We start from the raw sequence: 72,089 nt of genomic DNA on the forward strand, positions 1-72,089 counted from the left end.
TAGGCATCCACCATCATGGAATCCCCGAGCATGAGGATTTTTGTCTTTAGTAGTTTTACAAAACTAACCCGAGAGAATTGATTGAGGACTCGGCTCTAGCACCCTGCTTTGAAGGATTCAATCGGTTGTCCTACGATCATCGCTCTCTTCCAACTCCAGCTTAGTAGTGTAAATTAACCAGCTCGACTCCTCGACGGCAATAATATCCATTATGATTACTATAGAAATTTTAGCTGACCCATTAGCTATCCGATTTGAATGGAACAAATTTTATCCGATTCCATTAAAATTTGGGACAAATATGGATTTAAAAAAAATATCCAAAATAGATTTAGGTCAGATATAGATGATGATATATCCTGCTTCGAATCTAATCCAATCTAATTTTAATCTAATTTTTTTTTTCAAAATTATAATTATTTTATAAATTATAATTATTTTATAATATTTATATGATGAATTTCTTATCCAATCTGATTAAATCCGATCTGATCTTATAACCTATTCGAACTGACTAGATCCACACCTCTATCTGATCCAAAATGGATATAGAACGAATGTTGATATTAGCCAACCTGATCAACATCTAATCTGTTGCCATCCCTAATCATGGAAATAATGCTAGAGTAATTTTAATTTCACTTGGAAAAATCATGTTCAAACTGCAAATGCAAATTACAAGAGTTCAAAGCTTGTCACTTTGGGTTAACTAAAGAAACGTAATTTTCCATGTATGGCCATGTATTTACTACATAATAAAACTTGATGAACAGACACCATATGCTAGGCTATCTCGTTTCATTATGACCACCTTGATCCTAATTAATAGACTAGGAGCTAGACGTGCCTAGTTTAACCTTCAACTAAGGCTCAAAGATTGCTGAGCAACTATTGGCAATGCGCTGAATGAAAGGACCAAAGAAAGATATATATTGCTTTTCTTTTTCAGTGAAATTTTAAGAGACATTTTAAGTAGTCAAATTTCAACGGACCCACTCGTACGTTTTAACTGAAAACTTGTTCAAAATTATGTTTATAAAGTTATAAGACTTCTTACCCAAAAAAAAAAAAGTTATAAGACTTCAGATTTATATATGATTTGCCCTCGACCCGTACGGCCACAAACACTCAAGAAATAGCATAAACAATCTTCACAAAACTCATCACAACACTTGACAGGACAATAAAAAACAACCCACATTTGGCACAAAGCAATTTACTTCCCCGCACAAGTAAACAAACTAGCACCGCTTTAACATGAGAGTGAATACAAAACAATGAAACACTTACCTCAAAAAAAAAAAAAGAATACAAAACAGTGAAACACGCCACAAATAAGATCATCAATTGTTCTCTAAGTTAGAGCTTTTCCTAGTCACATCCGTTCCTACCGAGCTCAGCCAGAGATTTCAATCATTTTCAACACGGGCTTCTTCTCCTCTTCTTTCGGCACGGTCACCGTGAGCACCCCGTTCTCCATGGACGCCTTCCTGGTCCACCTTGGCGTTCTCTGGTAGACGGAACCGCCGGAGGAATTTGCCGCTGCTCCACTCGACCCGGTGCCACTTGTCGCTCTTCTCCTCTTTTTGTTTGCTGCGCTCGCCGCTGATCTGGAGGACCCCGCCCTCCTCCACCTCCACCTTCACCTTCACCTCCTCTTTCTTCACTCCAGAGAGGTCGGCCTTGAAGACGTGCGCTTCCGGCGTCTCCTTCCAGTCGATGCGCGAACGAGATCCATACCTCTACTTCTGTAATGGGGGCTGTAATTTGGGAGATTGAGAACAGATCGCTGATGAACGTGCTGCTTGCTTTGTCGTCGCGCAGTAGATGTGATGCCCAATCCACTCAGGTGTTGGAATTTATAGGCGGTGACGTAGAAAGTTTTGAAAGACCTCGAGATTTCTACCACTTTGCGACCCGCGGAGGTTGCGGGCTCTCGAACCAGAGAAGCCAGACCCAGACCCGGACCCGGACCCGGACCCAGTAGGCAAGCCAATTCTTCCACTTGAAGAAATGTGCCAAACTCATGAGAACGTTATCCGCCTTGTCAATCTCTCACTCCTCATGTAGCTTCAAGATTGAGAAAAATTTTACTTTAATTGAACTTCTTTCAAGCCACTGATTTTATTAACATATCTGCTGGATTTGCAGTAGTATGAATTTTCAGCAATGAAACTAAATCATCATCAACCATATCTCTTACAAAATGACAGCGAATGTCAATATACTTTGACTATCACCATATCATCATCAAGTACAACGCGCTTTGACTATCACAATTCATCCTCATCACATCTTGCTTTACCTTGAAGTCTCCAAGAAGCTTCTTGAGCCAGATAGCTTCTTTGCATGCGTGTACCACTGCAATATACTCTGTCTTTGTCGTTGATAATACCACCACTGACTGAAGCTTAAACTCCCAGCTAATAGCACCATCGCCTATAGAGAACACATAGCCTATGGTAGATCTCCTCTTATCCCGATCACCTGCAAAATCAGAATCAACATACCTAATGCACTCCAAATCTGCTGAACCATAATAGAGTGAATGATTAGTCATCCCCCTTAAATACCGAAGGATCCACTTTACTACTGTCCAATGGTCGCTACCTGGATTCACAATATACCGACTCACAACTCCCACTGCTTGTGCAATATCTGATCTTGTGCATATCATGGCAAACATAAGGCTCCCTACTGCTGATGAATATGGTACCTGGACCATGTCTGCCTTTTCTGCTTCTGTACTGGGTGATTGTTCTATTGATAGTTTCAACTAAATAGGAGACGGAGTAGATATTGGCTTTGCATTCTGCATATTGAAGCACCGCAGAATTTTCTCTACATATTCTTTTTGTGAAAGTCAGATATTTCTATCATTCCTCTTCCGTAGCACCTTCATCCCAAGTATTTGGTTCACACCTCTTAAGTTCTTCAACTCAAACTCTCCAGTCAACTGAATTTTTAGATATGATATCTGACTCCTGCTATTTTTTGCGACCACCATATCGTCGATATATAACAGCAAGATACAGAAGCTCCCATCATCATAACTGCAGAAATATGCACAATGATCTGCCTCCAGTCATTCAAATCTCAAACTCACAATAAAGGAATCAAATCAATTATACCAACACCTCAGTACCTGTTTGAAATCGTACAATGATTTGTTCAGTCGACAAACCAATTTTTTCTTGCCTTTTTCAATAAAATCTTCAGGTTGCACCATATGGATCTCCTCCTCTAAGTCACTATGTAAGAAAGCCGTCTTTACATCCATCTGCTCGAGTTTCAAATTCATGACTGCCGTGATTGTCAAAACAATCCGAATAGTAGTAAGACGAACCACGAATGAGAAGATTTCATCAAAATCAATTTCTGACTTCTGAGCATAACCCTTCACCACCAAACGTACTTTGAACCTCTCCACATTTTTATCTGTATCCTTCTTCACTTTATAGACCCACCGACATTCAATCAGACTCCTCTCCTCCGATAGAACTACAAGCTCCCATGACTTGTTCTCCGAAATGGCTCAATCTCTTCCTTCATAGCACAATGCCACTTTCTAGCATTGGTGGACTTACATGCCTTCCTGTATGAAATTGGCTCGTCCTCCTCCGCTAAAGCAACATAAGCACAAATATAGTTAGCAGAAGGAATGAAAGAAGTGACATAATCATCGTACCTGGCAGGAGGTCTAATGATCCTCCTAGGCCGCTTAGACTCCATTGGTGGCTCTTCCAGTGAGATAGCATCCTCAGAGGATTGCGAAGACTCCGCACTTGATCCATCATCAACTATCTCATCGTTCACTTGTGCTTGCTCTGCTTGCACTTCATCACCTGCATCAAAGAACTCAATATAAGTAATGGCTTCATTATCTTGCTTTTCTTTGATGCCTTAAAAAGATTCTTCATTAAAAATAATATCTCGACTAACAACGATCTTATGGTTAATAGGATCCCACAACAGATTTCCCTTTACTCCTTTAGCATAGCTAAGAAAGATGCAACTCCGAGAGTTCCTATCCAATTTTGTCCTCATTTTTTTTTAAAATCCATATATATGCATTACATCCAAAGACACGGAGATGAGAATAATTTATTGGCTTGTCGCTCCAAAGTTCTTCTGAAATTTGCAACCCAAGAAATTTTGTCGATGCTCGATTGATCAAGTAACAAGCCATGCACGCAGCCTCTGCCCAAAATCTCTTGTCAAGTTTTGCAGTGCTCATCATACTATGGACTCTTTCCATGAATGTTCTATTAAACCTCTCTGCCACATCATTTTGCTGTGGTGTTCCGAGAATCGTAAGCTATCGCTGAATTCCATACTCACCACAAAACTCATCAAACTCCTTGGAGTAATATTTCCTTCCATTATCAGAATGTAGATATTTAATTTTTAAATCTTTTTCATTTTTCATTAGAGCCTTGAATTTCTTGAAAGTTTCAAAAATATCAAATTTTTGCTTCAGAATATATATCCAAGCCTTTCAAAAATAGTCATCAATGAAGGATATGAAGTAGGAACACCCATCCAATTATCTATCAGACGACTCCTAAGTATCTGAGTGGATTAGCTCAAAAAGTTTCTTACTCCACTGCTATGATAAAGAGAAAAAGATCCTTCTTTGTTTATCATAGATGCAATCTTCACAAATTTTAGTGGTGCTGACTTGAACCCTGGAAGAAGCTCCTTATTAGATAATAATTGTAGCCTACGCTCGCTCATATATTTTAAACGTCGATGCCAAACTGTCGGAGATACCATCTTTGAACTTGCTACTACCACCTCTCCCACCTGAGTCTTGCCTACCAATTTATAAAGACCACCTATTTGTACTCCCTTTATCACCACCAAACACCCTTTGGACACCTTCAATCGATCTTTCTCTCCGATAAACTTTAAATCTTGCTTATAAAATATTTCAAATGATAGTAGACTCTTGCGCAGTGCAGGAACATGCCATATATTAGAAACTGTTCGAACTATACCATCAAACATCTTGATCCGAACATCTCCTACACCAATCACAGGACAAGTTGTATTGTTACCCAAATAGATAACTTCTCCATTCAATGATTTGTATATATGAAACCACTCCTTAAAAAGAGTCATGTGAAAAGATGCCCTCGAATCTAAAATTCAATAACATGTGAGCTCAGATTTTTTCAATGCTGTCAATGCATCCCCGTCATCTGAAATAGCCAAACCAGTTTCACTTTCTGCTACATTACCTTGAAAGTTTTTCGATTCAGATTTTTTATCAACTCCTTTAGCCCGACAATTTTTCTTTACATGTCCTATTTTTTCACAATTCCAACATTTCACCTTCTTCTTGCCCTTGGACTTAGATCTTGTCTTCCCTTGATCATCATGTTTCTTTTCGAAAGGCCTGTCCCGTGCTACCATGGCCTCTCCAGAAGAGCTTCCTTGGCTAGATTTTCGCCCCATCTCTTCTGTAAGTAATGATACAATAACTGACTCCATCTTAGGATTTCAATATGACTCAAGTTCATGATAAAATTATCCCAAGACTCCGACATAGAACAAAGTAGAATGCTAACCTTCTCTTCATCATCAATTTTGACATCTAGGGCTGCAAGTTTGCTCACAATGGAATTGAATACATCCAAGTGCTATTGAACTGATGCCCCATCCTTCATCTTTAGATTGTATAATTGCCATCTTAAATAAATTTTATTTGTCAAAGACTTTCCTTTATAAAGATTTTTTAATTTTTTTCAAACTCCTTTTGCAGTAGTCTCGATCTCGATATTAAACAATATCGAATCATCCAACACTAAATAGAGATTCGCCTTTGCCAGCTTGTCTTTATCTTCATATTGACCATCCGTCATCTCTTGAGATTTACATTCTTTTCCTTGTAAAGCAATTTCACAACCATCCTTGATCAATACTGCCTGTATCTTCATCTTCTAAAGTGTAAAATTTAATCCATCAAATCTTAGTATCTCATATTTTATTGTCATCATCTTGCCCGTCATTGTTTCAAATTAAACCAGCTACAAAAGAATCTCCTGTGCTCTGATGCCAAACTGAAAGGACCGACCGTGGGATAATCGAGCACACCTCGATCCATATAGCACACAAGTACACAAACACAGTGGAAATAAGATCATTTTGTAGAGAAAAGATAACTAGAACAAATGTAGAACGCAAAATAGGAGAGATAAATAAACAATAAAAATTAGAGAAAAGAAAGCACACCAGATTTACATAGTTTGTCCTGATTGTTGGCCTACGTCCATAGGCAAGACCTCCTCAATATTTTTCTATTAATAATCCACAGCACAATGAAATATAAAATTCGAGAAGAAAAATAAAAGGCTCATAGACTCTCTTTTTATAAAAAAAAACTCTTTTATTTTTCTCTCAAAAGAATCTCGCGTCTCTAAAAAAAATTCTCTTATTTTCCCTATTTTCTCAGAGTTTTGTGCTCACTGCTCTCAGGTTGCTACTAAAAACTCTTCGGAGGCCCTCTCTTTAAATAAAGCTCGTCATCAGATGAAATCAGATCCAAACTGTGTTAAAAACGGACTCCATTTCGATGTAGAAATCAAAGAACCCTCCCTATCATCCGATCTGCATCAAATGGTCAAAACAGCACATTGGATCATGCCCAAAATAGCTCGAAAATGCCCTCAACCGTTGGATCAACACCGAGAGCGAGGGAGACCATTCGATCACACCTTCGATCCATCAGAACTTGCGTAGACAGTGAGAAATGCTGGAAAAATGAACGTCGGTCCACCATAGATCGCGAGAAATGCTCTGAAAACAGCCGCTCAGTCCACGCACCCATCATAGACCGTGAGACCGCGGTAGACCGCATACACCGCATGTGACTGCTGGGCCGGCCTATGCATGCTCCCGCACGCACCCGCACTTGGCCGCACTCATATGTGGGTGTGGGCCGGGCCTGGCCTGCCTGTTGGGTCTAGGTCGGGCTTCTCACATGGGCTTCATCCTAACAGAACCTTCACGACTTTTTCTTTGAGACGCGAAACCAAAGCACCATTCCAGAGAGTTATACCTTTCTTTTGTCAAAAAATTGTCACCTCTGGAGTCTGCACCAATAACTACAGTTGATCATTTGCTCTGTGCGAATCCAAATGTTGTTCAAAGGAAAGATCGTGTCGAATCTGATGCTTATTAGGATTTATTCTATAGGGAACATCACATCGTCTGATGGGCATAGCAGGCAACAGTTTTCTAGCATAATGTCCATGATTTGCCATAATCTTTTTTGGTTTAAGCTATTCAACAATCCAAGGAAGTGCTTGGTTGAAGATAATTAAAATCTGAAATGAAAATCGAAATAGATGACTCCCGTTATAATTGTTTGATTGGAAGGAGTTCTATTCCGATTCCTATTCCAGAGAGGAATGGGAACTCTCGAATGGAAATGATCCATTCCTTCTGTAACTGAATCCGAACTCACCCCAACAAAATCAAAATCTCATTCCAATAGAATGAGATTAAAAAAAAAAAATCGTTCATTCATCTCTTATAACCCGAACTGCCATGCTCATACTCGTCGGCACCAATGAGGGGCTATAAGCTGAAGCTCTAGTATAGCAGAAATGGTAGCTCAAAGCCTCTGGAGTCGGCGAAAATGATGGCAGGCAGAAGAGAGATCAGAGAGAGCAGAGAGAGAGATATGTGGGGGGCGAGGGAGTAGAGGCTAGCAATGAGTCTTCTGGAAGCGGCGGATATGACAGCGGACGGAAGAGAGATTATGGAGAAAGCAGAGAGATGTGGGGGGTGAGGGAATCGAAGCGATGAGTCATCGAAGGTGGTGAACATGGTGGAGATGGAGAGACATACGAGCATTAAAGTCGTGGAGGACAGAGTTGCGCGGGGTTGCTTCTTGAAGACGAAGACCAAGCCACCACCAGGGCCGGAGCGTTGGTCGTACAAGCGATGGAACTCATCGACTACGATGAGGAAATCGAGGGCCTTGGAGATGGATTTGAGGTGGAGGACCTCCAGAAAGGTGAGGCGACAGCAAATCTCATGGAGGAGCTCCGATAGAAGGAGGCAAAGCCCCACAATGGTCAATGTCGGACTGCGATTGCCTTCCATTGGATTCCTCTAGCCAGATTTAGGGATGGCCAGCGTATGGTATTTAGAGGGAGCTTATTGCATGCACCAGGTCCTAGTGAACCAGCGCAAATCTTAAAAAATATGCACGATAGATAGCGCACAATCAGGAATTGATGAAATACAAGGGATAACATGGCGTGTTATCCATCGTGGGATTTGCGCGTTCTAATTGCACCGTTTATGGGAGGTTGGATAGCAATGTATACATAGAAAATTTGCTACCTATATTTTTTTTAATGATAATTTTTTTAAAAAAATTTAAAAATATTATTATTATATTTAATTTTTATTTAATATTAATTTTTAAAATGATTAATTGTTAAAAATTTTAGTTAAGAATAAAAATAAAAATTTGAGTTGATTCTGATTCCTATTTTTGTATGAACCAAACAACAACAATGGGAATCATTCGTTCCGATTCTGATTCCGATTACAAATCAAATACTTTAGATGATTTGACCATTTCAATTTTGATTTCAATCTATTTTTATTTTGATTCTAATTCCGATTCCGAATTAAGCACTCTCAAATCTACAAAAGTGACCGCATAATTCACGAAGAATAATCGTGGCTTACGATGGTTGTGCCATTCGGTTGCCACAGGGATTCAGTGCCTACCGTGTTGGATTAAGCAGTTTGGTAACTGATTTGTGCGGGTAAGCCTTTTTCCTCTCTTTGTTTAACATGCATAATGCAATCCAACTTGCGGGGAAGAGGTGTATCGGTGGCCTCAAGAACTGGCCCAAGAAAGTCCTGGCTTGGCAGTCATCCCTTCTGTTGGGCCAGGCGTTAAGACTAAACAATTTTTAAACCCAACCAGGTCAAATTCTAAATTGTATCTGGTGCATCAGCAGGACTAAAGATCGGTGGCGGCTATGACAAATGATTTAGTGGAAAATATATACTGCAATTCAATTTGCTTTGCTTACAAAAAGCTAAAACAAATGTCTGAGCTTGTAAACAAGGCAATATCTATGTTATTATCACGCAAACTCAAGTGTCTATTTTGTGTGAGGTGCCCGTGTTGTCAGCCTCTCCATATTTCCCATTGACGGCAACATTTCTTCAGCCATATCACTCTATGCTTAAAATCCTCTTCGGCCACATATGTTTGTGTCTAGAATCCTTTCGTAATATTTTTTTGATATAAATCCTTCCATAATATGAACATCAAGAATCCTTTTGTTCTATAGATAAACTTTTCTTAAAATTCACCTTTTTTTTTTTTTTTTTGAGTCAGAAGGAGACTAATGTGCATTAGCAACATTAGTCACCAAATTTATTAAACAGAATAAGACTTATGTTCAAAAGTAACAATAATTCACCAATATGTAAGAGTGTATATGCGTTTCTATTGAATTCAACTGTCCATGATTTTCAGGCCTTGTGCACTGCATATGTCATGCTGCAGTTATGGTGGTTGCAGTCCTCTTACGTGGAAAGGAGACTTCATGTCCAAGCCTTGAGATGTTTTCACAAGTATTTGCCACATGTAATTATTCCACCAATTATATGGAGTGAGTGGTAATAGTATTACCAACTAGAAAAAAAGATTTTGATCATAGAGATTCTCCTGTTGATCAGGTTTGTATTTGGGTCTCGTATAGGCTCAAATCAAGTCCAACAAATTTTCAATCCTAGCTCGGAGAAACCTTTTATGCAAACTAAGAAACTAAACTAGTGTAAATATTAATTCAAGCAATTTATCAATCAGAAATGCAGTGGGAAATGCTACCCCACAGCATCTCTGCTTTCTCCTAGACTAACATTACGCAAAATTCTTAGCGGAGCGTGCAGCTAGATCAAGCTATTTATTTTGGCAATTGCACTGGTACTCCTTTATATTATTTTATAAAAATTAGAAGGCATCTTGACTGTCCAATAAATTAAGATATTTAAGATATTTTATTGTCAACAGGTTACCTATAAATTACAAACCTCTTTTTTATTATTATTTTTTTGAAAAAAAATATTTTATTATTTTTTATCCTGAATTAGCTGTGCTCCACCGACCCCACGATGGATCAGTGGGCGCTGATGGTAAAGATGTAGTGCGGGATGACACAATACAATACAACACTGGTGAGATGATCAATGTACATTACTAAAGATGGCAGTGACTCTTCTTTATGGGATAAAATTTTTATGGTCGGATAGTCATGAAAATAATTATGGTTGAACATATTTCAAGAATATTCATCAAAAAATAGCTGACTTTACATACATGCTTTAAAATATTAAAAAATAAATAAATAAATTTTAAGATATTTGATCAATTTAGATAAATATTATATAATTTTTTTTTTTAATGAATGTCTTAACATATTTACGTGGTAAATGACGATGGCTCGATCATAACTTCTTTTATGGACAGTCCGACCATGAAAGTTTTATCTTCCTTGATGTCGCCGTGAGCGGAGATCTATGACACAAATTAGGATTGGATGTGTGGGAGGAGATGAACAGGGGGATGAAAGAGGGGTGGATGGGCGCAAACACCGTCGTCGGGGGGAATTGCCTCCTTGTGGTCATCGACCATGAGGACAGGCGGGTGAAAGCACACGTCATTGGGAATGATCTGTGGTGAGGGAACGAGGGTGGTAGGGTGCTACCGAAGCTGAAGTGCTTGTCCACCATAAATGGGATGAAGGGAGAGATCTACATGGTGGGGAGCAGGTCGGAGGTTGATTGGGGACAGTGTGGCAAAGGACAAGGAGGAGGGGGAAAGATGGTTGATGCCAAAGGGTGGGGAGGAGGCAGCAGGCCCTCCAGCAGTCAGACACCAATTAAACGCAACCTGTTTGTCTTGGTCAAGACCATGTGTGAGGAGATCATCGTCTCCGTCGTTTGCAAGAAGCTCGCCCTTGACCTCCACCCGCCTCATCCTCTCCTGCATCTACTCTGACCTTGCCTTCTCCAATCCCAACATCGACGTTGCTATCCTTTCAAAATCCTCTCTGCCATTCCCCCCACTACCTTGCTCGCCTTGTCCAAGACACCCACCACAAGGTTGCCGTTGGCTTTCTCCCTCATCAGCTGCCTCCACCACATTGCTGCTAGTGCCCTCAACTGCATCCTCACCCGCGCCGACCTCATACTCCTCTACGGTGTCTCGACCACATTTCTAAAAGGTGGCACTGCATTGTTGCCGCACCCTTAACCACTTTGATCTCTCCTAACCGACAACAAGCTCATTGACATCTGTAACTCCCTTGCTTGTACCAAGCTCATTGACATCTAGAACTCCCTTGCTTGTACCTAGTGGGAGAGCTTACTACCTTCGTCTGCAGCTCTCTCTACCATCAGGGTAGGCATCAAGGTTTCAGGGGGAAAGGGAGCTTCCAAAAAGCCCCCAACTTCAAAATATGATTTTCGATTCCAAAATTGCAATGAAGTTCAGGGTATTTGCTGCACTAGTCATGCACATAAACCAGCTATAATTGGTCGCCGATAGATAGATCAACACCATCCTTGTTGAATAAGAGGGCCATAGAGAAATCAATGGTAAAATGACTTTCAAGCCCGTCAGAGTACCATAACAAAAGCCATTTAATATTGGTTCCATTTGTCAATATTTGGCTTTACTTGATCCAATTGAAACCTATGTCACCAACGCTTTTTGTGATTTAGATTTCACCTTTCATGGTCGTCTATAGAAGGATAACATGGTTGGGCATTGATTTTCTTCTATTTGACTCAATTGTGAACAGTCTAGTATCAATGAAGAATTGAGAACAAAAATCAAGAAAAAAAGGGGGAAATGTCTAGCAGAAATAAAAGTTTGGCATTGAAATCTATTGAGACGATAAATCCTATCAACTATTTCTGTATAAGATGGAATGCTCAAGTAAAAATATGGTTCTAGCAATAACGTGCAGCAGGATAACAGTCTTTAAACTTAACTAGTTCCTAGATATCTAGAAGTCATACAAGCAGCAGATAAAGCAATAGCCCACTGATTGAACTTTTCCAGCATTCGACGAGGTTTGGAAGGTATACTTCTCAAGTATTCAGCACGGGTAATTTTCCACCATTTGCATGAAATGCTTGGCGGCATAGGTTAGGCATAGCAAGATTGCAAAATGGGACACAACACCAGCTAAGAACAGTTAATTTTTAATTATAGGCTATTTAACTCACCGCAACAAGCAACTCTGCTGCATGTTTATAAACCAGTAAGTCAGAGATTCTCGTGCTTGCACATCCAATTAATATTTGGTGGACCCTGAAATTTCGTTGACAGAGTATAAATTTTCCTACTGGAGGTCACCTTACCTAATCTTCTGCAGCAAATCCACCAAAAATTTTCAGAGTAGGCTCATCCTACCTTCCACCAGAATCCATGGTGCGCCCACAGAAGACAAGGTGGTGCAATCCCAGGAGGCCAGCCGACTGGTGGAGAGTTCACCATCTTTGGAGCTCAAATTGCCCCTTGGTCAACTTACCACTCCCATCGCCGCCGGCCGGCCTTCCACTCACAATAATAGAAATAAAATAATTCAAGTTAGAAAATTCCAAAGTCAGCTGTTATTAATTTGGAGCTTGAGAATCTCAGGCACATATAATTCGATGTCATCAAAGTTATAGCAAATATTTTCTGACGTCCACCACAGAGAGATTTGTGATTGCGTGTTCTGAACGGGAGCTTGTTTTTGGCTTGCCGTCCTTCCGATCGCCCAGAATAAAATTAACACGCGAACCCTCAAGCCTGACCTCAGCTACTTATATAACTCTTATATATATACAGATTTAATTCTAGCCACTTCTTGGCTTTTTATTTCTTTGGAGTGTCTTTATTCTTCCAAAGCATGTTTCACACCCAATTCTTGTATGGATGTCTCCATTACAAACTTGGTTTCATGTGGCAATTGATATCTCCCGGCAAACCTTTTCAGACCTTCCACGGCAGTCTTTACATCATCACCTAATATTCTGTGGACCAATATAAAAAAATAAAAGAAATGTAAGTAAGATTTGCTTCAGGTGTTGGAGAATTTATCTTATTCTAAATGTTTCTGAGTCTTGAATGAATTGGTAGATCATATGTTTTGGAATTCAACTGTGACATCTATCCCCATGCCGTTGTTCCTCATCCGTGAAAACTCATCTCCTGGAGCTCTCCAATTGGTGTAAGATCTTTCCTTTTGACTTCACAAAGTCCAATGTGGAAAGGATACCATGCGCTGTTCAGGATTATTATTTATCTCCCATATTGTTTTTTCACCAACTTGTCTATGCTAATCATCGAAAGATATGCTTAGAAAGTGCACCATCCCGGACATGTTCCAATTATTAAGCATTAAAAAAAAAAAGCTCACTTGAATCCCTACTGTATATTTCTCAGGAAATTATGTATTGAAGTAATATTCCACTAAATCCACAAATTACTACCTTTATACCAATCGGTATTGGTGAAAGCTAGAGACTACCAAGGAAAAGGAATTCATCGGGCATTTGATTTGCACGCACGAACTGAACTATCGACTTTCTTCTTTGTGATGTCTCATATTCTATCTTTATCCAAGAAAACAAATCAAGCTTCAAGTTTAGATTGAAGTGACCAACATCAAATTGTACTGCTGGACTGTGACATGGATCGCATGCTATCACTGCATGCATAGGTTAGAAAGAATGATTGAGATAGTTAAACATACCCGTTTAACTTGCAAGCAAGGTGGGAGTCAGCAAACTGCTCGGCACTGCGGAGGTTGAGGGACTCACAGAGGCGGATATGGTACCTCTGCAAGTAGTACTTCTGGTGGTGACTCTCTGCCAGGTAGAAGCCAGAGACGGTGTTGGAGTGGCAAGGCAATATTTTGGTCACTATTCTCCTGTTCAGTTTCATCTGCTGTTTTACCTTTGATTGTTGTGCTTGCTTCTTCTCCTCCTCATTCTCGTAAAAGATTGCCGATCGGTGGTGTGTGTTTACTCCAAATTTCTGTCAAATAAAACAAATCTATTTTTCATGCACCAACCTAAACGAACACAATAGAGGGTAAATTTTTAGAACAAATTAAGATGGTTATCAGATTTTTCTGAATGAAAAATGCTCACCAGATATTCTTTCTTCGTTGGATCATGGCTTGCCCAGAAGACCTTGCACAGAGATTTGTAAGAAGTATTCCTCGTGTCATAGATCACCTTTACAGCCTCAGTGTGTCCTGTCGATCCGTCTAATACCTGTAAAATTTCTCGACACGATAAGATCATAAATCATGACTCTCTGTCGTTCCAGTAATTAGGCTTCTAAGAAGTCAAAAGAGAAAACGATGACCTCTTTGTAACTAGGCTTTACATGGTTTCCTCCATAGTAGCCCACAGCTGTCCTTACAACACCATCAACGCGGCCAAATGCAGTCTCCAGTTCCCAGAAGCTACCTATGATCATCATATATTTCAATCAAAGCTATGACCAATAGGAGCAAAAGAGATAACAAAACAAAACAGAAATTCACCTGCAGCAAAAATGGCCTCTTTGAGGAATTCCTGTGGTGGAAGTTCATTCGAAATCGTCTCTGGCTGGAAGGAAAAATCATCATCAATTTGGGTATTAGATTTGGGAAGGAGTTTATACACCATCATTTTTTTCCTATAAGAAAAGAGGCTAAAAGGTTGGAAATGAAGCTTCTGAATGCTAAAAAATTCTCTGATGCTACATATAAATATATATATAGGCTTGATAGCAGCGAACCGGAATAGTCTGGTTCCTGGTCTTTCCAAAACCACAGCCAAAGCTGTGAACTCCAGATCCACGCGCTTCACTAGTGGGAAATGGAAACAGCATGTGGATTCCGTTATTTGTGGTGCTAGAAATGTGTCACTTGTTCAGATTATGTTAAGCGTTCACACTGGGGCCAAGGATGGGAAAATTGGATCCACATCCATTAGTAAATGACATAATTCTAAAGCGTTGAGGAAAATGAACTGAATCTTGCATGAATTCTAATACCATATGAATTAAGAAAGCAACAATGGGAACACAATGACCTGTAACCCGGTCCGTTCTTTCTAATTTTGATTGATTTTTCTCCTTCTTTCTTTTTTTCTTCTCTTTAGTTTTCTTCTTGCTTATTTGTTCTTATTTCATTTCTAATAAAATGTGTGGTGGTCTTTTCCATCATTTGTTCGGAAGAAACAAAAACATATAGTTGAACACAGAGTTTCATGCACCATATGGCAAGCGCGGAATAGGTGCCGTACAGTGGGTTGGTTTCTGATGCTTAGGGGATTTCCCAGGCTAAGAAGCTTTTGCGACTGCCCGGCTCCCCCATAGAATTTTTTCCTTCCACCGTACTCTCCTCTAATTTGATGTGCTGCCTCTTGTCAGTCTAACGCTTTACACGAGAAAGAGGCCCAGTAGGATCACACTGGAAAGTAATAGATATACCAGGCTGCTTATAAGCTTTTGAAACAACAAAATTTAACGTATCAACAGGGTTCACAGGGGTGTGGGCAGTTTGGTTCGGACTAGTTTAAGGTTATTTTTGAGACCAAGCTGACTTACATCGGTTTTCTGAAATAAAAAACGACCAACCTTATGCAAAAATCTGTTCAAATTGACCCAAAGAACTTGACTTGGTTCTGTTCAATTTATCAGGTTGAGAAGAGCTAAATTAAACAGACTAGCACTTCTCACTGATAAATTAAACAGGTTGAGTAGGATGTCATATCCCAAATCTGTCATTTGGATCGATCATGTGACATGGCCGCATAAATCTTAGAACAAGTGTTAGAGGTCATGCAAGATCTATAAAATGACTCTATTGCTCGAACTTCATACTCAAACCCATCTAATACTATGCATCCTGCGACTCTGAAAGGATGATATATGGATGTGAGCTTTGCAGCCCAGCAAGAATCCCATCATATATACATCAATATAATAATATAATTTAAAATAATGAGCAAGCAATATCAAAGAAAAATTATAAATCATAAAGTCTCATGTCAAGCATCCAATATAATTCAATAATTTTATAAATATATTTTATAAATCATGTATTATTATAAATTCATTATAAATATCTCCAGTGAATTTATATGACTTATTATTTATGTTTCATAACTATGTTCCAAATCAATAGTTGTCTTTTCGTTTGGACTAATCACTGTCACATTTCGACCCAGGATTAGTAAATTATAAACTACGCTTCGGCCTGTAATGGCAAACTATAATATTCGTGCTTCGATCAATGATGGCAATCCAAAATATATGCACTTTGGTTTACTAGCAAATCAAAATATCCGTACTTCGATCCATTATAGTAGATCAAAATATTTGTACTTCGGCTCGCAGTAACAAACCAAGATATCACGATTCGATCCATGACTAACAATCCAAAATGTCATGATTCAGTCCGTGACCAATAATCCATAGCTAGTCCAAATCTTCCACATAATCAAGACACCATTTAAAAATTTCATATTATGTTTCTTTCTCAATTTCAAATATTCGATACTTTATTTTCAATAATCAAAATAGTCAACATATGATACAAAAATAATAAAAAATTACATATTTGATATGAAATAAGAAATCATCATGCACAATACATAAAAATCACATGTACAGGTAATCATATAAAGAGACCCTTATCTCTACCGATTTCAGACTCAAGTACAGTAATCGATTAACCCCTCAATCCATAAACTCATAGTCAAAATGTTATGCTTGATACTTTCTTATCAAATAGTTGCACTTTTATATATTCAAGGTTAAATATAAAAATCATATGCGATCATGGACAGCGAAAATTATAAAAAAACATCGAAACATTATAAGTCTAGGATCCTTCTTAGGGTTAATCAATTGATTTAGATTTACCTAAATATCTAAATCCTAACTGATTTATAGAATTTCTGACGAGAGAAATTCATGAAGAGAGAGAGAGAGAGAGAGAGAGAGAGAGAATTATAGAAAAAAATTAGAGAGAAAATTTAGTAGAAAGAGAAAATGGAGAGAGAAATTAAGGAAAGCATGTGAAGATAGAGAAGAGAGAGAAAAGAGAATCTCTCCTTTCTTCTTTTTTTTTTTCTTTCTTCTCTTTATTTATTTATTTTTTTTTCTCATTTTCTTCTTCCTTCTTTTCGTGGAAACAGAGAAAGGGGAGATAAGGCTATAGGCCGGCCACAACGTGCGGGCCGTGTCTGACATTGCCATAAACTTTGTCGCAATGCCCGTGCAATGTGGACTAATCATTCGGTGTCCAAAGGTGATCTCAACCCTCCTACTTTACCCTTCTACTTGTTCGCTTCCATTGTATACGAGGAAGTGAGATTGGTTAAATCACGAAGCACAACCAAATGCATCTTATTAGATGCATGCTATTCTAGGAGTGGGGCACCGAGACACAGTTTCACAGTATCTAAGAAGATTAATGGTATCTTCACAGCCTTGCTAAGAAATTCCTATCGCCTGGGCAAGTGAAATGCACCTATTGAGCATCCAATAATGGATTAGATTGGTACATTGACTCGGGCGAGCAGATTGCCTTTATGCATACCCAGTTGATGAGATTAGATGTGGAATCAATATTGAAATCGACATGCACTTTCTCACAATGGAACGAAATCCTCTGCAGTACTCAAAAAATACTGCAGGATGTTGTCCATGCTTCGAAAATATCAATAAAAAAATAGATGATAATGTGATGTTTATCTAAATTATTCAAATACTCCTAGGATTTATCCATTCATATTCTTTTGATGGATGTCTCCGAAACATGCACAACACCCTATGAGATTTTTTAAGTACCGCAGAGGACCCATTCCCTCTCACATTCTAATATAGCATGTACCGCTATATACGGGGTGAGAATCTTGCAATATCAGATTGCTGATTTTAGTATCATCGTATACTCGGCGACTAGTGCCTTTTCTTTTAAGAGTTTTATTAGTGAGCTCTAGAGCTAAAATTATGACCATCCTCCATTCCTTATAATCTTCAACTCTTTTTTGTGTTTGAAAAAGGCTAATTGCCACCTTTTTCTATCCTAAACCCTCACCATATTTTATACACCTCTGGGATTTGACTCCAACGAGAATCAAATTCACATCCCCATGCCTCCATAGGCAAGGATGATACTATTCATGCAAGCGTTCGGTGGCTAGCAAGCCTAAAAAAAATGTGGCATTCAATGGATGACCAAATTTCACTCCAATATTTTGCTTAGGAACTTCCATATCATTGTCTCTCTACAGACTTTTAATTTAGATAATAATTTCTTTAGTTGAGTAGATAATAATGTTCAAACTTTTGCCCCCACGGGGTTAAAGTTTTCTCTTCTTTGGGTTTGAAGTGCAAATAAGTGTTACTCCTAAAATATGAATTAGAGTTATGGCCATGGCTGAGAACCACTCCCTAGGTGCTGCAGTTTTCTTTCATATCAGGTCAGATGAAAGATGCATTACCCCACGATAGCATTTTATGCCTTTCCATAATTTAATTAACCAGCATGACTGGACATTTGCATGTTAGATTGTGAGGTCATCTATGTCAATATATATTCTAGAAAGCACACCACTCCTTGATCGCGTAATGTTTTAAGGAGGAGTAAACAAGTATATAATGCAGATTGGAACTATTTTTATCAATTTACAAGTAAATTAATCTCACCATGGTCATCAGCTCATAAGATCACATTCATCCATTAAAATACCCTTTTCACTTGAATCGGTAATGTGCACGTCCTGTGCCAGCTCCTATCAATGAAAACATCCTTCCAATCAATAGATCTGGTGTAGGCTTTTTCTCTTTTGATCATGTCAGAATACAACACTCAGAATATGTTCAAAGCAAACATATAAGTTACATGGACAGAGAATTTTGATGCCGGTTCGGAAGAGCCTTCTATAACTGTAGGCAGAAGCTCTCCAGCTATGATTCTTGGCTTATGCGGCAAAGTGGTCATCACCATAACAAGCCCTTCCCTTTCTTCCTGTCAACACTCATCCGTGATTGCTCAGGCTGATCTATGTTCTTTGACTTTCCAATCTGACTATCCAAACTCTTCCTTGAGAGATCAGAACAGTCATGGGCGTTGTGCATATCTTCTGACGTTTCAATTTCGATCTGCGTTCTCTGTTCATCATTGTTTGGTTTTGTGCTTGCTGAACTGTTCTTTGTAGGATTATTCTTTGCAAGTGTTGATACAAACTTTTTCAGATGTCTTATGTAATCGGGGAAAAGCTCCAAATTACAATGACCACCACCTTTTAGCCAAAGTGGCTCGTACTTCTCTTTACTAAGCTCCCAGAGCTGCTTTCCATGGGAGAAGTCAACAACTTCGTCCGATGTACCCTGGGGAAGAGAGGGAGGGAGGTAGGGGGAGAGAGGGCTTGCGTATCAATATTAAACAACTTAGCCAAATTCAAGAACACATTAAGAATCGCTATATCCTCTATCTTCAAGTAGTTCCTAAATGATTTCTAGAAAATTAACTAATTCATAATTCACATGAGACCTTGCTGCCAATTAAAAAAAATCGACTTGAGAATTTTATCACAGCATTGAAGAAATTTCCTAGCAATCTCTCTTATAAGTTCATATAACCATTCTAGTGTTCATGAAAGTTAATTTTGTATCAATTTACGTCATTTTTCCTTCTTTATCTACTCAAACAAAAAGAACCAACCAAAAGATTGACATTAAGCTGTCTGAAATGGTCAAGCAGAATATTGATCCAAACTCTGCAATAACTTACATATATAGCAAAAGTAAGAATAATGATGGTATGTAGATATGGAGCTATCAGTGTAGAGATAAATATTTCAAACTCTCTAAATTACCATCATGTGTAACATCTTGCCTTAAAACTTAGTTTCGGAGCAAGCTGTCGCCGCAAGAAATTGACTTTGGACTAGCACAATTAGAATCCCCCAACCCCTCTGGGCCCTCCTTTAGAAACAAATGCAAGGATTTAAGGAGGATGTTCAGTGCACCCATTAAGAACAACGTACAGGTCTGACACCCATGGAAAATTTGGCGTGCTGCACTTAATATTTGTTCTTTCTATTGACCACAAGTCCTAGCTCTTTATCACTACTATAACATAACCTAAACAACCCCAACATGCAATCAGATCGCTAGATCTTTAACATTTGAAATCGAACTAATTTTGTGTTACAATACCCAGGGGCTTTTCCACTTTGGCCCATTCGCTTTTCTTGCTTCTTAGGCCTTCATTTCTACCTTGAGCTCCTTTTTTCTGATGCAAGAGGCCAGTTGCCTTGTTTTTAAGAGTTCAAGATGGCTAAACTGACCAAGCTTGTTGATACCGATCTGTTTAGGCTCCCCTCTTTGTTCTAGCAAGCTAAGGACCTCATTCCTGTTCTTTTCCAAATTAGGTTCTTTTGACTGTACTTCTGCACTTCTTCTTGTAGGACTCAAGTTCTCTATAAATGCAAACAGAAGAAAAAAGAGGACGAATAGAGAAGATAACTTCAAGAGGATTCGGTCTCCAAGAATTTGTATATCACCTCAATCAACTGAAAAAAAATGGCCCATTGACATCATACTTCATGAACTCCATATCACTAAAAAGAATGAGAAAACTAAAGTAGGAAACATGACTCAGTAACTCCTGTCCTTACCAGAAAGGAAAGAAGAAAAAATAGAAAATACAAGACCAGAAATCCCTCAAGGAGTTGACTCCTGACAAAACTATACTAAAGCCTGTATTAAGAAGCTAAGACCCCAACAACTTACCCTAATATTAGAGCATGTGAATAAGACCAAGTTAGTTCAAGTTTAAAATAAAGTTTCTAACTCCAACACCTCCCCTCCCCCCCCCCACCAACCCAAAAAAAAAACACACACGCACACACATGCACCAATCCTTATCTAAAACAAACATGACTTAGCCAAATTTCGCTTTGCAATATATGATGATTACCTTGATCACATCCGTCTCACCTTGACAAGGGCTCAATAAACAAAATAGTGTTTCTCGTTTGCAACATCATTCTTTTAGCAACTTTTAACTGCAATTCCTGCATTTCCCCATATTTTCCTTAAGCTATCATATAAGCCATCCAGTATGATATTATGAGTTGTTTATTCCAACTAGTTTTATTGAAATGCTTCAAGTTGCTCATCATTTGCCCCTTGAATGAACAACTATCCAAAATAGTTAATAGAGTTTCTGCACCACCATCAACATTCTCACACTTAGGAAATCTTCAGCAAAAACCCTCAAATGTGGGTTCCCAAGCCCAAGTTATGACTCAAAGCAATTCTAACACCTGATGACATCACCCTTGAGTGGAAACCACTTCAGTGATCAATATTTCTCCCATTCAGTTAAAGCTTTAGAAAAACAAAAAGATTACCTAGGAAATCAATCCAATCGCATCACCTCCTCACAAGGAAACTTCACCTCCATGCAAGGAGACCCACATCTTAATTGCCGTATATTCCACTACGACTCTACCAATAGCTATAGCATTCTTCCCTGTAAAAGGTTTCAAGCTGGCAATTCTTTGATGATTACCAGCTTTAGCAATAGTTATCCCCAAGATAGGTCATGGTATCATAACAGAGTTCCTTAAAAACTTGAGCAACTGTCACCAGCAGGTTTCCATAAGGAAGATCTTCGTAATGCAATTTACTTTTCAATTAAATTGTGCTTCTAGATTTCTTTCAAGGCTAGCCTCAAGTTGTAACTCCTTGGTCTTTAGATGATTTACCAAGCCATGCACTATGTCTCTTGATCTAAAATGCCAAGCATTTGCTTTTGAATACATGTAAAAACAATGCACCAAATAACCATTTTGTTACCAGCATGATAAGACCCAGAGTCATTATCAACAGTAATTAGAACAAAACAGGGGAAGCAAGATGGAGATCAGGGGAAGATATGAATGGTTCAAGCGGATTGAATCTCCAGAAGTCTTAGATTATTGCATCAATGGCTTGAACAGATGGCTCAACGCATTATAACTTATATACTCTATTAGTCCTTGATTTCCAAGGATAGGAAGAAAAAATAGGAAGCATGACTCAGCAATTCTAAACCTTACTAGTATTAATAAACATACATGTGCAACAACATAAATATATTCATGCAAATGAGTGAAAAGTTTGCATGATAAACTAGAGATAAACAAAAGAGAAATTTAAGGAATAAGGATGTGGAATGCTTACATGAATGACTAAGACTGGGCAATTCACATGACCAATTTTGTCAATATTCTGCAGAAGGGAAGAAGTTATTCACAATATTAAATGAGGATGAGATGCTGAATTGTTTGAATTCTTACCTTGTAAATGTCAAACCAATATGTTCTTTTCACTGGATAGAGCACCCTTAGTCCAGAAAGGATAGGACTGTGTAGAACCACAGCCCTCAGGTTTGGAAGACGGGATGCCAGATCAAGGGTAGGACCACTACCAACAGACTGACCATAGAGAATTAGATCCTCACCTGCTACTCCATACTGTTCCCTGAGGCAATCATATGCCGCCTCTATGTCTGCATATGTGTTATACTCAGTGGGCTGTTTCATGAACAAATGAACAGTGTCATATCAAAAGATGCCAGAGCAATAGCAGTCGCGATATATTCTTTATATGAACCAAGTAGCATGTAAATTTTAACCCAAATAACCAACAGTATCCAACCTTCCCTGTAGATTGACCATAACCAGAGTAATCATACCTGTAACATGCATAATCAAGAAATCAAAATGAAAAAAGTTATAGAGCAAAATATGTGAGAATAACTCCAGTTCTAATTAAAAGTGAGTTTTTAGTGAACAAATTATAAAAGCAATGAGAGAAAGAGAGAGATAAGAGGAGCACATTGAGTTATAATAAACACTGAATGGCACAAAGAATGGTAACTTCACATAAGAATTCGCTTCCTACCACATTTACATAATCAGATGCACTGGAACACTGGTGACGAGTGGTAAGCTCTAAGACAATTAACCAACTAAATAAATATTGGTACAGAGATTCAATGGACTGAAATCATTAAAGGGAATTAGAGGAATACTGATACAGGTAGCGAGGATAGCTTTCCAGATTTTTTTTGATCTATGATTGGCACCCATTACAGCAGTATAAGAGCTACAGGCATGAGGGCATTATACACCATGTAAAGATAATTGTGTTGTTAAGGGGTGAAGCTCAAATTTATTAAGATAATCAAGGCATATACCATGTAGTTATATACACAAAAAGATACAAGCAAATCATATGCAATCCCTTTACATGGACTTGTGAATAAACGCTATCTATAGTCAATTAAAGGTAAACATAAAGATTTAACAGAATGGCCATAGTCCTTTTTAATGCTAAATATATTGTCCTGCACTAACTGTATCTTAAAATGATGCATAAGGAAACCGAGGACTCATTTATACTGGAAAGAATTAATTTTAACCCTGATTCCAACCCCCCCCCCCCCCCCCGCCCCCGCCCCAACCCTCACAAAAAAAAAAAGAAAAAAAGGGCTCTTTCCCACTTTCTCACACACCCCTTGTCCCCTTCAACCTAAAATTTCAAAATAAAATGTAGCATGGCCTTCCTTCTTCTAGCTTCTAAGCTCTAGGACAACATCTTCTAATATCAAAGGGCCCAAAATATATTAACTTAATAGGATTTCCTAACAATGTTTGGACTCAAAAGTAGACCCTAAGAGAGAATTCCTTTGTATTGCTAATATCAGTCAGTAAACATCAGATTTAGGCCACATGGTATCATAAAAACCAGGTACACATTGCCATGTACATCCTGAAAAGCAACCTTCCAAATCTAAACATTTAGTATTGGGATAAATAGCATGCCAATTAACATGCAGTGATGCTTTATGACATTATTTTTTTATCTTCACAATTATGCAAAACAAGCACAAATTTTGGCCTATTAGTTCATCATCAAATTTGCCCTTTCAACCACGGTACTCTTTCCAACATCCCCACTATTAAACTTATGCTTAAACAGACACCTTTAGAAGTGCTAGTAAATGATGACAACAACAATAACAACAACATTAATTAGTGCTTTTGACCAATGAGAACCATTTTTCAGTAATGTCTTTTTCTTAAAAAGGAGTCCATTACTTGGAGGTAGCCTGACAGAACATCTGCATCTCAACAACAGAATTTCATCACAATCACTTATACTTCAGTACAGTACTTGCTAAAGATAATTTTGACCCCAGTAAACTTACATTAGCAACCAAACTTTTTAACAATAAAACATTGTTTGAATCAGATGGAGTCCATCAGAAAATTTAACAATAAAACATTGTTTGAATCAGATGGAGTCCATCAGAAAGATTCCTTCTTTGCCAACATATGTTATTAAGGCTACGTCCAATGCCATGACAAGCCTTTTCAAATCTTTCTTCTGAATTTTGATAAATATTACATAAGGTCCCTCCTCCCCTTTCAAGCATATCTCCTTGCCAAGACCTCCTTAGGTCTTTGTAATGAATGCCTATGCCATTCCAGACAATAGTCCATCACTTTGATTGAAATGGTGAAACTCTTATGCTTCCTTTAACATATTGAACCTTCAACCTATCCTAGTCAGTAATACATATTATTGTCCTCATCCAATTCATATTCACATTAAGTGCTTAGATCCATGATTTGGCATAACATTCTCCTCCTTAAAACATTGAAATCCTTCTTAGCATTATACAAAAGTTTCCTTTAAATTGTAAAGATGCATTGATGGCATCACCTCAAGAAATTCACTGCATCGACCTGACTTCAATTCCATCAGATATATATTCATCTATCTTCCATTTTTCATCTAATAGATCTAATAGAAAGAAACTAAGCCTTTTTTTCCTATTAACTTTGATTGAGGACTCATTTCCATTTCGCCTTCTATAAATGGAACATTACACAATTTATATTTTTTTCTTATAGTAGCAATCTACTTACCATATTGTTTTGATTTCATTTTGAGTCATATATCTGGAAATTTGATTGATAATGTATGTAAAATTACATTACTGATGGGGCATTAGAAAAGATAAACGATAGAATATCTGTTAGGAGAATAAAAGAATGTTGTCGGATATTGGATGCTGGAATGTGAACTTTTTACTTTTCAGAAGCTTCAAGCAAGCAGGACAGATAATTATATTTTGGGTCAGCAAACAGCCATCTATTAGAGCTCAAAAGCACCACAATATGCTGTTGAGGCCATAAGACACCATCAATCAAGGGACCAAAAAAGAGAGGTTATATGAAATTTCACACTTTTTTTTGAGGGAAAAGGAGGGACCCACCAGATTTTGTTAAGAAAATTAAAGAATGCAACAGAATAAGCACATCTCCCATAAAAGGAAGGAGAGTGGTCACAAAAAGTAATACAGGATCAAGGGGGTAACATAAGGCCTCTCCCCACCTTCTGACAACTATTAGCTTCCTTCATACCGAGAATACCTTCCAATGTACCAGTAGCAAGTAGCTATTCTGAATTATAGTCCTCTGCAGAGCATTCTTGTTGAGAAAATATCGGTTGTTCACACTTCAATTAAGAAAGGAGTGGCATCCATCCAATGCATGCAAAATCTCTATCATCTATGCATTTCTAAAGTTCACCATACAAGATCCCAGCTAATAGTCACAGGGTTTCAAATTTGAGTGAAGAATCCAATTCAAATATGTTGGGTATGAAGTCTTTCAGGAATTTCCTTTTATGATTTTTATTCCAAGAAACCCGAAGGTCTAATCAGGTTTGATTGAGCAGAAGCATCAGTCATCTCTTAGGAAGGTTCTCACAAAAGGAGGTTTCCTGTAAAGATATTTCCATAAAGTTAACATACTTGTTTTTCAATGTTTTATCTATTTATTTATGTTTTCCTTGAGTATTATGAAATGCAAAGATCATTTAATTGTTCCATTGTTTCATTTCTTAGTCACAGATGATCCACTTTGCAAAATACAATAAACAAAGAAAGGAAAAATTAAGGCCTTGTTTGGTCATTTATGTTTCAAGATGTTTTCAGTTTTGGGTATCAAACTTTTGAAAATTCATGCCCATTACTTCTTATAGTCCATCGAATGCAACATAAAAGGACAAAAATAGCAGGGCATCGATAGCATACATGATTGCCCTCATCATTAACTAACAATGAGTTTTGTCTTCATTTAGTATCTAAGGCCAATTAAACAAATATTTATGAGAAGCTCATACCTGCCTAAAGTTTCTTCGATGGTATCAGCCATATCTCCTCCATCTCAACCACTATTGTTACCATGTGTCATTCATATTTTAATAATACAAGTTGCTGACTTTTGTTCCAATAAGGCATGAATTAACAACTTGATATAAGTAATATTAGGAAACAGAGAGTATACTGGACTCTTATGAGGAAATGTGGAACACTGCGAAATCCATTCTCTTGAAAGCAAACTTTGAACCACCAATTAGATATTTATTTACGATAATGAAGAAACTATTGCGAAGGAATGCACCAGGTACATTTGGTTAGCAGGACTGAATGGAAAATAAGCAAATTTTGGAGGGTAATCAACCAGCTCCAGGCATCCATTCTTCTTCTCTAGGAGACCAGGATTAATAAAATTGCCCCAATAGCTGTGAAATTTCCCACAATCATCCATCAAAAAAAGTCCCGTTTCTCACTCAAACCAACGACTTTATTTCCTCGGGAGCAGTGAACTGTTAACACCGCCTACGCAAGATTCGCTATCAAACATTTCCGCTACTTGCAATGGCATCGATATTGTGAATAGCTAAAAGAGCATTCACAAAATATATATATTTTTTAAGGTTGAATAACGTTTTTTTTTTTTTATAGTAATTCGGGGTACGTTCAGAAGATTTTCTCTAAGCTTGAATTTCTCTACCAAGATTGACCATTGACAAGACCGAATGACTTCCAAACAAGAAATCAAAGAAATCAAACATCAAATATAAAAGAAAATAGATCCCAAACGAAGAATCACCAAAAAGAAGCATTCAGGCACGGACGACCGACCCCATGAGATTGACACGGAGGCGGGCGCTGAGCTCGATGAAGAGATCGAACATCTGGCCGACGTCGGCCGCGTTGCCGTGGGAGTACAGCAGGGTGGCGGTCGCCCGGGGATTCCTGACGTGGACGGCGACGATCTCGTTCCCGCGCCTTGTTCGGAGGCGGAGGATGTCGACGTCGCCGCGGCTGCCGGAGGCGAGCTCGGGGATGGCGAGGCGGCCGCCGGGCTCGTCGGCGCTCACGGTGTAGGACGGGGGGTTGGGGGGAAAGAAGGCGAGCCTGGCGGCTATCGACGACGTGACTCCGCCCATCTCCGCCGCCGCGGACTCATAAAGCCCGGCCGAGATCCCTTTCGCACGCGACTTTCGATCGAAGAAACGTCATTAGAGAGAGGCGGAGGAAGTTGGAAACATAGAACCGTACGAAGGGGAGGGGCGAGGGAGGGTGGTGGGGGCCCGCCACGAGCGGCGAAGGGACCGGAAGACAGGATCCACCTCGGCGGCGAGGTAGGGGTGGGAATGTGGGTGCTTGAAGTTGACTGGATTCGACCCTTTATTAGGATTGTGGATTTGGATTTGGTTCGTGGCAAGCCTGATCCGAAAATCCCCGCCCGGGTTCCGACCGGATCTAAGAAAGGTGTGTCGGCTCGGTTGTCTACCGTCAAACCGGCTACACCATGGGAAGCTCTTGTGCTGCTGTCTGATTGGCCTACAACTACAAGTGGATCCTCTGTCTGACAAGGAATTTGGACATATGTTTTGCCGGTACAAAAATTTTGAGGAAAAAAGATTACAACTGACATACAATCTTGTTGGATAAAAATGATTTGGGTTCAATCTTGTTCTCATTCTCATTGTTTTCTACTTTTCCCTGGTCGAATTGCCTTTAAACTATTTATTTGACACAAAGACCGCAATCATGCAAAGAGGAATACCGTGTTTATATTACACAGCAATGCTAGCATGTGGCTCCAATTTAACTTAGTCTAAGAGCAAGACCGTACACTTCTTTTTGGAAGTCTTGCATGTGACAACATAAGGCCTACTTGGCTGCCGTGTAGGTTAGGTTCAAGTACCACCGTGTCAAAGTAAAAGGCTAATTCGGAGATAACAAGGCAGCGATCAAAGGGAGTACTTGTTAAGAAAGTAATTGACTGATTTGGAGAAAACAGGGCAGTGATCGAAGAGAGTTGTTGTAAAGGATGGAGGAGATCAATCGACCCGATGATTGTAATAATTCCTGATTGTTGTCTGTCACCTTCTACAGGGATTTGGAAAACACTTAGAAATAGTAATTGCATTAGTGGATTAAATAATTTATGTTGGGTGGATATCTGGACACTACCTTTCAAGATCTTTTCAGTATCACGCGATATAGCAGGAAGAAAGAAGAAACAAAACAAAACAATCAAAATACGTGGATTAGCCACAAAAAGGCTCGTCTCCACGGGGCATGCAAACTTTACTATGAAAAAAAAAAAATTAAAAGAAGAGACTTCACTTTCAACTCTTGTACACCCACTTCTCTCTCACTAGAAGTTCCTCTCTCAAAAGCTTTCTCTCTCTTGGAAGATCCCCTGAACCCCTGAAGTACCTAGCGTCCGCTGTCCAGGAGCCTCTTGCTCTCCTTCTCTCTCAGTGCTTCCGCCTCTCTCTCTCTTCTCTCGGGTTCCTCCATACGGTGTTTGCGGCAAAACCAGACTACTTGCTTCTCTGTTGCCTCACAGGCCCTTTTAAAGGGCTTAAACCCTGATTAGAGATGGATTAGGAGTCCTAAACAAAGTCAAATAACCCCCTGGACCGTCGGATCAAGATCAGAACATCCCTGAGCCCTCCGATCGCGCTCCGGTTCACGGAATAGTATCGTGGACCATGAGAAATGCGTGAGAAATGCCCACGCGGTCTACAGGCCCAACCATGGATCGTCCGGTCCACAGTGGATCGGGGTGTAGGGCCCAGGCAAGGCGCTTGGGCCTGAGCCGGCCCACGCGCGTAGGCCTGAGCCGCGCCAGCGCGCAGGCCCGCGCACGGGCTGGGCCGCACGCCTGCCTGGGCCGCGCACCCGCTTGGGCCGCACGCCCGGTTGGGCCGCCCACCCGCCGAGCCGCGTGCCTGGGTCGCGCGTCCCACACGTTGGCCCCCCTGGGCCGCGTGCCGCCGCCTGCGGCCACATCGCCGCCGCTCCGCCGGCCCACCACCGGCCGCCAACGGTCCTCCGCTGCCTCGAGTTTCGTGTCAATTTCAAAAGCTCGTATCTTCTCCGTCCGAGCTCCGTTTCAGGTGATCTTGATCTCGTTGGACTCCATTTTTCACCGTGAACCTCGTTGTGGGCTGAATCTAGAGGCGTTAAATCTTAACAATCTTCATCTCGATTCGATATTCGACCTCTTTCAAACTCCGAGAGCTTCTGGATCTCCTCGCCCCCATGCCCTGGGGCAATCACCTGCTAATCATGGATGGACAAACATGGGAGTCGAGCCAGGCTGCTCGATCTCATCTCCGTCGTATGCTGTGCTCCTCCTGACCTGAGACCTGCTCGGGACATCATCCTGTGACAATAGGAATCTTACCTTGCGACATCGCCTCTTATCCTCCCGAGTCTCCTGTCTCGTGCCCGATCCGCCTCCCGAAGCTCCACCTCGCTCTGGACTCCGCCTGGATCCCGAAGCTCCACCTCGCATTGGACTCTCCGTCAAGTAATAATGTCCTCTACTCCCCTTCTTCCCTTCCAGCACAATCCTATCGCCGCGTAGCACTTTCAGGATTCCTCCACCAGCTACCGTCCTGTAGTCTCTCGAATCCAGTCTACTAAGTGAGATAAAATTCTACCTGAAATTGGGTATGTATCGGACCTCCCCCAATCTCCTCACTGCACCGTCATGTGTCCTCCAGCTGACTGTCCCAATGCCTCTGATCGCACAGCTCGATCCATCTGGCAGATATACAGTGCCCACACTGTTCTCCAGGGAGTCAAACTGCTCCTCTCTGCAACATACATGATAGGAGCATATAGAATCTAATATCCACTGCTGGGAAGAAGTAATATCTCGTCAGATATCTCCAGGATATCTCCATCTGAATCGCTGCCGGCCGTCGCTACAGCAGCCACCGTCCGATTTTTAAGTTGAGGGTAATCTCTGGCTAGATGCCCAACTCCTCACACCGGTAACACCTGGTTTTGCTCAAGTCCCTCCTGGACTTGGACTGCCCTCGTTGCGATCTCCTGTCGCTCCGTCTACCATCTCCTGCTCCTCCAGAAGTCACCAAAGCTGAGCTACCGCCACCTGAGCTCGAAGCTGGATTCTTCCTCCTGAGAACCTCATTCTGGAGTATCACCGTGGTGATCTCGTCCATCTTGATGGTGCTCTTCTCCACTAGAAGAGCAGTCACCAAAGACTCGTACGAAGAGAGAAGCGACGCCAGCAAAACCAGCGCCCTGGTCTTCTCCTCAACATTCTCACCAACACTGAGGAGGTCGGTGAAGATCTTTTAGAAGTGGCTCAGATGCTCCTGCACGCTGTCCCTCAATCATCCGCAGTTGATAGAACTGCCTTCAGAGGAAAAGAGTGTTGGTGAGAGACTTTGCCATGTACAACTCCTCGAGTTTCAACCACGGCACCGTCGGAGAAGTCTCACTCAGCACATAGATCACCACCTCATCCGTCAGGTACATGCGGATGGTACTCACTGCCTGCATCTGTAGCCATTTTCAATCCCGCATGTCCATGGTGGTCGGCTTCTCATCGCACAAGAGAACATCGATCAACCCCTGTTAGATAAGCACGTCCTTCACCCTTGCCTGCCACAAGGAGAAATTGCTCTTACCATCGAACTTGTTGATCTCCATCTTGATTGTTCATGTCTTCTCCATCTTCAGTCTTGCTCACCACCGCTGCAATCTACGTCCTTGTACCAACTTGCTCTGATACCACTTGTTAGGTGGATGTCTGGCTAGGACACCACCTCCCAAAATCTTTTCAGTACCACGCGATACAGTAGGAAGAAAAAAAAAACAAAACAAAACAATCAAAATATGTGGATCAGCCATAAAAGGGCTCGCCTCTACGGGGCATGCAAACTTCACTATGAAAAAAAAAAATTTACAAGAGGAGACCTCACCCTCAACCCTTGTACACCCAATTCTCTCTCACTAGAAGTTCCTCTCTCAAAAGCTCTCTCTCTCTTGGAAGACCCCCTGAACCCCTGAAGTACCTGGCGTCCGCTGTCCAAGAGCCTCCTGCTCCTTCTCTCTCAGCGCTTCCATCTCTCTCTCTTCTCTCGGGTTCCTCCGTACGGTGTTTGCGGCAAAACCAGACCACTTGTTTCTCTGTTGCCTCACAGGCCCTTTTAAAGGGCTTAAACCCTGATTAGAGATGGATTAGGAGTCCTAAACAAAGCCAAATAACCCCCTGGACCGTCGGATCAAAACCAGAACGTCCCTGGGCCCTCCAATCATGCTCCGATCTACGAAATAGTATCGTGAACCGTGAAAAATGCGTGGACCGTGAAAAATGCATGGAAAACGTCCACGTGGTCCACAGGCCCAGTCGTGGACCGCCCGATCCACGGTGGACCGGGGTGCAGAGCCCAGGCAAGGTGCTTGGGCCTAGGCCGGCCCGCGCACGGGCTGGGCCACGCATCCGGCTTGGCCGCACGCTCGTCGGGCTGCACGCCTGGGTCGCACGTCCCGCGCGTTGGCCCCGCTTGGGCCGCCAGCCACCGGCGGTCCTCCACCACTTCGGATTTCGTACCGACTTCAAAAGCTTGTATCTTCTCCATCCGAGCTCCGTTTCAGGTGATCTTGATCTCGTTGGACTCCATTTTTTACCGCGAACCTCGCTGTGGGCTCAATGTAGGCTGAATCTCGAGGCGTCAAATCTTAACAATTTAAAAGCCGGAAAAGGTAAACATTCTTTAGACAAGGAAATAGCTGATTAACTTAAATTGGCAGAGAGAATGATTCCCATGATCCAAATTTCATTCACCCAACAACAAGTGGGGGAGAAGCACAAATGCAACAGACATTTCCTAACACTTGTACAGGACATCAATCCACCCCACCGACCTTTACAACACCCACCCAAAAAACAAAGAAAGAAAAGATAAGGGGAAAAAAAAAAGAAAGGAAAGAAATAAGAAGAAAGCGCCTCTTGTTACTTGCTTATATTGCCTTTATTGTATGCAAGCAATCAGGGCAGCTGACAGGAACCTAATTTCAACTTGTTATATCCTTTATAATGTACATCAAAACTACTAATCTGACAGGCTCTTTGTAGCTTAGCTGCCAACTTAGGAAGGCTAAACAACAGCTCATGTCATTCTCAATCAAACAATCAACCCGACATTTAATCATGATTCCATGGAATTGGAGGCATCAAGCCTGCTGGATTTTGGGCAGGACTACTGAATGCAATTTGCAGATTGTTTGGAGGAGCTCCAGCCTCGTCAAAACCCCCAATTTGATATTCGAATGCAGCACTTTCTTGGATTACAGTACTCCATGGCAATGATTCCATCCCACCTTGATGCACTGATTCATCTATCAAAACATCATCAGTGTTAGAACTACTAGGACTTGAAGAAATATGAGGACAACTTTAACAAAGATAATTGAATTTACTAATGGTTTACTAACTTTGAAGTAGAGGAACGTTAGGATTGGGCAATCCATCAGCTTCTTGCAGCTCAATCCCGTTTTGATATGCCTCTCTGACCAGCTGCTGTACATAAGTCTGAGAAAAAATCCAGGTATACAGATGTTAAGCATTGTCGACACAGAGCAAGAATTTATTACTCAAAAAACAGAGGACAAGAATTTGTGATGATTTGAATGCTTACTTTCTGAGATCTGCTGAGATCATTTAGCGGGACCATCATGCCATCAGTCATAATTCCAACAGCTTCACATATGGAGTTCAAGAGAAGGGTAAAACTGGGCCCACGGCTGAAGTAAATCTTTTTACCCACGTCGCAGGTTCTGGCATGACTAATTATTCCCTCCCATGTCCGGTCTGACATATTAACTCCCAATATCTGATGCATAGGAACAAGAAGAATAAATTAGATAATATGGAAATCTAAATAGCATTTTCTCATTGGGTATATTTGGCGATCAAGTTGTGGCTCTACCTTGCGGAGTTGATCAGGGTCGATAACCAAGTGCTTCAAGAAGTCCTGGACCGTCTTAATATTCTCAGCTTGTAGTTTCTTGTGGAATGCCCCATCTTTTCCTATCTTCTCTAGTCGCCATACCTCGTCGTTGAGAGATGGTGGATAATGCTTCCTGTACACTGTATAGGAACATGATGTTAATTGAGCTGGTCAATTTCTCGGTTTTTAGATGTTGAAGTTTTTTTTTGTTAGAAAATATGGCCATGAAAATCTTTGTGGTTCACATGTTATTTTCAAATCGGAAGTCCAACTGTCTTTCTTGTTCCCATGTTAGTTTCGAATTGGTAGTCCAAGCATCCCCTTAGCACTAACTAGTGGATGGTGGACCATGGCAAAAAGAAGTTGATTAGAAGGCTACAAGCATCATCTTGTAGGCTTCGAGTCTTCCATGTGCTTTAATAATGCGGCGAGGCTTTGAACAAGACCCACTTAGATGGGCCTTTGAAAAGGCCCACAAGCTCATCATCTCTTGATAGACTGTGGTGATGATGATCACGACAGGATTCTGTTTCCTCCTCTTACAACTTATTTCCTAATTGGAACCAAGTACGCCTTATAGTTTAAAGCTCATGTAAGAAAATTTAATCAATGAAATGACATGGATGAGATACTAAAAAGTACTGGCAAAGATATATAGCATGCTTACGTTCCCCTCGGTGATCTTTAACCATGAAAGCTACGGTCATGGCTTCTTTGATTCTTGGTCCATTATAGCTCCCTGGCACAACTCTTGCACCTATCCTGAAGTGCCTGCATCTTATCCAGCTCGAATTGTCGGTAAATGTGAGATCCGAGATGGAAGCACTTCCATCTCTTAGTGTGAGGTTGATTTCTCCTGTAATCAATGGCCTCTTTCCTGTCCTTTCTTTTACTATGCTCTTCTGGAACCCGGTGCTCGTCCAGTCTTCGAGATCATCAGAAGGAAAATCGCCATCAAGGACCACCACCTCTACTTTGAGAGGTGATGGTATCGAGGACAGAGGTATTTCTCTGTCATGGTTATCTACGAGGAGGACCTGGAGAGGGTTATTATCCTCGTCTTCAATCTTGCTTCCGGTGAAGACCGGGAGTGATGGTTGTCTTTGGAAGATTAGTTTCATTCTTGGTGGCTCAGCTGCTTCAATGTGCATTTGTGAAGGCGAAGGCCTGTACAAGAATTTCATAGCAACGTGGTCAATCAATTTTCATAAAAAAAAAAAAAAAAAGGAAAGAAAGAAAGTTTAGAACTCGTCATTAGGATTGGGTTTAATCGTGCTTTGTTTTTTCAGAATAGTTCTAATTAACCTTAGGTGAATAAAGAAAGGGACTAAAAGATACATGAACTATTCTACCATTTTTTTTGATAAAAGGAAAGTAGTAGAGAACTACCGCCCAACTTTTATTAGAAGAAAGGATTACAAGAATGTATAAGATGAAAGAGGGAATTAAAGAATAGAAACAAAGAAATAGAGCAAAGAGATAGGATACCCAACCTCTCATAAAAGAAAATACAAAAATATGTAGAGAGAAGAGTTGCGTGCTATACCTGTGAAGTAGACGCGTGCTATGAATTAGTCCGCGTTCCACCTCCTCTTGCACCTAATCGAATACAGTAAACAAGCTTAAAATAAAGTTCTTTGAAGAAAATAAACATTGATGCAACTATTTCCTCTGCTTCTTTGTCACACTCATGGTTGTTCCGGTTCTTGCTCAAGCTAAAGGCCATGCTATGTAAACATATAGACGTGGTATATGGAACAATTTTAATAACAATGGATGGGCGAATGGGTCCCACTCTCTTTTTTTTTTTGCCCCCCGAAGATGTCGGATGGAAGAAAAGTAAATCTAAACTTTTTTTTTTTTTTGAGCACAACGACAAGCATTGCTCATTAATTAATGTAAAATCTTTTGATGATCTAAGCATGCCCTGTAAGAGATTTCGTCATACCACTTTACGAAGCAGTGGTTCCAAGGCCATAAACAAGTTTTGCAATGACTTCGCCATCATGGCCTCTCTGATCACCCTGTCAGACGGCAAGGAGAAAACGTCAGATAAACCCTACACTGATTTTGCCATCGTCTTTTAAAATCTCATAAGATACCACGTATAGAAACAATATATGCGGCAAACGAGTATAAACACTCACCAAAAGGATTTCACAAAATTGTGAATAATTTTAGGTTATGATACAATAGGAAACATAACAACATGCCTGATTCCAGGGTTATACTGCAAAGTACTCCATATAATTGGCCCAGAAACCGTATGGTCTGGTAGAAAAGCTAGACGCTTCAACTGAATGATCTTTACCGGATGAGCTTGCAAGCAGTAAGATTTGCAAGGTATCAAGTCATGCTTGCATAAATGATATCATAACCTAGTCATTACTAAGTTGTCATGCCTAAATATCTAGTTAATTTTTCATTCTTATTCATAACTTAGTTATTAAATTTATCTATATTCAACAATGAAATTATGAGAAAAGACACATCAAAATGTTTTCTTCCCATGAGAAGATATAGAATACGCAAAAGAATGATACAGAAAACTGTTTTTATTTATATATTTCAATTCAAAACCTCATTAAGTCTTGATACGATTTTTCAGATTCTAAAAACATGCTCTTTTCCTTTAGTACAAGAAGAAAACTTCCAGCAAACATTAGAAAAAAAGGTTGAGCAGAGGAAGGGTATTAGGATTACGAACGTTGAGAAAGAAGGCAGGCGCCGCATCCGTTTGTCCTCCGACCGATCCTTGTCTTGATCGGAGTCATCAAGAAGCCTTTTAGCTGCCATATTTTTTTTCTGTCTAAGAAGGAATAGAAAAGCTGGGAGATTTTAGTGGGCAGAAGAGGAGGTTGGAAAGAGTCGAGGCTTGGAAGGTCGTTAGGACAAGAAGGACTACGGAAGCCAAGGGGGATGGCCGAGGTCTTATACACAAACAGCAGCAGTGGGACCGTTTTGTTTAATCTTCTTTAGAAGGCGCAGGGAAGGTGGCCGGAAGGTGCAGGGAAGGATGGTTTAGTTCCAACAGGAGACCGACCCATGGTGAGCTGATGCAATATTTCCTTCCGATGTCACTAACTTTAACGGTCAACCGCCGCAAGTCTCTCCCTAACATAGTTGGTATCCAAAATCCATGTTGTTAGCATACCGCCTTCCCTCATTCTTACTAGAAACAAGTTGTACTTTGAATTTAAAAATAAATCTTGGCACATAAGTGGCAGTGCACACAAGAGAAAGGGCAGATGATTATATTCATCCACCTAATTTAAAATATTTTGGACTCTTATTTCTTTCTTAATACTTTTTTTTTTGAAAATTTTCTTTCATGCGGCTATAGAAAAGATGGACAAATATCATTAGCAACAATCTACTAGAATTTGGTTTTTGTAATAGCAAAGTGATAGTGTATTACAAATTTAATTTGACCGTTTGAATTCATGTTATTTGAGCTCTTGTTGATATAAATAGAGATATACATATCTCATGATCTTAAGACCTCCCAATCATTGATGTGGAAACACTTCTTAATTTCACTTATAATAGAGAACAACACAAATCATCATTTTCTAAAAATTAAGAACTAAATAATGTGGATGAATCTACCTAATTCATTTAAAGTTGTTGTCTTCTAGAGAGAAGGACGCGGCCCTTTTTTTTATTGGTATACAAAGAGAACAAGAGTATTGATGACATGCACTTCACATAATTTTTTTATCATGTATAAAAAATCATAAGAGAATTCATAAATACAAATTCTATCCCTTTAATCTGGGATGCTAAGTAAATTCTTTTGGATTTGGAATATCTGTTAAAATTGTTGTTTCTTTATTTTCTTATTTGTTTACAAAATGATAGCCGAAAATTATTTTTTTAGACATAAAAATTAGTAACTTTTTAAAAATAAAAACTCTTTACTTATCATCCCTGCGATCATTAATACTAAGGCTCCAAGTCATCGAGCCCTCATACATTCAAAGGCCAAATAAACAATGTTACAAACAAAATTATGTAGCCTAGAAAGTCATTATAATGTGAGAATACATAAATTAACTCAATAAAAGGAATACCAATTACTTAATAGATGTAATTAATTGCAGGTTATTTTCTCCCGGTCCTTGGGGAGCGCATAATGCATTTGCTTTCTCTCAACCGGCGGTTACCAGAATCACAAAGTACCCTTGCCTTCCCAGAGGACCCTGAAGATCCTGCCAATGTGTATGTGCGTTCTCTGGGCATCTAAACGATTATTCTTTGGGTATCTATGCAAGCATGTAGGAACGCCCGGTAGTAACTTCTCTACCAACCCATCATGGAAAAATCCTATTAAAAGAAGAAGACAAATGAAAAGGACTGCCGGGTGGGCCCAAAGCTCGCTGGCAGTGACCAATTTGTCTCGGTAGTAACAGTGACCGAATTAAGAAACGATCGGTCTCTCCATGTTGGTAGAGAGTGGTGGGCCTTTTTTGGGTCCCTGGAAGGACGAGTTGGGGATTCTTGGGGACACGGTTTGTTTCAAAAGCCTCCCCGCGTTGAGAGACGCGTGACACGTAGGTGGTGACTTGACTCAAGATTTTGGAAGGCTGGTTTGGGCTTTTGGTCATGACATCTATGCACAGGATTCAATCATTAACGCGTCCCACTTTTTGTTTTCTACGTATATGGTAGACAAATCTTTATCAGTAATGGGTGGTTATAAGATTTCATTGTCAGAGGAACCTACCAAATAGATCTTATACTACTCCCTTTCCGCGTGTGGACTTGGCAGTAGTAGCCTCACCTTTAACATAAACACAAGCAATTAAGTAATGTGCTAATTATGTGGCTTTGATTCCCATGAATTATACCTGCTCCTCGGTTTCTACCAAGAATATAAGACTGGAGCATTCATGGAATATAAGTCAAGAGCAGACTTGATATCAAGTCGTCAATGATATAGAATAAGTAATGCCCTTACTTTAGGCCATCATTGTACACATTACAGATGTATAACCAATGAGCCTTGAATTGATTAGCAGCAAGTGGTAATGGTAGAATGTTTGTTTAAAGAATTTGCATATGACTCACATTTGGTTGATTCTACGATGATTTTTTATTTGCATGCTTTTGAATAACAGTACTGTCACATCCCAAACCCATCATTCAGATCAACAATATGATATGGCTGTATGAATCCTAGAGTGATACCCTATAAATCATGCAAAATTTATAAAATGACTCCATCATTCAAACTTCACATTCCAATCCATTGAATACTATGTATCCTACGACTCTGAAAAAAAAAAAAATCGAGATGCGAGCTTTGCAGTCCAATGAGAATCTCATTATATTTATACCACTATAATAATATAACTCAAAAATAATGAATGAGCAATATCAAAGAGAAATAATAAACCATAAAATCTCGTATCAAGCATTTAATATAACTCAACAGTTATATAAACATATATCATAAATTATATATGATCATAAATTCATCGATTCATATGATCACTTACAATTTACATTTCAATAACATGATTCGAATCGATAGTTATCTTTTAGTTTTGTATTAATCATGGTCACACTTCAGTCAGTGACTGACAAACCATAAATCATACTTCGATCCATAATTACAAACTATAATATTCATGCTTTGACCCATGATAGCAATTCACAATATTCATGCTTCAGTCCGTGGTGGCAAACTAAGATATCCATGCTTCGGTCTATGATGGCAAACTAGGATGTCATGATTCAATTTATGAATGACAATCCAAGATATCATAATTCATTCCATAACTGACAATCCACATCATGGCTAGTCCAAATCCTCTTGCATAATTAATAAACCATTCAATAGTTTGTAGTACATTTCTTGCTCAATTTCAAACATTAGATATCGTATTTCTAACAACTAAAATGGTCAACATGTGATATATATATATATATATATATATATATATATATATATATATATATATATATATATATATATATATATATATATATATATAATAAAAAAATCATATATCCATTGTAAAGCCATAGATTATCATGTATAGTAGAAAAATATACATGTAGGTGACTATGTAAAGAGATCCTTATTTTGATCAGTTTTAAATTCAAGCACAACAATCAATCAGCTTCTCGATCTATAAATTCATGATAAGATATTCCACTCGACACTTTTTTGTGCAGATTGTTGCATTTCTACATAATTAATGTCAAAATAAAAATCATCAGCAATCATAGATGGTGGAAAAATAAAAATAGGTGGTTGTAACCTTATAGATCTAGGACCCTTTCCAAGGTCACATGATCGATTTGAGTTTATCTAGACATCTAGATCCTCTGTTGGTTCACAGAATTTTTAAAGAAAGAAATTCATAAAGAGAGAGAAATAATCTAGAGAGAGAAAGTTATTAAGAAAAATTTATAGAAAGAAACTAAGGAAAGTAAGTGAAGAGAGAGAAAGAAGAGAGAGGGAAGAGAGAAACTCTCACTCCTTTTTTCTTTTTTATCTTTTCTTCTCTTTCTCTTGTTTTCTTCTTTCATCTTTATGGAAACAAGAGAGAGGGAGATAGGGCTATAGGCCAACCACCTTGACGATGGCAACCTTAGTGGCTCCAGTCCTTAACAACCCAAGTACGATCATGTCCAGCAACAGCAGCTAGTGGAGTGGAAGAAGAGAAGTAGATAAGAAGAGGGGAAGATTTTGTTCACCATCAGACGATCTCCAGTGGCAATCAAGCGATTAAACCCATTAACGATGGTTGATGGACTCGGGGATGGCTATGGAGAAGAGATTAAGGTGGATTATCTCACCTCTAATGATAAATTGGCAGTGAATCACGGAGCACAATCAACAAAAAATAAGAGAAATTTAGAGGTTTTCCCCTAATGATCAATTGAGGAAGAGGGGCAACTCATTTAGAGGGAAGAAGGGAGATACTTTATTGTCAGGATCTAGAGCTCCAAAGAGTCCTAGAATCCCTCTTTATCTCGGACTTGGGGATGAAGAAGACTCCTATCGAAAGTCTTCCTCTCTCAATCGCATGTCCCAATAAATGGTTAACAGCCTGGTGGTCGGTTCAGATAGGCCTAAATTAGGTCGGGTTGTATAAAAAAATGAACGTGCAGGTTTGATATATTGGTTGCAACAATAATGTAAGCTTTGCACGTTGCAAGTTAGATTAATTCTTTATGCACTGTGTGCGATGCAAAAAAAATGCACCACTTCACCATATTACGCCATGTAGTGCAATTAATAAGGAGACAAGCATTTAATACAGTTAAACTATTTTTTTAAATTTTTTCTAACCAAAATATCTTTTTTTAATGTTATAACATCGTATTACTTTTTTAGAAGATACAACAGGATATCCTAAGATACAAACAGGATATCATGATATTATTATGTCGTCTTGTTAGCTTTTTATGATAATCTGATAATCATCTATAGGATGCAACAGGACGTCATAGGATTGTAACATGATGTCATAATATTATTATGACGTCCTGTTAGCTTTTTATAACATCTCGATAATTGTCTATAGGATACAACAGGATATTATAGGATTATAATAGGAAGTCATAATATTAGAATGACATCCTATTAGCTTTTTATAGCATCCCGATAATTGTTTATAGGATGCAACATGATATCATAAAATCGCAATAGAAAATAATATTATTATGACTCTTGTTAGCCTTTTATGATATCTTGATAATTGTCTATAACATGCAACAGGATGTCTCGGTAATTATCTATAAGATGCAATAGGATGTCATAGGATTGCAACAGAATGTCATGATATTATTATGATATTCTATTAGCTTTTTATGACATCTTGATAATTATCTATAGGATGCAAGAGGATGTCATAGAATTATGATATTTTGTTACAATTTTACAACATCATGTTGCATCATATAAAAAACAACAAGATGTCATGATATTAAAAAAAATATTTTAATCAAAAATTTTAAAAAAATAAATTATATTAAATATTTATCTTCTTATTAGTTGCACTATGTGATGCAATGTAGTGAAGCGGTGCATTCTTTGTGCACCACATGTGGTGCACAAAGAATTACGTACCCTTCCAGACATGTGGTGCACAAAGAATTACGTACCCTTCCAGACTATGCATAGAAAGCCCGCAAAAAGTTGGTTGGAATTATTAACAGGTTTAGATAATTAAAGAAATTAATATTTGTTAAGAAAATAAAATGAGATGTTTTATCTGTACTCTATTAACAAAGATTATTGCATGTTAGACTTTTCTCGTTCAATGATTCCAATCTCGTTTACCGCCTCTCCCGAAAGTACCTTGACCTTTCAGTTGTCAGAATACTCTAACTCCATATATGACTAATATTTCCTCTACTACATCAGCAAAATAAGTATCAACATTAGATAAAGAACCACTGTTGAAGTTAAACGTTCATTTAGACTCCAAGAAATCCCTTGTAATCTTTTTATTTTTCACATTGAGAATAATATCATCTTAACAATTAAAAGCCTTCTAAAAAAATCTTAACTTTCAAATGTTATAAATTTTATATCAAAATCAGACAAGATCATCATTTTCTCGTAGAACACCATTTGTTACTAAAAGATATTAACTTTATTTTATAGAAAACTATTGATGATTTATCTTATTTTACAAAAATGAGTAAGTAAATAAATTATTATATTCATTTAAAACATTTTAAAGTCGGAGAAGCCAAATCCCTCCACATACAGCAGAGGAGAATCCATCACTATGTAGGGACCTGACTAAAGCGTTTGACATCTTATTAAAACAGCTTCCAAGAATCTGTTGAAACATCAAAAGAGATCGAGGCCTTAAATTACCTAGAAGTCAGGTACAGAGAGAATTCTGACAAAAGCATGACCACCCGTGGGGATTATTAAGACCAAGCCATGACTTGTAGGCACAGAAATAGCTACAGATACTGCCATGCAACTTCATGCGAGCACCAAGCAAGGAAAAGGCAAGCTATCCCAAATTTCTCTCCCGACAACGGAGTTTTCAGAGCTCATGCGGCCAACCCAAGTGCCAGCAGTCGTATTACATTGAAGTTGCTATGAATTGCTGAGAGAGAAGATCGGAAGCTAGCAACAAACTTCTCTGAGAAATCGATGTTTAAAGTTGTCACAATCACCGGGCCAAGCCACTTGACCTTGTAGGGCAGTAGCCTCATGCGAAGCAACCAATCTGACATGGACGGTCTGATTCATTTACTAAACAGAAGTTACACATTAAACTAATCCCCAAAATAATGATTCCAAAAAGAACAACCTTTTTTTGTCAAAATAAAGAAAGCTAAATCCAATCCCTTTGCTCAAGTCCGGATGATTCTTCGAGAATCTGACGCGACTAAATTTTGACAAGTCCCATACCATGACTTGTGGCCCAACGCAGCAATTTCGTAAGCAGGCAAGTTGCAGCCTACTACTCTACAACACAATCCAAGCAAACGAAACATCCACGCAATCCACTCCTGCCGATTAAAACTGTCCAAGTTCCCCCGTCCTCAAGAGGACAAACTCTTCGAGTGTTGAAACACCCTCACCTAAGAAAAGCTCTACTGCTGGATCGACTGCTAGTTCCTGGACTGATACTTATCTGAATGCTACAAACTCCTATTAAGTAGGAGATAAAAAGGAAGAACACAGCAACCACATGATAACCACACTGTCTATATGCCCAACAAAATGCGGCTGATAAAAAATGGTGCATCCTTGGTCCGTCGTTCATCCATAAACTCACTGAAGTTTTCAGAACAGTCCGCACTTCCATCAATCATTTCACAGCAAAGTTAAAAAGGTCCCTGAGTAATTATACAGCAACTAAACAAGCATCATATCCATAAAAGAGACTGAGACCACTAGACATGAGGACTAAGCAGGTCCACCTGGCCTGTCTGATCATAAGAAAGGCTAAAGTACACTGGACCTGGATTACTCCACCTTCTTGGGTTCTTCCTCGGGGTCACGAAGACTTCCAAACATCCAGTCCATCCATATAGTGTAATGACCATAGTTGTGGCGGTAGGTGGTGTGGTGGATTGTGTGGTAGCCAGCACCCATGACAGGCCACACCTTACCATGGATGCAGTCATGAATGTTTGCCGTCCACAGAGCCTCAAAAAACAGGAGAAGTACGTGAGTCATAAACTGGGTCGGGACAATGAAGAGGGCTATCACATGTGGCAACGCCTGCAGTATCCCATCCAATGGATGGAATGCCAATCCTGTGAAGAAGACAAATTAGTTGCAGTTTTTTTCCTTTTCAAATCTTTAACAATAGAAGAAAGTATGGTTATACAATGAATGAAATATAGCTCTAAGTTCATTATTAATCAAGGATAAGAGACATTCAAATACAATAAAGTAACAGGGCAATACAAATTACCTCTTGCCTAAACTGTTAAAAATTTTTTATCTAAGAATCCACAGGCACACTTCTATTGATGAGAAAATCTTGAGAGATAAAGATACTGCCAAACTATGTTAGTGCACCTTGACAACCTATCAACCTGATTTGAGTAGGTTTTTCCATAGGACAATACCCAAAACAGCGAGAAAAATGGTTCTTTTATCGTACGGACATCCATTGCCCAAACTTTAACCAGGACACGCATTGATTACAATCAGCACTCCAATCTTTTAGGAGGCATACATTCCAACACCTTATTCAATAATATTTAGCTTCAATGTTCAGTAAGATTCTTGGTCCCTCTGCTTGCTAGTTGCATGAATAAGAATTGCTTGATTTCGAGGTATCCCAAGAAAATTATAATTTACACATGTTTATCTTTTTTAAGCATGTCCACCAGCCATGTGATAGAAAAAGGGTACAAAGCACCTTAATCCAATATCCACAATTGGTTTCACTATCACACAAACCAGCCTTTTACTTCAGGGTATAATGCACACAATCATATGAATGTGCTAAACTTTATGATACAGTATTACAGTTTGTGACATTTGAGACCATGAGAGCTTCATTAAGGTTAGCTTTCATTTCCACGTTAGTTTATTTAGCTCATTATCCCAAGTAGTGCCATAATGTACATTCATTCAACTAAACACTGATTTCTTATAAAGGCTCAAAATAATAGTTCTTTTTGAGAGAATGCTCAAAATAACAATTAATATTCAAGGAGAAACTCATTCTTGAATTGAATCATGAAGGTTCTTATAATGCTATAATGTATGTTCATTCAACCAAACATTGATTTGATTTCTTATAATTAAGCCTTAAAAAATAGTAGTTTTTTCTCAAAATAATATATCATATTCAAGGAGAAACTCTTCTGTGAAGAGAATCATGAAGATTCTTGCATCATGTGATAATTTGTAATTATTAACTTCTATTGAATACGTACAATGCAATATGACATGCTTTAATCTTAAACACAATAGACAATATAACACTATTAAATAGTGACCACTATAGCATATTTAAGCATTTCGGTTTCTTTAACATTCATTTGGCCTCTTATTTATGCAAATCTTCTAAGTACATTGTTTTTTAATGTTTTTGTCAATCAGAGAAACAGCAGCTTTTAAGTAATAAATATCACAAATATCATAATATGTTGTCTCCTGATCTCCACCGATATTATGAGAATACACAGCTTTAAATATTTCAAAACAGTTGATTTAGTTTTTGCTTAATTTAACTCCTTATCAATTTTCTATACAAGCAAAAGGAAGATGTATCATCAGCCCCAACCATTAACCACTGATGTCTTCACATAGCCAAACAGTTGAGTCACGAATTTGTCAATTCTCCATGCAACTTTTTTCAAACTGTAACAACACATCTACCAAACCTCACCTCCTACAAGATTGTTAAGTGCTTGAGGTATGCCCAAATAGAGACATGAAAATAGTGGAAACAGATGTATTATAAATACTTGTGCATGCTTTTTTCCCAAAAATTAAGTCATAAAGGCTTGACAAAAAAAAAAAAAAAAAGAAGCCCTCTGGCCTAAACAAGGCCTACAGCCTCTTGGCACTAGCCCCACCCAAAAAAATTCACAAGCATCCAGAGTTTCTCACATAGTCACATTACAATTCTCCATACTTGCTATACAGTTCAAATGAAACCTTTTATTACTATTGATGTAATCTTCTCAAACTTACAGAATAACTTTTATCGGACAGCATATTACTTTTCAGCTCTGGAAACAACATCAATGCATATGCTACTCAGAAATTTAAACTCACATATTTTCATAGAAAAGACACTAATATTAGATTCTATAGCTACTCAGTTGTGCTAGTAATAACCAACAGAGTAGCCAAAAAGAATCCATGGTACCTCAGAATATGAACAGACAACATAAAGGCTGTTGGGTTTTAATCACCATCCCATTTAAGTTCTGATTTAGATATCTTGGATAAATAAGGTCTAAAGTTCTTCTTGTTCACCTATGTTGAGAAAATATTAAATTAGATAGCATATTATGTGAATATTCCCTGTATAATCCTAAATAGGATATATATCAAATCTGTATAATCCTAAATAGGAAATATATCAAATCCTGTTTAGAAAATATATCATTAGGAGATCAATAGGTTCATTATACCTCGATCTTTATTGCTCTATATATAGAGCCTCTTGTAACATGAAACAAATACAAGTCATTCTTTCACAAAATCCCTCTTCTTCTTCTCTATTTTTCTTGGTATCAGAGCCATGAGATATTGATCCACAGCCACCAACCACCAAAACCTCACCTTCCTTTTAGGTGATCTCTCTTCTCTGTTGCCGTTCAGATTTTTCTGGTCTTTATCGCCCCTTTTTGTTGTTGTTCTGTCTTTCCTGGTGCAGTCCTGTCTTCCTTATTGCCGTTCAATTTTTTTTTTTCTGATCTTCCCTCGGCTTCTCTTGCTGCCGCTGGTCTAGAGGAAATAGATATGTTAGATTGCAAATGTGGACACTCCTATAGATCCGAATGTCAAACTTATTCATGGACAGAGGGAGCCATTGAAAGACCCTGATAGATATCGAAGACTGATTGGGAAATTAAATTATCTCACAATCACACGACCAGATATTTCATTTACTGTAAGTGTGGTTAGTTTCTTCAGACTCCATGTAGTAGTCATTGGGATGCAGTAATCCACATTCTCAGATATATCAAAAGAGCTCCAGGACGAGGTCTATTATATGAAGACAAGGGTCACTCACAAATTGTTGGATACTCTGATGCAGACTAAGCAAGTTCTCCCTCAGATAGACGATCTACTTTAGGATACTGTGTCATGATTGGAGGGAATCGAATTTCTTGGAAGAGTAAAAAGCAAGATGTAGTTGCTAGATCAAGTGCGGAAGTAGAATATCGAACTATGGTTCTTGCAATGTGTGAGCTTATCTGGTTAAGGCAACTTCAAGAGTTGGGATGTGATAAAGTTAAACAAATGAAGTTGACATTTGACAATCAAGCTGCCCTTCATATTGTCTCAAATCCGATTTTTCACGAAAGAACAAAACATATAGAGGTGGATTGTCATTTTATTAGACAGAAAATTGAATCAGGATGTATTGCCACCAGTTTCGCCAATTCAAATGATCAGTTAGCAGATGTTTTCACTAAATCCCTTAGAGGCTCTCGGATTGAATACATTTGTAACAAGCTTGGAGCATATGACGTGTACGCTCCAGCTTGAGGGGAAGTATCGAGAATATGTTAAATTAGATAGCATATTATGTGAATATTCCCTGTATAATCCTAAATAGGATATATATCAAATCTGTATAATCCTAAACAAGAAACATATCAAATCCTATTTAGAAAATATATCATTAGGTGATCAATAGTTCATTGTACCTAGACCTTTATTGCTCTATATATAGAGCCTCTTGTAACATGAAACAAATACAAGTCATTCTTTCACAAAAATCCCTCTTCTTCTTCTCTATTTTTCAACCTTCAAGGTAAGACAAAAGTGGAACTTTAGAAGTATACCTTCGCAATCAGGTAATGTGACATCTGGCAAGACTGCCTACCTATCTAGTCTACATATAGCTTCAGAAACACTAATACATCCATCTCACATCCAGATATGCACTTGTATATCAAACAAGAAAACATGCACACCCTTTTGGATTCACCGTGGCCTCCTGCGCTAGATATATGCCTAGCTAAGTGCTCAAGGCATTACTGATGGTTGTCAACTTGTCCTTAATTAATAAGTCACCTCTACCTTTTACCTTTATCTGGTACAGGTTCATTCTGAATTACTTAATTTTGCAAGGAATTATCTAGCTACATCATCTTCCTGTGAATACTGATTATTTACAGGATTCATAGGGTAGTTAGACATCCTACATCCTGGTATGCATGTGTGCGTGTGCATGTGTGCATGTGCATGAGCAAATTAATCGATTTGCCTGTACCAGCATAGCCTGCATATTTCAGAGGATATTGCTATATGTAGAATATACTTATTCTTTTAACTAGTGATACCCAACAGTTAAGCCGCAAATCTAATAGAAAAATAAAATGCAGCTTAACTGGTTTTGTGTAGATCGCATTAAGCTGCAGAATGATAATTTGAACTGCACCATGATGATATTGTTTTGTGTAGTTTGCATTATCTTTAATATCAATTCTGTTGACAATGATAATGCAAACCACACAAAACAATAAGTTTGAAATACAGATAATCACATAATCCTAACTTTCCAAGAAACTGGTTAAGATAATTCAAGTCTACAGATAATATAAACTTACCAGCAAATGGTGACAGTGTATTCTGCTTGTTGTAGATATGATGTGTTGCATGAAGATATTTGTATAATGGTTTTATGTCATGCAACTCTCTATGCATCCAGTAAATTCCAAACTCCACAAAGACCAAATATATTGTCAGATAAGCAACATAGGCAGGCCAACCAACTTCGGTTATACTAGAGAAACATCTGGTCCATCCTCTTTCAACCATGTATTCTGAAAGTGTTGGAAGAGCACAATACCAAGGCATAGCCTTCATTGCAACTATTATTTGCAAAAGCATGGCTTTGTTTGAAGGTATAGCATCTGCACCAAGACAAAAGTTTCAATAAGGCTAGAAATTGTTGTAATGCATTATGGGATACAAAAGGTTATTACTTTGCTATGCTTAAAATTATATTAAGAATAAGTTGGAATCCCAAAAGGAATGACTATTTTCAATCAAAATCACATAAGATCATCCACATACTGACATTAGGAAGAAGTAGAAGCATTTATCAGAAAGAAAGGATAAAAATTTATCATTTCAGATTATTTTCAATATTCAGGTAAAAGCAAGGTCACATAAATGACAACTCTAGTGAAAATGTTAAAGGCAAACTTCTACATCAGATAAAGAATAACACCAAGGATTTAAATTATTAAAGTTACAAAGTCACTACTTGATTAAAAACTGTAGATCACTCAGTGGTTTTCCTATGTGTCACATCAATGAGAGTATTACTTCATAAAGATGAAAACTTTGGTCTATAACCTGGTTAAAACACGTAAGCATGGCAACAATGATTTCATTAGTCATATATCCAAATGGCAGCCCAAAGATAAGAATAAGCAGCACTTTGAAGTTAGTACAAAAAACATTCAGCTTATCATAACATGCAGTGATATATTATTTTTTCAGTTCCCATTGAATAAGTTGGGAATGACAAAAATGTTCTAATGACAAAACAATATGAGACTTCAACAGTTATCAAAAGGGGAAAGAAGCAGCAATAAAGACACTTCCAAGCCAGCTGCATCATTCCTCCCAAGAAATCCTGGGAGTTAACTAAAGATTGGAGGGAAATATTAAGTCTGGGTACACAGATTCCTTTTTTATTTTTTTGAAAGGTGTATGTCCCTGAACTGATTTAAATGTATCAGATCTGTCAGATCATCATGCAGGGTGACTGCTGACTGAAGATGCATCAAGAGCAATACAAACTACAACTAGCAGACCTCAATTCTCTTCAATCAAAGGTACTCATCATTTGGTCATGTCCAACCTTTGAGAATGTAAAAAAGAAATGGGTCAGATATCACCCTGTGCAAGCCACATGAAAGTGGCAGGCTCAAAATCTTGTGGATATAAAATTCAATGATGTATTGAATGAGTTAACAGATTGGATTAGGTCTTCTAATACCTCTTCTAATAGAAAATTGTTAAGGATTTCAAAAAGGCGTGGCCTAAGATCAGATAGATGTGGACTTCTAGGGGCATGCTCCCATGATAAAAAGATTGCAAAGAATGAGTGATGGAATGTATTCTTCATGACCACATAGGAAGTCATGAACACTAACATTCAAGAAAGTGTTTCACGGATATTACATAATAAATCACAAATTAGAATAAAATAAGTATGACCAAAAGAATTGCATGAAACATATTAGAATGAAATCAAATGAACTAAATGATCAGTTCCAGTTGATTGCATAGTACAGCCCTGGTGAATTTTTTGCTTCTCCTCTAATGTCAAGTAAACCCAGCAGTGTTAGAAAATTTTTATCAAAGGCGAAGATGCCACTTGCTTAGACTCATTATGGAGAAATATAAATAATAATGAGCCCTATAAATATTGCAGGAAAAATCACTACATATACATTGTCTCCAAAGCAGTCTAACCCTGGAGTAGCCAACATGACAAGATAAGCCATATCATGTCATAAGAGCAGGAATTCTACAAAAAGCTAAATTTTCATCCAAGCACGCAGAGACCATAAACTTAAGTTTTAATTCCATTAGGACTTCTTATTACCTTAACAAGAAATTATTGTAAGAAGTCTAAGTTTGGCTGGGGGCACAAGAACAATTTGGCTAAGGGAAAGAATTAGAATGCAAAATGAATGCTGTGAATTTAGCAAGAGTTCAGGAAAATTTTGCATTAAAACTAGGAAAAATAGAATGTATAAGGTTTCAATATATTTACCCATTTATTGATTTAAAAAATATGAAAGGGTAATAAAAATAGCAAAATGGACACTATCACCAACAACAGATTTCAATATTGATTTGTAATCCATGAGACTCTAAGAAACAGTATTGGCAATGAATAAATTATAAAATCCTTTAATCACTAAATTATTCTCAAGTAGTTCATTTTGATAAGAATTTGAAGAATCATTTGCAAAAGAAGAAATCAAGAATATCTCAAAAAAGTTTAAAACTTCATAGAATAATTCAGATAATAGATAGTAACTTAATAAAATATAGGTGGCTCCAGAGATAATTGAGAAGCTAAAGTTGCCAATTGAAAAGTGTCTTAATAACTTGGCACTGGACAATACTTCTCAATATAACATGAGAAAATAGAAAATGATGCACTGGTTTGGGCATGCTAAACTGAAACATGCATAGCAGTTTATCTAATAAAGGTATAAATTATTTCCAAAGAATTTTTTCTATTCTTAAATTTGATGATATAACCTACTAAAGCCAAAAATGGTCAAAATCTTCTTCTGGTTACAAATGTAGTAAATCAAAGCCGAATTAGTGCAAAATGATGTTGAAAGTATAATCACTCACAGCTTACTATATTGTCCAACAGGTTGAAGTTCTAAAATATATAAGCTTGTCATTGCACAGATCAACACATCAATAAAAGAGTGGGAAAGAGCTAAAAAAAACAGAATTGTTAAATTATACCCAAAAAGAAGGGATAGTTCAAGATAATTGGATGACTCTTGCATCCAAAAATGAGATGAAGTAAACGAAGAATGTCTGATGATGGTACATGAGATCCCATAACAACAGGCACTGGAGTGGTGGAAAAGATCCCAACCCTTGCAACACCCCAAAAAAAAAAAAAAAAAACAAAGGGCATTAAGGCAGTTTGATGTGTCTCCATGTGTTATAAGAGAGATTTTGGCTGGCTTGCAAGCTTAAGATGAGCCAACCTTTGGTTTGATAAATAAGTATGCATGGATAATCTGATTTAATCGCATCTAATTAATTAGGTGCATACATTCGGCATTTTAAAGTAGCAAGTTTTATTTATTTTTTGTTTGTTCATGTTGGAACTCTCCTTTTTATTCAGAGTAACATAGGATATGATGTGAGTAGATTATCCTATTCAATGGCTAAAATACTGTTTGCATGTGTTTAATCATAGAACTCCTAAAAAGAGCTTGTAATTTCGAAGATCGACATGTTTGTGAAAATTTAAATAACAATTTTACAAACGTCTGATTCTTCCTCTGTGTTGCCCTTGTGCTTGAAAAATCCATATATATGTATGCCCTTTATTCGAAGTTAAGACACTCTTCAATAAGCATGGAGAAGTTCAGCAAATAATGCAAGTCAAAAATACAGAACAAACTAGTTGTAATATGAAATGCACTAGTTCTTTGGTATACCACTTAGATACACTTGAAGCCACAGATCAATATGCTAACAAGTGACATGAATTTGATGATTAGCTTTAGCAGTTCCACAAGCACATTGGAGGAGTTTATTCTCCCAGTGGCAACAAATTAGTTTTTGTAGACAAGAAAATAACTTGCAAAGAGGATAGAAAGTTGCCGATTTTTTTTGAACTAAGTATGGAAATTGTCATGGTTGCTTAGCAAAATAGTTAGTTATATCACAAATTACAGTGCATGATGGCCTTAAGAATGTTGAATTTGCTTGTATGAACTTTGGCAACAGGACACAACCCAAATATTGGTGTAATTTAGGATTTAAGTATAGGACTCAGCTGTCCCTACATTCTAGGATGCTGCTATTTACACAGCAGTCCCATGCAACATATTGATGCGCCTATCTATGATAAAAAGTCTCAGAATTCTTGAATTCAAATCAATAATTATACATGTCTACAAGTCTTGTATCTGTCAAGCAAAAAAATACTGAGTCAATGTTTGAATTTTCTTAGAAAATACAAAGCTCATGGGGAAGGGTATGGCTAAAAGTATTTCGAACTTCAAGGGGCAGTTTTATGTTTAAACATGTCTGACATGGATACGTTATGATCACATAAAATACATCAGTAAATCCAAAAACTAGAAGCATAACATTGTCGATAAGGTTCCAAACTAAAATAAATAAATGTCGACTTGTTAATATAGATGAAGTAAACAAAACATATTTGGTGAAAATTGACAGGCAATTAATTTGCCTCTTGGTAACCTATTAATCTGATTAGGGAGAAGAAAAAATTTCCTCAATCCACTCAACTCGAATCTCTCAAAAGAAATTTAGAAAAAAATGAAAAATTTGCAAAAATAGGGTTTACATCTCCTTTTCTTTCATTGATGATCCTCACCTTGAGGTACATAGCTCTTATTTATAATGGTGATATCCGTCCTTACATAATTCAGGTCAGATTTCTCTCCTAGTTCTAATAGAATTCACTTTCCTAAAATAGACATAACTAATAAAAATAAACTTGAAAAAACTGAAATTCTATAGGAGATACATCTCGACTTCTACATCAACTTTGCCTTTCTTGGCTCAACCTAATTCTTTTCAGATTAGAAGATACGGCTAGTCAAAATCTTTTTCGGAAAGGAAACTTTCATTTAGACTAGCCCATTTCAAGGCACTGACAATGGAATTTTAGTCCGTTTTAACCCCTAGGAGGTTGGACCTAAGTTGTAGATCTTGAAAAGTTATCTAATTGAAAAAAAAATTATCTCAATTGGACACCGTATAACGAAGTTATGACCTCCAAAAATTTGGCTCACGACTCAACTTCCTAATATGACAGACTTGCTTCTAGAACCTGTCTGGCCATATCCGTAGTAACCAACGTGATCCACATCAAGTCTGATGATCCTCCTGGATCACATATCTATAGATACAACTAGATGGAAAAATTTCAAAATTTGTCAAAGCAATACAGGATCCTTAAAAGATCTAGAACATGCCTGCTAAACCATCATAACCATGGGTTATATCCTGAATGTCTAATGCTATGGGTTGGCAAAATATCACCAAGATGTTTTCCAGATTGCCATAAAATAAAAGAAAACAACTCATAATTAGCCTTTTCAATTATGAATCCATAGAGTCCCAATTTATGCACACTTATGAAGGAATGAAATAAAGACCTCTGTCGAGACTCCAAGTAAACCCATGGCCTAGCTTGTGTCTATCAAAACCAGAATGCTTAGGCCTATAATAGGTTTTCATTGTTTCATAGGCAACACTCCTCCCTATATAATATCCTACTCCTCCCTATATAATATCCTACAATCAGGTACAAAGTGTCTACAATGACGAGATTAACCCTTTCCCTAGAGTAATTTCTCCCAGTGACTCTCCTTTACCATTAGCTATTTTACAAGGTTTGCTACCTAACGGGCACAAATGATCATCTATTCTGTGCTACATGTTGCATGTAGGGTTTGTTTGCTTTTGACCATGATAAGACCATAATCTTAGTTGAAAACTAATTTCGTTGGCTAAAACCTAGTGGGATCAGTGTAATAAAAAGAAAATGTATAAGATGTGGTATAAGAATCTCAAGGAGGTGACACAATAAAGTAATATAAGTCTTTTTTATTTGAAAAATTGATTAGCAAGGATCTTACATTGAATAGACCATGTGTGCTAAGATCTTAAAGCAAATATATTGAAAAGTAAATGGTTTTGTTTCACTACTATCTTATTCTTATGCCTCTGAAAATCTTGAGCATACAGCAACCAGATGGAATATGGAATTTAAGTGCATAAAGAAGACCTACAGAATTGGCTAGATCTCCCATTTGCTGTGAAAATAACTAAAATCTGCCTTTTTGTAAAAGGTGTCACACAAGGCGCAGACATGCTTCAGGCATCACATTATAAGCATCAAGCCTCAACAATTGTTTTAAGAGCCTGCCCTGATGTGTGAGGTGAGGCAAGCATCAAATAAGCCTTTCTAATCTATTCATATAGTCCAATTATGTTCTCTCAATTGACATAAGGACAAAAGTTGCAAATAATTTTTCCTCTGCCACATTTTAAAATGCTTCCTCGTTTAAAAAGCTAGTTATCTGACATTTTACATCAGATGTAACAAAAATGATCTTCAAATAGTATGTCATAATGGAAATATGCAAATTTTGGCAAAAGGAATAAAAGAGGGAGGGCATCTGCCTACCATTTGGAAAAGGGAATGCAAGAGAAAGACAGAGAGGAGGAGATGAAGAGAAAGCAATAAGTGGCACATAATATTAGCTTCTTTATATGGAGCCCATCTATGTGGACCTTTAAAAGATATTATGTCAAACATGTAAAAATCTCTTTGCAGATAATAGGGACTTAAGCAAATTCTTAGTAATGGGGAGAGCATTGCCAGATTCACAAATTCAGCCTCAAAAATCTGTTACAACTCAACACATGACAGACTATTCAAGGTGTTGCCGGTTCCTTATGAAGATTTAGAAAGAGACTCATATAACTCACACATATATCTATGAAACTTTAGGTAATTAGACAACAGCTTACATAATGCTAAAATTTGATATACCGAAAGGATGCATGGAATTTCAACCTCTATCAGCATACACCTACAAGTGCTGAAAGGTTGCAAAATGAGCTGGGAAAAAATGAAAATGAGAATAGATGATACAAAATGAATCCTATCAAGGATCAAAAAGAATGTCGCAGTGAATATGACATTAGGAACATATTCAGAGGATGCATAATGAATAAGAAAATTAATTGAGGGAAATAATTGAAAAATTAACTCTTATCTAATTGTGACAAAGAGAGACGTGCACACACACACCATGCATACACAAGCAACCATATGTTTTCAGGCACATGTGCATGAAGCTGTGTTACCTCGACACTCACTTCCAACTCCTAGATCCATGTTGCACACTTGGATACTTATAAAAGTTTATTAATTCCAGTTTCTAGAAATTGGTTGAGTTGACTCCAACAATTAGTTTGATCCACCATAAGAATGCTTAAAGTGAGTTTTTGTTCCTTTCCGGAGTTTGGTTAAGAATGTACATTTTAAAATAATTTTACAAGGTACCATTTTTTCCAAAATCCTTAAGCTTACTTGGAAGTTTGGATAAAAATGATCTATATTTAGAAAAACTTAACAAATAATATCTTATAATATTAAAAATTTTCTTTTTATATGATACTTAAATATATGTCTTAGCCAAAATTATTTTTTCTGTGTATCCTCGTATCTTTTTTTCTCTATCTGCCAAGTCAAACACTTGGACATGTGTTTGGATCCAATTCCTGTGACCGTATCCATGCAACACTGACAAAAAGATATACATAAAGAGACTAAAGTTTTACGATCTAAAAAAACCAACATGAAAACAAAACTGAAATGCAGAATAGTATGTCTACATTTATTGTGGATGCCAATAGTGTACTTTTGCTATAATTCATAACTCATAAACATGGAGCAAATTTTTCAAAGAGACCAAGGTTGTGTTTAGTTGCTGGTTATCCACTGGTCAAGGGCAGGTTATCAATCTAACAAGCCAAACACTCTATAAAGTGAGCGTTAAAGATATTCAATCAACTCATCCAAGAGCCACTTAATCCGGTTAACATTATTTCATTGGAGAAGGTGTAATAAAGTTAACCACCACAGCTTTCTCTTCTCTCTCTTTTACATTTTCACTTTCTTCATAACTTATCCGATTAAACATGAGAATGTTACCCAAACATCACGTAACTTTAACAGGTGATTAGTAGATTCAGGGGCACTTACCAATGGTTAAATCTATCTAACCCCCAGCTAGCTAGTTGATGTACAAACACAGCCTCAAGATTTATGGTTAAGAAAAAAGAGAGAGGAATTAAGAAAGAAGAGAGAGGAACTAAACAATTCTCCATCTATTTTTGGATCTCCATGTTTGCACCTGTCTATACTACCATATAATGGGAACCTTTGGGTGCATCTCCACCCTAGAGTTCCACTCCACTCTTATTTGGACTTCCCTGGTTCCATATTTTTTTTTCTTTAGTTTGTTTTGTGCAAGATTTTGACTAAAGAAACCAAAGATTTCACATTGCTACTGGACTCACATGTTTCATCTTAGTCGAACTCCAAAGGCTATGAGTCCACAACTTCCTAGCTCCACCATCTTTCTTTTTTCTAAACAATTTTGGAAAGCAACATGAGTTTTCTTTTTTTTGAACACCTTTTCCTAGAGGGCAAGCTCTCTACCCTAGAGTAGGGGCTTTAACGATTCACCCTAAATTAGTTCTGCTCTTTCTTTTGACTCGACTCTTCTCAAGGGATGTTCCTAGCAAATGCTAAATCCTCATGAAAACACTTTGACAAATAGACTCAATATAAATAATCATTTTCTTGAAGATAAGTATCATAAGGGGTTCAAAAGTAAAGAACAGATTAGTGCATCAATTACCAAAAAAGAAATCTGTCCCATTCTATGAGCCAAATTTACCTTAATTTAGTAATAAAAGTTCCAGCAAGGTGTTAAGTCAAGTTATATACAAATTGGAGAATAGTATCAAGATTATACTAAGCTTCCATACTACCCATTTATCCCAAGAAAATCACAGAGAGGCGCGTAAATCGAAAAGAAATTAACACATATTTAACATATTGACAAGTCAATGAATAAGAGAACCATGTGACAGAATTTTGAAAAATTATCCCAGAGCACTGATGAACACCACGTCAATATTGTTCTATAATGCAAATTCAATAAATAGGTGATAAGTAATCATGAAAAAACAATTAACTAAATGAAGTTAGGAAATATCTAATAGATCACAATTATGGAAACTCAAACTTCTACAGCAATGATCAATCTCCCTGTTCAATATTGAACACTTCTCAATATCATATTATCAATGATGTCAACAATGACAGCAACAACAGCAGTATTTAACCACATAGAGCAAGAGGTCCAGGAGAAAAGGCTTCAAACAGACCATTGATCGCATAATTCAAACCTCCGTGTCCACTGAAAATAAATATGTATAATGTTAGATTAGAAATAAAACTTTTCTTGTCCTTCAAAGTGAGGAACAAAATAACACAATCCACAGTGGATGCATATCTGTTTCCCTGCACCAATAACAATCCGAAAACTTCAACTCATCTATATTTTGGAAAGTCGTCATAAACTAAACTTATGTGATCAGAATCCTGAGTGAAGGCTTTAATGTTGCTACCATCATCAGTGGCAGCTGAAATCAGTCATGCTATTAGAAAAATTTATCAAAAAAAAGAAGTGGGAAAGACAAAATGAAAAACTAAAGGTGAATTGTCTTATGGATCAGGATCACCCACAATAAATTATCACCCTTATAGTACTTCTATGTAGACACAACGAACAGAGGGCATTGATGACTCTTCCAGACTTCTAAGAGAGAAAACAAGTTCAGCGACCCCTATAAAGAAATATTCAATGTCAGAGTTTTTTGGGCAGTTGATACTTTAGTGGACCAAATTCACTTACCAACTTCAAAAATATCAATTCCCCCGGAAATTACTAAAACTCCCATGACCGTACGTGATTACTTGTTTGTTAACAGTTACAAGCAGCAAGCCAACTATTAGGTAAGAAGATAATGATTTGGCTAATAGGGAAATCATAAAGCCAAAGTTCTTCACAATCTTAATGTCCTAATTGCAAGTGAGAATTCCATCACAATGACATTCTCACATCCATCCTGCCCTATATCCCCAGAATCATTCAATAGATTAACATAGCAAAAGCATAATGGTGCAATCCAGGCCCTGAGGATGCCAACTGGCTGAGTTCATAGAGTCTCACATTTCAATACAAAAGACCCTGGGTTTCACATATACTTATAAATCACTTAAGTCTATCAACATAACACTGCTATTAACAGCCCTAATTTGTGCTAAAACTCATCCACAGACATATGAGATCAGCATGATTAATTATCAAAAATAAAGCAATAGATAACACAGCAATGCAGATTTCGCTGCATAATAACCTTCAACGCTCATCCATACAGCAATTTCAGTAGCGTGGATAGAAATTTTGGCCAATCAAAGCATTCATTCCGTATCTAAGTCCACATTAAGCCAAAATCAGGCATAGCCACTGCCAGTCCCACCATAAGAAACATAAATGTGCGTGAAGATAACCAATGTGAAGATTAGGGACCGACAAAAAGATAAGAAACCCCATATCCTCAATTTAAAAAAAAAAAAAGAAAAGAAAAGAAAAAGTCACTACTAATAGGTGTGAATGTGTGATGATACATGTAGGACTCCCATATTCAGGTAAACCACCCGTTCTCATTTCAAGAAGAAACAAAAGGATTAATCAAGAAAAAGAATAACATGGACAGAAATTATCCGCGTTTCTTTCTGGTGAAAGAGAAGATCACGGTGCCGATCTCCAACGGACATGTTCCAAACGATGAAACTTAACAAAAAGAAGACACCGATCTTAAGCAAACTACGGAGAGCATCTTCACGAAAGATCTCACAAGAAACATCAAGAAAACGGTAGGGATTCAAATATTAGAAAAAGGGAAGACTATGGAAAGAAAAGAGGGACAAAGAAGACCTTTGGGAAGGTAGACGTTGCGTTTCCAGTAGTAGATATACAAGCACCAGAGGAAGCCGGAGACGAGGTAGAGGAGGGTGCCGCCGATGTAGTTGCGGAGCCACGACTGGAGAGGGCGGGGGAGGCGCTTCCAGGCACCGCCAGGTATGAATGCATCGAGAACGACACCGTTGTACCAGTCAGTCTCCTCCACGAACAGGTGCAGGTAATCGGCGCCCTCCATCCCGGCAACCGCCTCCACCAGTGGCGGTGTCCGGATCTTGATCTTGGATGTATAGATAAAGAAGTTACGTCTAGAGAGCGGCGAAGTGGACCAGGGGGGCCGGACGTATCCGACGGGGACCTCGGAACACCGCACTTGGTTTTCCAGTGGGAGGGGGGCGGTGATTTTAAACCCCCGGGTTTGGGTCCCGTCACTGTTCCCGTAAGTCACGTGTTCCCGATTCTTGTTTCAAAAAAACGGATGTTATTTGCAAATTATGTAACGCTTTAGGACTCCGTTACAGAAAATCTAATGCGACGCTTAAGATTGTTGGTTACCTATTATGTCAATATCGAGCCCATTTTACGCAGATGAAGAGATCATTATTGGGAACACGGATTGGATCACCATCTGCGACAACCATAATCCACTTGAAAAAGTGACAAATTAACATATAATTTGATAATTATTTCTCCAAACATCACTTGATATATGATTTGATTATTGTATCTCCAAGCATCGCTCTTATATGATTTGATAATGTAGGAGATGCCTTATCATGCATGTTAGCATACATCTTTCTTGATGACCTGACAATTTATTTTTTAAATAAATATATATTTCATTATTATTTATTTAAATATTATAAAAAATAAAAAATTGTTAACTTTTTAAAATTCAAATCTCTTTTTCTAGCAAGACAAACCTCTTTATTAAAATAATATCAGATTAATTATTTGTGAAATTTATAATATTCAAATCTTCCTTTTTTTTTTTTTTTTTTTGTAGGATTGTTTTATGTACAAGTTAATGCTATTAACCTTCCTTATTTTTAGTTGTTTAATGTGATAACAATTAATAAAATTGTTACATTTATCCTTATTATTTTAGCCCAATGGAGCATATTTTCTCTATTATATTAGTATATGGTGTTAATTATTGAAATTGATATGGCATATAAATCAATCTTTCTATCATTGATTGACACGTGGCCAGTAATTCTGTAAAAATTTAAATTTTGGGTAGTTACATTTTTGCATTTAAGATGAATTTAGAAACAGAAGGATGATTATGGTAAATTTAAATTCAAATAAAAAAATATGGTAATGACTCATAATGATAAAGTTATATCTCATCTCCTGATTTTCACCTCAGATTATAATAGATTCTTGCTCCACACCTAATATAAATAGAGCTAGGGGACCTCCAAAGAGACAAGTTCTAAGAGGAAGAGACTTTCATAACTCAAAGCTCTCATGATAGCCCTCACCATCATACTCTTTAACTTTTCTTCTTGCAGGTCACAGATCATCAGATGATCGAGAAGGTAAATCTCATCAGAAGGTCAAAAAGCCGACCTCATTAGAAGGTCGAGAAAGTCGAGCTCATCAGAAATGCTAACTTTAAAAGATTGAGAAAGTCGAGAAAGCCGAACTCATCAGAAAATTGATCTTAGAAGGCCGAAAAAGCTGGTCTCATCAGAAAACTGAGAAAGTCGACCTCATTATAAGGTCAAGAAAGTTAATCTCATCAGAAAGTCGATAAGATTGAGCTCATCAAAAAATCGAAAAGATCAAGAAGGCCGAAAAAGCTGATCTCATCAAAAAACTGACCTAGAAAGACCGACACGATCGAGTCCATCAAAAAGTAGATCTTAGAAGACTACAAAGGCTAACCTCATCAGAAAACCGAGAAGGCCCAGCTCCATCAAGCTCTTAAAGACCAAGCTCCAATAAAACAAGTTCCTAAAGATTGATTTTAAGACTAATCCAAGAAGGTCAAAATGAGTCGACCAAAACAAGATAACATTGTATGCTAAAATTCTTTATCATATTCTCTTTATAATCATTGTTCCAAAGTTCGATCTGACTTAGGCATCAGAGGATTCGATCGGAGCTAATCCGGTGAGTTGTTTTTTATTCCTTTTATGTGCAAATCCACAATTTCAAAACAAATCATTTTTTATAACTACAGATCCAATAATATCCTCTTGATGGTCTTGATCAGCCTGGATTTTGACAGCAACAAAAATATATTATTATTATTAAAATGAGAAAATCCAAATATATGAAGATTGAAACTAAAGATAGCATTTGAACAAATGATATGCTATTACTTGTTTTTGCTTTTATTTTTGCTTTTACTATTTTTAAAAATAATATTTTTTTATCAAAAAAATGAGAAATTTTTACTATCAACATGTCTAAGGGATTTACAAATAATTTAGAAAAATAAAAAGAATTCATCGTATACATTGTTCATTCTAGCCCATTTTTTTAATTGCTGAGCGGAAACAAAATACTAAAGTAATACCAAACAAGCCTAAGTTTCCAGCTTCAAACTTTAAACCCAATAATCACGGAATTGAGCTAAGCCAATTATTGACTTATTACATGAACAGAATATTTACTCTCAACTTCCAGCACATGAATTATCATTTTCAAATCCAATTTATTTTCTGACAAATAAGCTTAAGCCATCTCTTGCCCAGTCAAGCTGGAGATCCACATGCTATTGCGAAGCCAACGAGTCTGGCATTTGACTGCTTCAGGGTCAAGTCTCAAAAACCATTTGTGCTTTGGCAAGAGAGTATCATCTGGCCAAAACGGACCTCTCATATCTCGTAAGCTGCTTCCTTTCTTCCACCACCAGGTGACTAGAACCGAGAACACGCCCAGTGGATGGTGGTATGCTTTCCAACCTTTTCTCTAAGCATTGTTATTCTCGCTGCCAGGACAGCTCAGGTTTGTAGTCCAGCCAAACGCCAGGATCCAATTACATATGAAGGAGTAAAGATATCTGATTTCATGAGCTTCTATTATTTTACGATTATGTTGATTGCTGGTATCCGGACTCGCACGTGGGGTCCAAATAGTATATTGGTACGACGACCTTGGACCGTCGATTTCCCCAAGTGCGCGAATCTCACATCGGGCAGCAAAAACCACCAGCCCGCGCCTCCGAGGATTTGTGACTCTGGACGGCAGAAGGCAGCAGTCTGGCCATCTGGTCTTACTAGTGAATCAGGTAAACATCTCCAGACGACAGCATGGTACCTGCCCTCTCGCTGAATGCCACGTGTGTTTGCAACGAGTGGGCCACGTGCGACTAAGAAGCATCAGTTAGGTGCCGTAAAAACTCAAAAGCATTTGATCATGGACCTCCAACGGACCAGCTGGGAAGGCTGCAAGCATCAACACGAACCGCATCTGACAAATTTAAAGAGCAGATGTGCAAAGCACGAGGGTTTGCAGCCCCCCTTCGCTAAAATTTAAAAAAAATAAAAAAAATTAAGAAAGAAAAAAAATCTTAGCACACATGCACATATTGTTTTTACAACAAGCAAGATCTTAAATCATGTCGATTAAAATGTACCAATCTTTTGATAAAATGAGATGCTATATTGTACCATCCTATCCCATTAATACTATATCCTCCCTCTCATTTTCTTTTTTTTTTTTCTCCTTCTTTGTTTTTCTTTCTTCCCTCTATTTTATTTCCGTTTTCTCCTTTTTTTTTTCCCCCACTACTTTAACTCTATTTCTTCTCTATTTCTTTCATTTCTTTGTTTTCTTCTTTCTCTTTCTATTTCTTCTTCTTCTTTTTTTTCCTTCAGCTTTCTTTCTTTCCTTCCTTTTACTTTCATTTCCTTTCATTTTCTCCTTTTGTTCTTCTTTATTTCTTTCTTTCTTCATTCTTTCTTCTTCTTTTTTTCATGCTGATATGTTTCAAAGTTCCACATCCCATCTCTATCCTATTTTCTTATAGAAATGAAATGAGATAGTTGGAATGCTTTCCATTCAATGGGAACTTAAAAGCTCAATAAGAAGTATTTAATAGATGTTGATGATTTATCAACTATTATAGATTCCAATATAGTTAATATATTCATTCTAGGAATGAGACTATACACACTACTAAAAATCAGTCTTTCAAAAAGGGATATCACTAAAGGAACTGTCTCTCGAAAAATTGCAAAGGGATTAGAAAAAGATTTTTAAGGAATGTTAAGTTGCGTTCAAAATTCAAGTTTACCAAAGACTCTTTGAGTGATTTGCGAAGAATTTATTAGCCTCGGTAAATGTCTTGGAACTCTCTTGATAATCTATTAGGGATCAGTGAGTGATTACTTCATTAATTTTCACCAAGGGATTTGTGAGAAAAGTTTTGTCCCTTGAAGATTTACCAAGAGATGAATTTTTTGGTGCTAATAAGATATTTTTAAAAATAAAAAAATTATATTAGAAAAAAAATTTTAAAAAAATTAATAATATTGAAATCTAGTACCAGCACTATAAGAATTGAGAGTATTAGTGGCAATATAATAGTGACAATATGAAAAATCGAGGTATTTAATCTACTGTTATAACATGGATTCATATAAGATACAGAGCAAAATGAGGCATTTAGCCTTTTACTAATGGAATCGTATGGATAAGATATGTTCTTACTCATAATTGGTAAAAATAAATTTTTTACATCCTTTTTAATTTCATTGTTCATTTAAAACTGAGTTACATAGTTACATTTATAAAAATAAGATATGTCCTTATTCAAGATCAGTCAGATTTATTTTTTTAATTTTAATACAGTTCACTTTCCTAAAATAAACATGACTAGTAGAAATAAAATTATAAAAATTAAAATTCTATAGGTGATAGATTTCGATATTTATATGAACTTGATCTTCTGTCACTCTATCAAATTCTTTTTAGATTAAGAGATATACTGATGCAGTATTGACGAATAAGAATAAGGATTAATGTAAGATAAAATCCTTCAAGGTACCAATGAAGAATCTTCGACTCCAACTAGAGAAATAAACCTATGATTTTATCGATGAGAACCGAATAATATAAAATAAAGATATTTATAGTGTCTCAATCCTAATAAGGTTCTATAAATTAAATAAAAAATAAAAATATGAAATTATGCCAAAGATGGACTCTCAACATAAAATAGCCCCAAAATTCACTAAAATGATAGAATTTGGATCCAAATTTGAGATGAACGGATAACTCTATTCATGATCGTAGAGCTTGAAACGAGCTTTCAGTTGATATATTATGGATTCTGTAACTCCTTCTGGATCAAAAGTTATGGCCATTGAAATTCAAATCCCTATTTTGCAAATTTTAGTTATTATGGTTGTCTTTGTTACTATGTCTTTTAGTAGATGTGCGCCACAGATCATAATTGAATACCAATGAGCCTTTTGTATAGACACAATAAGTATATTACATTATTTATCCATACAATAGTAGAGAGACACATGATTGGTGGGCTACATGTAAAACTAAGGTCAGGAATTCTTTTAATATTCCTTCAGTGGATATAGTTGATGATAATGTATCTCCGAACATTGATGTATATCAAAAAGATGATATCATAAATCCATCTGTAGTTTAGGCTAATGAAAAACTTGATGTATCCAATTTGCTAGTTGATTTCTCTCAGTATGAAATACATAATGATGATGAAATATGTAAGTTACGGCAAAGACTAGAAAAAGCAATGGTAGAAGAGCAGGATGAAAAGAATGAGGAAGAAGAAAAATTTGAAGATGATGATGAGTTTGAGTTGTATGATAACGATAATGATTGATTTGTATAATGTTGCTATTCATATTTAAATTTAGTTATGATGTAATGTATTATCATTAAATAATTATATATATTTGGATAATTTTGATCATAATTTATCAAATATTTATTTTGATTATTTAATCCATACCTAAGTTATGGGTTTGTATTATATTATTATAAATAATATATATGATATTAAGTTAAATTTATGATATGTAATATATGGATCTACCCTTGTACATGAACAAAGATAATGACACGTGAAGTATCCAGACTTGGTCGAAAGGGTGGTGGAGAAAGAGATGAATCCTAACAACAGCTTCAAGATGAACATGATGGGGATAGTGAGAGATACCCACAATGATCTATCCGCAGGTGATTTGACACATCTCCATTTGCTAACAGGTATGGCTCATTGCTCGTAGAGGAGCCCTCTATTAGTGCTTCACCTTATATGTCTAATAGTGTGGGTTCAGTTGATCCTATTTGTATAAAAGGCCCGAACCAATCGGCCCCCAAACCAATCGTTGAAGTAGATAAAATTTTCATCATAGTGAAAATGAATAAATAAATTTTATAATTATAAATTCTTATTTGATATTTATTTTTGCTGTTATTTTATATGACTAATTTGGTTGATGGCTTATCTATAGATTCGTCGAGCCTAAGGTGTCATATCAAATGAGTATTTGGCTAAACCAATGCTTTAAAGAAGCTTGATCTTTGTGGAAAATGATGGAGCAAACAACCAAGGATGAGTTGTTACGCACATTTAAGGTGATGTATTAAACTTTTACTTAGTTCATAATGTGAGTAAGTTATTATGATAACAAAGTGTAAGTCTTCGATGTGTTTTGCAGGCAAGGTATAGATGATCTCCAACAGAAGATCATAATATTAGAAAATATTGGATGACTACTAATAGATGTCTACTTACTGGTATGATGAGTGAGGTATGAAAGAAATGTGTTGATGAGTTAAAAGAAATGAATTAATCTATGAACTATACTTACAGACACGATCAGCAAAGTTTATCTAAGTTGGATGAAGTAAAAGATATGGGATAAGTTATGTTAGAAGCATTAGCTTAAATTAAGATAAGTGACAGCAGAAGTCTAAAACTACTAGAAAAAACTAAATGAAGCAAAAGCAGGGATTGATCATAAAGCATTAAGGAGGTTCTGTTCCTTTTGTGACACACAAAAGGAGGATGATAAGTTATTAAGTATTTATCTATTATTAATGATGTTTATATTTAGTCATATATTTATGATATAATAACTTGTTACAAGCTCAAGAGAATGATGCAGATCCTCCTATTGCAATACTTTTTTATCGCACCCACAAGAAGAAAGGGACAGGAGAATTCATGGATGTAAAATTCAAGAACATTAGCGTAGGTTCTTAATTTTATATCTAAATATATTTATATATTAATATATATTAATATATGTATATCTATAAGTATATTTATAAGTATTGAATGATTAGACGTTAAATTGAATGGTTGGTTCACATTATTAACGAGTTGTGTATTTGCTATTTTGGAAAATCATAATTTTAGGATAAACTCTATCGAATTTTTGAGAAATGTCTAATAGATTTTAGATATTCAGATTTATAGAGTTGAGGTGCTACATTAATACATAAACTATTGTTGCTCTTTATTTTTATACATATCATCCATAAAATAAAGATATTTGTTTATTCAATTTTTTTTAAAAGTCTGAATCTTTTTAATATATGGTTGCAGGAGGCATATGAGGCTGCTCTTACAGAAAAGTATAGATTGGAGATTGATTCATAACCTTCATTTGATGCTACTATGTAGGTGAAAGCCACAGGAGATATTTTTAAAAATAAAATATATGGATTTGGGCCATATGCATATTCATCCAATGTACTCATGAAGACTTCTAGATTAGGCTTTACTTTTCAATCAGACGATCTTTCAGGAAGTGCATCCACCGCCAACTCTGCTGTCCAAGGATTCATGGAGATTATATAGGAGCATATAATAGCGACTTTAATGAACCCACAATATAGAGAGAAGCCGTGATTTCTTATTTTTGGTCTTGATTTCACATCATCTGAGCAGTTATCATCTCCTCTACAAGAAGAAACTGAGTCAAATATCCATCCAACCGATCCTCCATATAATTGATGTTTGATTATGAACTTATTAGGTGTAGTTTTATGTTTAATGCTAGATACTAATTAGAGTTGAATTGTCTAATATTTTGAAGTGTTGTGCTTGCTTATGGATTGAAACTTTGATGGATACTAAACTTATATTTTGTGAAAGTTAAATTAAAATGTGTTTGCTCAAATATCTTGTTGTCTTATTTTGTATTATAAAATATTAATTTATAACTAATATATTGAGAATTAGGATATATATAAATCTGCTACTCTATTTGCAAAATAGTTTTCTAAGTAGAAGCTTTACTAAGGGATTTACAAGAAAAATAGAATATTAGATGGAAACTTTATCAAGAGAATTTTTAACAAATCTCAAACCATCACCAAGAGACTACCAAGGGTTATCACCGAGAGATTTGTGAGGGGTAACTTCCTTACAAATTATTCAGTTGGTCAATTTTTAGTGAAGGATATTTTCTCGATTAATCCCTTAGTAATTATCAAGAGATTTTTGAGTGCATTTTGGTCAATAAATTCTTTGAAAAATAGTCAATTCTTAACAAATGACATTTAGTTTCATCAAGAAAAATCTTTTCGCTGAAAGTTTTTGATCCCTCGATAATTATCGAGAAATTTCTGAGGAAGACTTTCATCAGCATCAGACATTCTAAAGAATTGATTTTTCTTGAAAATCTCTCAATGAATCTCTTCACCAAGGGATTGTTGAATTTCATCAAAGAATTTTGTTTCGTACTAACAGGCTGATTTTTGATAGTGACACCTCTTTTTTCCTTAAAAAGCCTTCCTTCTAGTTCATATATATATTGCAAATTTTATCTAATGAAAAAAGTGTTGAACTTGTTAAATCCAAAACCTAACTTATTTGTCATCACATCATGGGTTGACACATCAACATTCAGAAATTGTCTAGATGCAATATATTAGACCTTGGCCAATGCTTTTCAATGGGAACGGTAATTTAGTTAATAGCTATGCTAAAGCAACATAATTTTTTTTTTGTAAGAGTTATGCAAGCATCGAATCAAATTCAAGGTGCATATCTAGCATGAGAATGAAGTGAATCTACTCTTATAAACAATTTTTCCATTATCATATCACGATTTAGATCTGACATGATGGCAAAGTGGAATAACTCTTATAGAAAGTTCTACATGCCTTCCCATTCTCCTGTCCTATTTAAAGTCATGGATGTGATCATGAATTTTTACATATAACATCTCACATAATGTTGTCTTTGATAATCAAATATTTGGTTCATATGGTACTATACTATAAATCTAAAAAACCAAAGCATAAATCTAATATTATAATTGATACAATCGCGAAGTTGTCGTTAGGATACCATGATTATCAATCAAATTTCAACTTCAATAAAAATTAAAAATACATAGAAAGTAGTGAGTCAGATCGAATCCACAGAGAAAGCAGGATTTTAATTTAAAATTTTTGATTTTGTAAAAGAAAATAAAGTTTTAGAAAAAGTAATTTAAGTCAAAAAATAAAAATTAAATGTATGAAAAATAAATTGGGTACTAAGATCTACAACTAGATCCTAGCATTTACTTACAATAAAAATAAATAATAAAAATTTAAAAAATATAAAATAAATTAGGTACTAAGATTTACTAACTAGATCCTAGCATCTACTTACAAAAAATAAAAGACAAAAATTTAAAGTACAAAAAAATAAATTTTATATTAATTAAAATTAAAATTTAAGTATAAAAAATTTTTAAAAAATAATAAAATAAAAATAAAATTATAACAAGGATCTGAAGTTGATCAGCTGAGCCTCATCGAAAAGATGGTTGATGACCTTTCCATCTTCCGTCGTACTCCGTAGAGCAAACTGGCTTCTCTCATTCTTTTCCTTGGGTCTCTAAATCTATCTAATTTTTTTTCTATTTTTTTTCTATACTTTTTACTCAATTTTTTTGCTCTAAAAATTTATTCTCAGACTTTCTATTTATAGATAAATTTTTTATAATTTTTTGATAGAAAAAAGAGTCCTAAAATTCTTAAAAATCATATTAATCTCTTTAAAAATATTCTTGGATGTCGGATCAGCTTCGGACCGCCCAGATCTGTCCAAAATCCATAGTTTTAATTCTTATCAAAGTTGGATCGAACTACAGCCATCCGATCGCACCTGAAATTAGTTCTGGACTGTCGAATCACATTGATAATCTCTTATTCTCAGTCGAAAGTATCCTCAGCCATCGGATCTAATGATGGATTCATTTTCGATCATTCGATTGAGCAAAAAATCCTCTTATAAACTGACAACGAACAGCAGTCGTTGGATCGATCTTCAGATTAAATCTCAACCGTTGGATGGCACAAAATAGCTTTTGCTGTCCGTAGACCGCGCCTGTGGATCGTGTAACATTTTTGATGGACCGCACCCTGGCTCTATGGACCGAGCAGCCAGTTCACCGTACATCGAAGGCTATTTTCTTTATTTTTTAGGGTATTTTAGCTCCATTTTTGCTCCAATTTTTACTTAAAAAATTAAAAAAAATATACATTAAATTTCTCAAAAATTTCTCTTCATTTTGATATTTAAATTACTCAATTAAATTAATATCTATTTTTTTATAAATATACTCTAATTTTATATTTTTTAAAAATCACTTATTTTTAAAAAAAATTAATAAATTCATAAAATTAAGATTTTTAAGAAGATGTTAGCACCATAAATTATCAAAAATATCTATAATAAATATAAAAATATATCACTTATCACACTCCCCAACTTGAACTTTGCTCGTCCTCGAGTAAAAAAAAAATTTAGAATTAAGTATCGTTTAACTTAAAGTTTCAAATTTCACCAAATAATTTTCAAAAGACCATTGATATTCAGTAGAATGTAAATGAGGTATGTCATTGGGGTATTAATACTAGTCAATATGAGAGTTAAACTAAGAACACTAAATTTTTTTTAATTTTTTTCAAATTATCCCTACCTTTATCTCCAAATCATTCACCTTCATATGGACAAGTATATTGTTACTTCCGTCCTTCATTCGTCCTTCGTTTATTGATTGATTTTTTTTTCTCTTTTTTTTTTTAAACATTGTACTGCTATTGAGTGTCTTAACCCCTTAAGCTTTCTATTTGATCCATGTAGTGAGTTTTTAGTCAATGACTCCCAAACCAGATGGCTTTAGGGCACTAGGTATAAAATATTCTTCGAACCTACTTGCTCGAATCAAACAGGCTACGAGTTAAAACTAGCTTTACAACAAAGCTTCTTTGTCCTTCATACCTTTTGACACGAAACTCAATGCTTGTTTAGGCAAAGAGGCCCGGTTACTCAGCATGAAGTACTTGAAAACTTTACTTTTTTTTAAAAAAAATTTATATGAAGAAACATATAGTTACCCTACACAAGCCCATAAAAAGTTAACTCTTTTTTTTGATACTGATAGAAAAATTTAGAAATACTCAAAGAAAACTGTTTAAGTTCTAAGCTTAACTCTTTATTGAGTTTTCTTAATACTTGATCCCTTAATATCTCACAAACTCTCTGGTCTGTACATCAATTTTCTTTTAAAATGCTTGGTTTAACTTGATTCTTAAGTATCAGATGCTTAAATACTAAATACTAACTTACTTGAAGACTTTAAAAAAATTTTATTCTTCCCCCCAACTTAATCGACATTGTCCTCAATGGAGTAGGAAAAATGAAGGGTGCATGCAAAGAAAAAGAAAATGAGAGATATCACCTGATCCAAAAATCTTTTCAAAATTGGTTCTCCCTCCAACTTAGCCAATGTTGTCTTCAAATTCCTGCAAAAGACACTAAGCAAGACTCGATTATCCTAAATAAAATGTAAAAGAAAGTAAAGGCAAAAGCAAAAATTGAAAACTTGAAAACTGGATTACCTCCCAGGAAGCACTAAGTTTACCGTCTTCAGCCAGACCATGCCAATTCTTACTTATCCTGTGTCAAATACTGGATTGATAAATTTCAATGGTTTTGAATTGTCAATCTTAGGAAGATGGCCTATAATAAATTTTAATATTTTATTGTCAATCTTCAGAAAGTATTTTACATCCCCATTTTTAATTGTAGTAAGATAATTTCCAGATCCTTGTTTGTTGAAAATTTCTCCTACTTGTTCTTCTATAATGCTCATAAATTGAGTTTTTAGTTTAGGAGTTAAGTTCAATGCAATGGATACTGGAAGGATGTCATTTGATTTTAAATATGTATTCTCAAGTGTGACTGAGAACGATTTCAATTCTGGAGAGGATGGTGATTCTAAAGAAGAAGAACCGACTTCTAAGACCGAAGAAAATGAAACTTTTGATGGATATATCTCGGGTAGCTCATCAGCTCTCTTCTCAGTATTAATTTTGGACTCAAATTCTTCTATTAGGTTAGCTTCAGTACTAACCTCTTTTTCTAAATTTTCATTTTGACCAGCATCAGTACTAACCTCTCTCACTTGGTCTGAATATGGGTCCTTAAGAATCCTATTACTTCTAAGCTCAAAGATTACTTTGTCATTTTTAAATTAAGGATTCTTAGGTTGGATATTGGATTGTTGACTAGGTCCAGGTAGTTGGTGGATGATTAGGTTATTTTCAAAATTCGATATTGATTTATTTGGCAATTGACCTAGTCTCTCCTCATGGTAGATTCAGTTAATTGATCTATTTGTGCTTCTAGCCTGACGAGGGATTGTTATTGGGTCATGATCAATTATTGTAGTTGGTTTAATCTATCATCAGCTAGATTAGTCTGTTGAAAAGGTGGGTATGATGGCTGATTTTGATATGGTGGCTGGATAGATTGACTGGGCTGACCTCTATTGTAGGCATAATTCTGGTATGGAGGCCTATTCTGAAAGTTTTGTAAAGGAAGAATTTGAGTTTGAGCCTGAGTCTGTTGGGGTCTCCAAAAAAAATTAGGATAGTTCCTCCAGCCTGAATTATATGTGTGAGAGAATGGATCATTGACAGGTTTGGAGTAACCTTAAGTAGCTTGAACTTGTTCTTGAATGAAAGGTGAAAACTGTGCAGCCGTGGGATATTCGCTCACATGATGCGTCGGGCTAGCACAGATAGAATAAATCTCCTGATAATTAGAAGGTTGTGTGTATTGCATAGGAGATTGTAGATCTAAGGCTAAGCATTTATCTATAAGAAGGTCGACTTTATCTAATTTTTGAGCTAGCAGGTTCAAATCGACCTTAGAATTAAAATTTGAATAGAATGATGGGAACATTGAACGGTTATAGATGGAAGGAATAAAATATTCTTTCATCTACCTAGGTGGTTCTCAGAATTTCTAGCCATTTAATTTTTAGGTGTAATATGGATCAGTCGTTCAATTTCAAGATTAGGTTCAACTAGGTTAAAAAAATTATACCGTTCATGTATTAGTGCAAACCCTAATATG

General features: G+C 36.9%; 4 protein-coding genes across 4 annotated transcripts; all 4 read right to left on the reverse strand.

Moving 5' to 3' along the window:
• Positions 1-12,479: 12,479 nt before the first annotated feature.
• Positions 12,480-14,782, reverse strand: LOC105041254 (uncharacterized). The gene is made up of 5 exons (XM_010918136.3): positions 14,592-14,782; positions 14,411-14,514; positions 14,191-14,316; positions 13,791-14,074; positions 12,480-13,068 (listed from the first exon to the last, which is right to left on the reverse strand). The coding sequence occupies exons 1-5, from the start codon at positions 14,716-14,718 to the stop codon at positions 12,930-12,932; spliced, it is 780 nt and encodes a 259-aa protein (XP_010916438.1). The 5' UTR covers positions 14,719-14,782; the 3' UTR covers positions 12,480-12,929.
• Positions 14,783-18,855: 4,073 nt separating this feature from the next.
• Positions 18,856-27,617, reverse strand: LOC105041253 (uncharacterized). The gene is made up of 5 exons (XM_010918134.4): positions 27,102-27,617; positions 22,757-22,793; positions 22,396-22,632; positions 22,280-22,327; positions 18,856-19,435 (listed from the first exon to the last, which is right to left on the reverse strand). Exons 1-5 carry the CDS (start codon positions 27,407-27,409, stop codon positions 19,046-19,048), a joined length of 1,020 nt encoding a protein of 339 aa, XP_010916436.2. The 5' UTR covers positions 27,410-27,617; the 3' UTR covers positions 18,856-19,045.
• Positions 27,618-32,232: 4,615 nt separating this feature from the next.
• LOC105041252 (protein SAR DEFICIENT 1) lies at positions 32,233-36,160 on the reverse strand. The gene is made up of 8 exons (XM_010918133.4): positions 35,955-36,160; positions 35,196-35,271; positions 34,794-34,846; positions 33,915-34,414; positions 33,227-33,387; positions 32,936-33,130; positions 32,733-32,829; positions 32,233-32,636 (listed from the first exon to the last, which is right to left on the reverse strand). The coding sequence occupies exons 1-8, from the start codon at positions 36,041-36,043 to the stop codon at positions 32,443-32,445; spliced, it is 1,365 nt and encodes a 454-aa protein (XP_010916435.1). The 5' UTR covers positions 36,044-36,160; the 3' UTR covers positions 32,233-32,442.
• A 6,856-nt stretch (positions 36,161-43,016) lies between these two features.
• Positions 43,017-59,092, reverse strand: LOC105041251 (delta(7)-sterol-C5(6)-desaturase). Its single transcript, XM_010918132.4, has 3 exons — positions 58,730-59,092; positions 47,993-48,298; positions 43,017-43,495 (listed from the first exon to the last, which is right to left on the reverse strand). The coding sequence occupies exons 1-3, from the start codon at positions 58,950-58,952 to the stop codon at positions 43,203-43,205; spliced, it is 822 nt and encodes a 273-aa protein (XP_010916434.1). The 5' UTR covers positions 58,953-59,092; the 3' UTR covers positions 43,017-43,202.
• Positions 59,093-72,089: the final 12,997 nt, after the last annotated feature.

Source organism: Elaeis guineensis, chromosome 3 (genome assembly GCF_000442705.2).
Source record: "Elaeis guineensis isolate ETL-2024a chromosome 3, EG11, whole genome shotgun sequence".
Lineage (NCBI taxonomy): Eukaryota > Viridiplantae > Streptophyta > Magnoliopsida > Arecales > Arecaceae > Elaeis > Elaeis guineensis.

Excerpts from the sequence above, each read along its gene's own strand:
- LOC105041254 (XM_010918136.3), bottom strand. The coding sequence starts at position 14,718 with ATGATGGTGTATAAACTCCTTCCCAAATCTAATACCCAAATTGATGAT. Across the intron at positions 14,515-14,591 it reads AGAGGCCATTTTTGCTGCAG|GTAGCTTCTGGGAACTGGAG; the intron begins GTGAATTTCTGT and ends TGATGATCATAG. Across the intron at positions 14,075-14,190 it reads CAACGAAGAAAGAATATCTG|AAATTTGGAGTAAACACACA; the intron begins GTGAGCATTTTT and ends TTTATTTGACAG.
- LOC105041253 (XM_010918134.4), bottom strand. The coding sequence starts at position 27,409 with ATGGGCGGAGTCACGTCGTCGATAGCCGCCAGGCTCGCCTTCTTTCCC. Across the intron at positions 22,633-22,756 it reads ATGGTCAATCTACAGGGAAG|CCCACTGAGTATAACACATA; the intron begins GTTGGATACTGT and ends TTCATGAAACAG. Across the intron at positions 22,328-22,395 it reads ATTGGTTTGACATTTACAAG|AATATTGACAAAATTGGTCA; the intron begins GTAAGAATTCAA and ends TCCCTTCTGCAG.
- LOC105041252 (XM_010918133.4), bottom strand. The coding sequence starts at position 36,043 with ATGGCAGCTAAAAGGCTTCTTGATGACTCCGATCAAGACAAGGATCGG. Across the intron at positions 34,415-34,793 it reads AGCACGCGTCTACTTCACAG|GCCTTCGCCTTCACAAATGC; the intron begins GTATAGCACGCA and ends ATTCTTGTACAG. Across the intron at positions 33,131-33,226 it reads ACCCTGATCAACTCCGCAAG|ATATTGGGAGTTAATATGTC; the intron begins GTAGAGCCACAA and ends CCTATGCATCAG.
- LOC105041251 (XM_010918132.4), bottom strand. The coding sequence starts at position 58,952 with ATGGAGGGCGCCGATTACCTGCACCTGTTCGTGGAGGAGACTGACTGG. Across the intron at positions 48,299-58,729 it reads CAACGTCTACCTTCCCAAAG|ATGCTATACCTTCAAACAAA; the intron begins GTCTTCTTTGTC and ends GTCTTGGTGCAG. Across the intron at positions 43,496-47,992 it reads TACACTGTCACCATTTGCTG|GATTGGCATTCCATCCATTG; the intron begins GTAAGTTTATAT and ends TCTTCTTCACAG.